The sequence below is a fragment of the Homarus americanus genome, unplaced genomic scaffold (genome assembly GCF_018991925.1).
Source record: "Homarus americanus isolate GMGI-L3 unplaced genomic scaffold, GMGI_Hamer_2.0 scaffold52687, whole genome shotgun sequence".
Classification (NCBI taxonomy): Eukaryota; Metazoa; Arthropoda; class Malacostraca; order Decapoda; family Nephropidae; genus Homarus; species Homarus americanus.
Window position 1 is genome coordinate 634867 of NW_024734362.1, and position 72089 is coordinate 706955.

Consider the following 72089-nt stretch of genomic DNA (forward strand, 5'->3'; position numbering starts at 1 on the left):
CTACCAAGCAGAAATTCGTCCCAGGATTCAACTACCCATCGCAGTTGCCTGAAAATATATAAGTAATTATTGCTTTATCAGGTGTGAGGTGTCAACAATTGTTATGACGATTCCCAGTTGTGCCAAATTAGCTGAAAAACCTGTCAAAGCTAGCTTATTCTTAGCTCTCTTAAGCAACATTTTTATATTGCTTTTAATAAACTGTGGGGACTATTAGGATAATTTTTAATGAATTCACAGGACTTTTGGATTAATTTGTTGAATGATACCGAGTTTGGGTTGATCTGGGTAAAATTTAGCGAGTTCTTAGAATGCTAGAGTTGGCAACATTGACAATTACGTCGTGATCATAATATTGTTGTGTCGGAATGGTGATTCTTCTGTAACCAATTTAGCATCAATTGCATTCAACAGGAGTGGCCGTGTCAGAATATATTGATTGAATTTCACTGGTGTAGAATAGGAAGACGGCTAGAGTTGTTAGAAAGGTGTGTGTTGATATACAGTATTTGTTGTGAGTTAATATGGAGTGTGGATGATGCTTGCCAGAGTTCAGTAGCCTCAACTTTTCTATTTTTTTTTAAATTTTGGTCGAATAAGGAGTTGTTCGATTCCTTTCATTTTTTCCAGGATATTTTCTTATTATCGTAAATATTTTAAAAGAGTCGACATATACTAGAAACTGCCTAACCTTTGCTAACTTCCTAGACAGGGCCCCTGCCATATTAAACAGAAAGCACTTACATTGATATCTGATATCAATGAAAATAACTGTTGAAGCGTCATAGTGTAATTTTACGTGTGAGTATGCGGACGACAACACCTGCTGACAAGGCAGTATTTTGGGAGGAGTATTTATGATAAAAAATTAATTTCTTCATGTACAAAGCACGTACATACATCATTTTAGTGTCCTATGGTTTTTCACCCTGTTTCACCCCCCATGCCTTACCCACTACAGGTGATTTATGATGGTAGATATGTATATAAAAAAACTACCCTACCTAATAGTGAAAATATAACATTTTCACAACTTCTAAACTACAGTACTGTACTTACAATCACGAAAACAAGTACTCGGTAAGCAAAAAGCAAAGGACTACCATAAACGTTTTCTGGTGGTAGTGGTTTCCTCATAAATTACCTTTTCTTCAGCTTAGAGAAAATGTCCAGCTCCGAGAGATTAACTTAAGTGATAGTGTAATATGAGGGGAACAATAAACCACCTTTATTCAACCAGTATTGCAGAGAACAGGACGTGGCTATATACAGGTCCCTCCTGAGGCTAATTCTTAAAGGCTATAATAGCTACAGGACTGTTTTTATTTTGGGTAATCTCCTGAGATTTTGTGTAATTTCAAAATAAATCTTTTTTTTTCATGCAATACCCATCTCATGTCATGTCATAATTATTATGTCTGGTCCTGACATGACATGTCATGACATGAATATGGCTCAAAAAAGGATGTTCCAAAACTGCAGAATGGTCCTGTCTAGCCTTTTTGAGTTAGCTGCAGTACAGTCCTGTATATAGCCTTTTTTAATTAGCTGCAGGACAGTCCTGTATATAGCCTTATTGAGTTAGTTGCAGGACGGACCTGTATATAGCCTTTGAGCTAGCTGCAGGACAGTCCTGTTTATAGCCTCATTGAGTTGGCTGCAGGACGGTCCTGTCTATAGCCTTTTGAGTTAGCTGCAGGACAGTCCTGTATATACAGTAGCCTTTTTGAGTGAGCTGCAGGACGGTCCTGTATATAGCCTTTTGAGTTAGCTGCAGGAGTCCTGTATATAGCCTTTTGGAGTTAGTTGCAGGATGGTCCTGTACATAGCCTTATTGAGTTAGTTGCCTTGAGACGGACGGTCCTGTATATAGCCTTTGAGTTAGTGCCGGACATCTCTCATATAGCCTTTTGAGTTAGCTGCAGGACAGTCCTGTATATACAGTAGCCTTTTTGAGTGAGCTGCAGGACGGTCCTGTATATAGCCTTTTGAGTTAGCTGCAGGAGTCCTGTATATAGCCTTTTGGAGTTAGTTGCAGGATGGTCCTGTACATAAGCTCGGCCATCTAGTTTTGTTCGTCTATTGAAGAAAAATAATGTTTCCTTTTGATTAGGATAAATGAAAACGCAAAAACAGAAATTTAAGATACAAAATAATGGGAGGATTGGTTGCTAAAGATAGCCACTGGAGGTCTGTGGTCACCAACCCTCAGACATGAGAAAGACCACTTACTGGGTAGTTGATTAATGGAACATTTTTTAATCTTGTATTTAACAGGTGTCAAATCACCATTGCCGTTGTTGACATTTGGCGAGACTGAAATTCATCAGTTTTAAGTTTTACTAAACCAAGGCTAAAGGGACCTTGAAGAAGTGGAAAATTTGTATATTTGGTAAATACATGTTACATGTACAGAAGGCTAGTTATAATGGCAGATATGAAAGAGATTTAAAACAAGAATGTCAAATAAAAATTGCACACAATAATCTTAGACTTATGTTAGGGAAGGACATTTGCTTAGGTTTGAGAAAAGGGCTGATAAATACTATGTAGCTGCTGTCTGGTCAGTGCTTTTGTATGGGTAAGAAGTGTGAACATTTTCAGCTGACACCAGAATGAGGCGGAGGTCTTTGAAGTGTGGTGCAATAGGAGAATGAGAAAGTTATCAATTGAAGTCTTTGAAATAATGTTAAAAAATACTGGAAATTTATAGACAGAGGAAATTGAGAAACTTTAATCTTACTGGATAATTAGTGATGAGAGGATAATGGTAACAGATAATAAAGGGTAAAATGTAGGATGACCAGGGGAAGTAACAAGACTGATGGATGGATAAGAGTAAGAGCTGTAGGAACCCCCAAAATGATAAATATTCAGGAAGGACTGATGAAGACAACCAGGAAATATTTAAAAAGGAGTTCAATGTTTGCCTAGTGGTGACATCCTTGATTAATTGTTTTGATTTTCAACAATGTTTACTTCCAGGTTTTGATGTTGAACAATGGGTTTACTGGCACGCAGTCGTCACAAGGAACTCAACACCCTGACTTGTCTGGTCATGGGGCTAACAGGATGGAAGACAACAGTTGAACTCCACAATGATACGTTTGTTTCAGGATTGATTACAGATGTTGATGTGTAAGTTTTATTTGTGTAGTATTTACATACACTACCAGAAAATTTCCCTTTTCAACAGATGGCCACAAAAAATTCCCAAATTCTAATGAGACAGAATTGAAGTCTGTTTGACCAAGTGATCAAACAAAAGAATAAGCATACTTGTATATTCAACAGCTCCTTAATTAAATCTTATTACTTTTTTCTTTAGTTACGGTATTCATTACTGTGCCATACATCCACCACCTTGAGTACAGTAAACCTTCAATAGCAAAATTATCAACCAGAGTACACGACTATTGTAAGATTGTAACAGTCATTTAAAGACATTGTGGCTCCAGAGAATGTCCAGTGTATTTGTTATGTTTATGTCGACTGCATTTATCTTTTACCATTATAGTATTTTGGGCTTTGTCTTTGCAGGAAAATGAATATGGAAATGACAGATGCCCGGTATACTGATGGTAATGGGAAAACAGTTATGATGAATAATTTTCACATAATGGGTCGAAAAATTCGATATGTACACATTCCAGACAAGGTAAGTACTGTACCCTGTATATGATGAAATATAAAGTATAGTATCGTTATACTGTACAGTATTACCATTATCCATGGTATCAGTTTATCATTAAAAGGCAAACTAATAATGACCAATTAAAGGTTTAATTATTAACCTAGGATGAAGAATCATCTGTACATATTCAGGACTGTATGATAGTCCAAAATTGATAATTTTTCGTGAATTATAGAGAGACATTTTACAAATATAGTGTACAGTATTTTTCTTAAAAGAGTCCAGTAAGGGTCTACTGTACAGTATTTTGAACCTCTCCCTGTGTAACATGGTGCCAGTAAATATTTGATGAGGATGATAGTGGCTTATTACAGTTATCACAAGTACTGTATGTGCACTGTATGGGATCCAAAAAGGTCCCTGGGTTACAAACGGGTTCCGTTCCTGAGGACGTTCGTAAATTTGAACACATGTTTTTTGCATACAATATTTGCAAAACAATATTTAAAATCCCACTATATCATAGCCTAAGTCATTATATACATCTAAAATCACTTAATTTAAGACAAAAGAAGAAATGGAATGACAAAATACAGTAAATGAAGGTAAAAAATAAGTCATCAGGTAAATAAAATACTATACTGTAAATTTCAAGTTTAACCCTGTTCATATTGGTGTTCGTTCATTATTAAGTATTGGAACTGTAATTTCCATGGAGTAACTATCTTAAAATTGATTCCTTGAACTAAATATAAATAAATGTTTATTTAAAACTAATAGCAACATGTTTAACAGATTGATATTATGAAGTTGATCCAACAAAAAGTCACAGTTTCAACTCCACACAAGAGGATGAGTACTAAAGGTCATATTGCCCTGAAGAGAACACAGCAAACCTTAAAAAGATACCAAAGGGAGCAAGAAGGTCTCTCTACAGCACAGCAGGAGAAGATGCAAACAAGCCATAACCAAGAAACTGAAATATCTTAAGGTAATGGTGTAGAATAATTTGATTTGCCTTGAGCATCTTCAGAACCTTGAGATAATTAAGGGATGCACATGGAACCCTTTGTGCTTTCATGCTAGTACGTACGTCTGTCTTACGATATTGCCAACCTGATTTTACAGAGCAGGAATTGGGCATTACAGATAGGTCTTCCAAGTGTCCTCTTATCTGGCAAGTCAGGATCACCACTATCTGAGGTAACAAATTACCCACATACCTGAATGATGATTCTTAAAAGTGACACCTGCATTGATGTGATAATGATACCAACTGAAAACTGTTAAAACATTCAAAAGTTAGGATCGCTGGTGTGCAAATGATATATTTTGGAGATTCTTTAACCGTAAAAGTTCAGGAATGTCACTCAAGGTTTAAGGGTTAAGTCACCATGTTTCTGTTTGGTAAAACTGTCAATAATAATTTTATGAAGTTTATATTTTGTATAATACTCAGAGCGCATTATACATTGTGTTTATAAAGTCCCTATTTCTTTTATCAGTGGTAATTTATTGTAATCTTTTAGGTAATGATGATGTAAGCAGAAGGACTTGTGATGTTGTCTGTACCAAAGGACTTGCTCTACCTCGATCAATGTTTTCCTAATTGGTGGGTTGGATGTGGTGAAAACAGGCCCTGGCCAGTGTCTCATAATTTAACACCTTTGTTTTTTTTGCATAGGTCATTTACTATTGTTTGGTACACATCTGCAAAAAATAATCCAAAGGTATTAAATTCTGAGATAAAACTGGCCAGGGCCTGTTTTCACCACATCCAACTCACCAATTAGGAAAACATTGAATACAAAGTGTTATGCCATTACATGTTCTTGTACAAACATCATCAATCATTACCTGCATTAAAAAGTAATTCATAGCTTGTACAAGAATTTAATTTGAGGGAATGTGAGGATTTACGATGTACAATATGGTAAGAGACTGATGGAGTGAATTAAGATAGCAATTAACTTAAAAAAATTATATTGGGATGTCTGACTTTATTGTGTATGTATCTGTAGATAAATGTCAGAAAATTATTAGTTCATATGGTATTTTTGATTGGGATATACATGTATTTTATTTATTTATTTTTTTTTAAGTCGACAGTCAAACAAGCTCTGGCCCCCTAATTGGCTCATTCATAATGTTCACTAAATATTGATATATTGCAAATAAATTAATTTATAACTGTTGAGGATACCCAGTCCTGGTTCCCTTTAATACCAAACTTAATGTATGTAATGATATACAGTACAGTAACTGCTTTAAAACATTAACTTTTCAAGATTTGTGGTAAAAAATTTGAAATAAAGAATATTTGCCGTCGAAGTCACAAACAAATTCACGCTTTCGGAGAAGGGAGCTTTTTAGACTAGTACCATCAGCAAAAATAAACCCCGACTATAGTTAATGAGAGAAATATGACTGGTTGTTGTAGCTACCGAGGTAATTGAGCTGGCAGTAATGTGATAAGTATCGCAGAGTTCAAAATAAACAGGTAATGCGTATGGTTCAAAAATTAATCAACTTAGAGAATAAACGTGCCTGATGATGCCTCTAGTACCAATACCCAAATTATAATGTAATATAATCTCTAAATCAAATGTTCATGAACTGGTAAAGCCTGTTAATCCCAAACTATTGTTTCACTGGGTTTTGGGTAATTGGTTCCAGTCAACCTCCCAAATTCAACAAAATGGTAGAAAAAAGTTCATTTCGCTTGAGGTAGAAGGCTCTAAGATGATGATGATGATGATGGGAATTAGAATGGGGGTGGAGGAGAAGGAAGAAGAGAAGGTATTGGGGTGGAAGCGAGAAGTCACCCCATGGGCAATCTATTTCTCTGCACCCATAAAATTTAGCTTCTTGTGTATTTCAAGATTATTTTTTTTTAAATCAACACTGCAATTTATTATATAATAGTCGGCCATATAAAATAATATATTTCAAAAATGACCAATAATTGGTTTGGAAACACAGAAAGATGAAGAGTCCTCCACTGACTAACGCCTGTCTGCCCAGAAACTAGTTTTTACTCAATTATACCACAATTGTTAAAAATGACTAAAAGACAAACTTAAAAATTATTGAATAGTATAAACTTCTTGATATTTACTAAAATATTAAGGAATTATTCTAAACTGATTAATGTACAAGTACTGATATAAAGCTGGTCTTCGCCCAGTACTAAACACAGGTCGTTTGTTCAGGCAATGAAATAACGTAATTTGTTCAGCAACCTATCAGCATCCTATGGAAAGAAGTTCATGAACCGAAGAACGAGAGGGATCATCAATACATTGTGTGTCGATCAATTTTTAATTGTTGGGCGGACTGAATACGGCACCATGTATATTCAATTTTGGTTAATACATGAAAAATATTATGATGTACAGCATTAACAGATTTTTCCGCCCTCGTTCGACGATCTGAGACTGCCCCAATCATAAATCCTGTCTACAGCCATACTGAATCATTGTTTTAAGGGGCAGTGTTAAGTGAGGTATGAGAGTAACATTGAGAGAGTTGAAGGATAAACAGATACCAAATAAAATATTGTGACATTATATTTCCTTCATGTAGTAAACAATTATCTCTCTGTTGACGGTAATGTTTGTCATAACAGAATCTTACTTTCTTAGAACTAGTTAGTACTATACTATATTAGTTGTACTGTACAGTTAAAAGTTCATGTGAAGCAGCATTGACCCCATAAGATAAAACAGTACACACGCATCAGATAACAGTCAGGGTACGTAAGTTCGGAGATTTATTCCCGTCAGTGTCACTGCTTCAAACGAACTTTTGTCCCTACTGTACAACAAATTGACACAGTTATCATACATATTCAAAAATATTTTTGTACATATTCACAGCAATGATTTGTATGTTTTTACACTCCTACATTGGTTATATCACTCACCACCAACAGTACCTGCCAGATTGAACAATTTTGAATTTACTCAGGAAACTTTTGACAATATCCAGATGACATTAAATGTGTATGTAGGTTCACTTTGTCAATGGATAAATAGAGGTATTAGTAGAAGTACTAGGTCACTTAGAGGACAGTGCACTATTCAAAAGTAATGGCATATTCACACACTACAAGAAGAGAGCAGTGTAGTCCCACATATAACAATGGACAATGCAACACTGAGTGAGGGAGCGCTTGGCTACTTACTGCTCCGCCCACTACTGTACTGTATACTACAAAGCTTCATGGGATCATCTTAATACTCCATTTGCTCCTGCAATGTCAAGTCACGTCGAGTGCTTCCGAGACAAAATCTACAATCATGGTTATAAACTGTAGATATTTGTGAATGTATATTCTAAAGAAACATGTTTTTACATTGAAAGTTAGAGTGGGAATGTATGGAGTGTGTGAAATTTTGACTCCGGGGGGGGGGGAATAAAGCAACACAATGAACAGTCACAGAATCAGTCGGGTAACACTAGCCAATTGCAAGCTTTGTAGGAGGGGTTAGTACCTCTCACACACATACACAAACCTTAGACCAGCTCTATACTGTAAGTACTACATAAAATAGATTGTACATGGAGAGGGAGAAAGATTCTACAGAGATTTTGGTGACAGATTTTGATCAGACAGAGAACCTGCCCATTGTCAGGACATTGACAACTGTTAGTGAAAGTTGTGTGTCTCATTTAACTTCAGCATGAAACTTGTCCCACTGTGTGTTTAACAAAGGCCCTTCCCCAGCCTAAATTTGAGAAGAAAGCCTTTCATATGTATGTCTTTAAAATACTGTAATGAGATATCTTTTCTACCATAGTACTGAAGAAATAACTTAACATGTCTCTTCTCTGCACCATCCTCACCTTCCCTCCTTTCTGTTCAAACTCCCACAACCTTCCACTCATTACCCTCAGCACCCTCTCCCTCACAGCCTGGTCTCCTACAATAACCCCCCCCCCACTCATCATAAAGTACTGAGTTAAGTTATTAAAAATTGAGGAAAGAACATAAAAAGATTGACAAATTGGCATTAAAGACTGATGTTATTACTGACAAGGAAAGAAAAGAACAAAAACACAAAGAGAATGAACAAAAAGTAAATAAAACATATTTACAAAGCTATTTACCAGTAATATATAAAGATGAAAATATGATAATTATTACAATATGAATGTGGGAAGTGAATATGTTATAGGTTTTTCTTAAAAAAAAAAAAAGCCCAAGATAGTAGTAATTTTGGTAACAGCAATTTTTTTTTAAATAACCCAAGGCTACTGTAAAAAGTATTATAATATTCTGCATATATATATAGTCTGACCCTGTCTTATCTAGCAACCTTGGGCCTGGATTCAAGTGTGAGTTTATAAGTTGGTCCACTGTGAACTTTCTTTTGTGTTTACTGATATTAATTAATTTTGGGGGTTGCAAAGTTGGAGAGAGCAGCTACTACATGCTTAATGGTAATATGCACATACCTGTAAGCTCATATCTAATAACAAAACATGTTATTGCTATCTTTTAAATCTAATATATATATGTATATATATCCTCGCAATAATTTGAGTATTTTTATATTCATTACTTGTAAATACTATACTATTAAAAGCTATCTTTTATGCAAAACCACAATCAGGGTTCCACAACACTCAAAAGTATAGTACTGTATAACTTTTAACAATCTGCACACTGCTTGGTCCCAAGAACAAAGACAAGTGACAGAGTGACTTGAGAGTTCTTAGTCTTGTGTTTAAAAGCAGGAAGTTTGTAGATGATTATTAAGGTATAATAAACACACTCAAGCAGCTTTGTCACTTGTCTTGTTCTCATCTGCTCTGCCTCATATGCAGTATGATACTGTATCCTAAGTACAGTATAGACAAATTAAGTTACCCAAACAATGGACACTTTTTCTTTACAGCAGTGGGCTGGCTGGAGTGATTAGACACTGATAGGGAAGATAATTCAGATTTTGACTTTGTACCCAATTCTGTCAGTAAAGGCGTAGCAAAGTTAGCTTGATGTTGGAGAACCATTGTTGGTATGACTGTGGGTAAACCAGCACCTGCTGCTGCCCCTTGATGTAATGAGTGTGAACCATTCTCTGGACCAATGTTCTTAGTGGTGTTGGCCATTAAGCTGGATTCTGAACCGCTAAAATCACTATCTGAGTAATCCGAGTCATTACTACTACGATTAGTATGACTACTATTGATGCAGAGTCCTGAGAGCTGTGGTAACATAGGAGATACGTTACCCATACCACCTACTGCACCTTCAGGACCCTGGGACATGGTCTCACTATAGCTGGGTGGATCTCCACTTTCAGCACCATTAACAATGGCTGGGCTGACATTTATTTGAGGCAAATGAAACTGTGGACCGTTAGGCTGGGGACCCATTCCATAAACCACATTACCTCCATGTCCCTGTTTCCATGCCATTGCTCCTCCATAGTGGAACATTCGTGGGTGATACGCAACTGACCCATTGGCAACTAACCTGGGAACATTTGCATGCATTAACGGGTGTGGGGAGTAATGTGGCGGAACAGGTGAATTTGGGCCAGGCGAGCGTGGAGAGACAGAGGAAGGGGGAGACTGGTAAACTGGAATCATGGAAGCAGCTGAGGGAGATGAAGAAGGATGGAAGAAATGAGGAAGAGAAGGCTGGGTGGAGGGTGATGGTGAATGAAGGGATCCAGCAGTGTCGTAGCACATCTGAAGCATGTGTGGTGACGAGGACACTGAGCTTGTTTCACCCTGGGAGATTCCTGTAAAAGAGGTTAATTAATGAGTACAGTCTAGCTTACCTTGTCAAGAAAATTATTTTTATGTAAACACATTCATATTCCCTGAGCTAACAGCTTACAATTTCAAGAGTAGAGTACTATATACTGTACACTTGTGCATGAGCTTTGACACAAACACTGGCATCGAGGAAATAAAAACAGCTTCCATTTTACTTTATAAAAGTTGAAAGTCATAATAGTTTACTGATATATTCATGAGGAGGAAGACAGTGAAGCAAAACCAAATATTAAATTAGAATACAGTAGAATTCCAGTTATGTAGCATCAGGCAACCGGTAGATTCAACTAACCAGCACCAAAATGAAATAACAATAATAAAAAATTCCTCCCAAATCAGCTAGAATCATAAGTCTGAATACCGCACGCAACAGGGATGAGCTGCCATATTCATTGCTGTGGTAAACAATAACAAAATACAATAGTATATATTTTATGTACAAAAAATAGCTCCTTCCACACTCAAACCATCCTCTGAGCATCATGACACAGTTCAGGCAGTCACCCAGCTGACTCTCATATGTGTGGCTGCTGTGGTGGCTGTGTGTGTATACTCTGACATCTCATCAGTAGGGGGGAGCATGGCCATGCAGTTATAGCCTAGTAACCCACCGCCTCAACACTCATTCATTTCTCACACATACACAGTGATGCTCTTCAGTTTTCTTATTTTATAATTTTAAATTATATTTTCCATATTTCTAAGATATGTTAGAGTATTGTAATAATTTTTCCAAAACCTTTATAAGTTTCATAAGAAGTAATATGAGGTTGAAGCACATGCAACTGATTCATACTTTGTTTCTTTCCACCATGTTTTGTATTTTTACTTATAAGTCACACCGTTTATATAGAGTGGAGAAAGTGTTAAAGAAGTCTGTATTTCTTAAACACAAATATGAGAGGTCAGCCTGTAGCACTGTGCAAAGTAGGATTTATTGGGGGATCCAAAGAGCGAGTTTCAATTAGCCAGAAAACTCTTAATCCGGCACCTTTTAAATTCCCATAGGTGCCGGATAACTGGGAATCTACTGTATTATGAGGGATTAAAGACAAAGAATAATCACTGGGGAACAATTCCAAAAATTCTGGAAATACAAAGAACAGACAAGCATAAGAGGAACTAATCCAAATAATAGAAATTGGGTTAAAAAGGTTAAGCGCAATTCTTTCGTTCCCGCAAGCTCTCCCAGTGTACTGTAGGCTGGTTGATACCAAGCATGAACACAAGACTTTTCATTTGCTCTCATATTGTACCTTACTGCTATAACAGACAGGAAGTTCCATGGCACAAATACGAAATTGTGAAAGAAAAATTGGGAAAAATTGACCTTTGACCTGAACTAAATCACTAAAATCATGTAAAACTAAAGTAACCATCATCTATAAGACTCCTCATTTAGGTTATAAATATTTTTCTACTAAGCATCACCCATTAATTATACACACTACAGGGTATAAATTTTTCATAAAATAACAAAAAGTCATTACATCCTTACTTCTAGCACGGGCTCTCTCTTCCAAGACGAGACCATAATTATCGAGTTCCTTGAAAACTTTAGTCATGTCTGGACGTTGTGTTGACAAATTCTTCACGCAATCCTGGGAGATATACCATGAATTTATCAATAAATATATTTAAAGGAAGTTACAGAAATGATTTTGTTTCACTTTTTTTTTCTTTTTTGGGGGGGTTAAGAGTGAAAGCAAGTTAAATCTAACCATGAAACTAAGTAACCTGTTGAAAAATAAACACAGGCAGTCCCCAAATTACGAATAGGTTACGTTTCTGGACCCTCTTTGTAAGTCAAAACAGTGTTAATTTCATAGTTTAGGTTAGATTAAAGCACAACCCTGCCAATACAAAACAATAATAGTATCCAATACATAACACATACTGTAAATACTGTAAATAAAGTGATGTTAAACAATACTGTATTGAATAATGAAAGTACAAGTGAGGGTGTTTGTGTACAAGTGAGGGTGTTTGTGTACAAGTGAGGGTGTTTGTGTACAAGTGAGGGTGTTTGTGTACAAGTGAGGGTGTATGTGTACAAGTGAGGATGTTTGTAACTCAGGGACTGCCTGTAAACATTGCAAAATACATTGAAAGACAATTACTTAGCACTTCCTGTTAAAACCTGAATGGTAGTTAAACTTGCACATATTGCTGACAGAATACCTTCATTCACTAAATAGACAGAAAGGTAAATAAGAGATATATTCAACTTACCTTTCCAAGCTGAAAAAGAAAATTGAAGACCTGGCTTTCGTAGCTGACTCCGATATTCTTGTCTCTGAGTAACTCCTCGTTGGTGGTCAGTTCCACCAGCTCCTTCTGCTCAAAGACAGTTGGTATATACAGTACTCATTATAATTTGCTCCCTTAATAACTGACACACTTAAGTTAAACACAACAGACTCCACCTGAACTGTGATTCAACCGTTAAGTCACCGGTCAAATATAAGCCTAACCCAACTTAATTTACCTAACTAGGACTTCATTGCTTCCAAAATAAAGACATTCTTATTAAAGTGTAATAAATATAGCACTGTATTCAATAGATCAGTGACAATTGTCCACTCACCGAAAACACAACCCATCATGAATAATCCACTTTGTCTGTGCCTGCCTTCCATGGTATGAAACTCAGGGAAATAAAAAAAAAAAATACTCTGTATCTTATGTTGAAATGAACTTATTACAGCAATAGGTATAGAGGTAATCAAACTCCAAGAAATTATATAAAGCCTTATATATGTTTCATGACACTGTACCGTACTGTATTCCTAAAAAGTGAACAAACTCAAAATGTTTGTTGGCACTGTATGCATAATTTGGCTAATCCAATTTCTAACACTAATAAGATACAGATTTGTAGTTACAATCATACCTACATTTCTACTAATATATAATCATGGTTGTTAAGAGTTACAATACTGAAGGACTACACAATGAAGCTAATGATTATTTCAGTCGTTGCCGCAATTCACAGATCTTTCCATTCATTCCAATATAAAAATAAATTTTATTGCCTGGTGAGATTTAAATGTAAAGGCCAAGGGATAATGATTTATTTATTTTCATTATTATTATTTTTATTTTTTTTTATTTTTTAAGGGATTAGCCCACCCGGGCACAGGTCACTGATCCACATCGGGGCCTGGGGTGTGAAAATGTAATGATAATAACAATAATAATTGGTTCATAGTAAATAAAATTTATAATAAAAATTACTAAATTAAAAATAAAATAATAACAACACTGATGATAATACTATAATAATAATAAAGAACCATAAAAAAATACAAAAATGAAAAAAGATCAATAGTGAGAAACGATATACAGTACCTGTATATGTATGTTGTGTTGTCAAAGTAAGAGAAAGAATTGAGACCCTGCAATTGTGTGTAAACGAAGCAAAAGTCAGATCATCAACCTGGGACTTGGTCACAATTTTCGTGATGCCATATGGCAACAGGGTCTACCATTAGACAATACATTATAGTTCCAATATCTTCCCAGGCGGTAGTACCTCCCTGTTTGATAGGGAATACAGTAAAAAGTTCTTGCATGCACCCCCCCCCCCATGTTTTGTTAAAGAGAGAAATAAATACTTTTAAAGTTCCTAAATGATAATGGTACATTTCTACAATCCACACAAGAAATCTCTGTTCCTCCTAATATCACAGCTGAAATCATCACACTGCTTTCATGGTGTTTCTTCCCACAGTCAGTAAGCACCACCACCTGCTCCAAGATATACAGTACAGAAGTGATGTTTTGTTCCTTGGCTGGTATCATCATCAGCCTCTTATATTTTGTTATACGCTGCTGATTTCCTCCTACTGATGAGAAGCTGCTGCTTTAACCAATCACTATCAGATCATCCTCTTGTGAGAAATTACTAAATTATAATTCAGACATTGAAAGAAAGAGTAACTTACCAAAAACTTTCCTTCTTTTCGCTTCTCATCATAAGCCCTCAGTCCTGTACACAACTCAAAAAGAACAATGCCATAGCTGTATGTATCCACTTTTACCGAGAGTTTTTTTGATCTTAAGTAATCATCAGGAAGGTAAGGCTTGGTTCCGTGTACTCTTGATACCTGTAACAAAAAATATACTGCATAAATATTGTATGTACAGTACCGGTATATATTCAGGTATTTGAATGCATAATAAGAGTGAGCAATATTGTCACCTGTCCAACAGTTACAGGGGAACTCCAGTCAATTATTATTATACAGACCATGGGAAATTAAAAGGAGAAATTTGACTTATTCCTATTTTATTAAGACAAACACAATATATGATCTGCCATATCTCTACACTCAGTGCTCAGCTATTACCATGGAAGGACTGCCTAACTCATACCATTACCAGGATTAGCACTAACTTATGAAATAACCCCTTGTTGTCTTACACCACCGCTAATCTCCTGGCCTCAGTCAGTTCTCACCCTATACACATGCAGCTTAAAACTTAACCAATCACTAGGTCTTTTCCAAATCTCATAGGTTTCTTTCTTGCATTGTGATTGGTCATATGATATTGTGGGTGGAGTTTTTGTGTAACAGCACTGGGACCCACATGACACAGCAGGGTGTTTACCTGGAGAGAGGACAGCTGGCTTAACCAATTGTGAAGGGAGTAATAATGTTTGAGAACGTGTGTGTTATGGGTGTAGGTGGATAAACTGCAGTACTGTATACAGGAAAGCCTCCGATAATGACGGTTCTACTAACGACGCTTCACATTTAAGACCCTGGTTAATTTAGGACCCAATACAATTTGCACCATTATTTTCTTCGTATTTACAACAAAAATATTATAAAAAATAAAGTAAAATTACATTTCATATAAATAATAACTAAATTCTGATATGTATTATAAAAAACACGCCTTGCGCACGGAGGCTGCCAGGCTTGTGAGTGATGACGCCAGCATCACTAGTATAAACAGTCGCAACTTGGCGGGCCTTTTGATTTCACGCATCTGAACAAGAAGAAAAAAATCTCGGGTTTCTTATGGCATTTTTTGTGTCCCTACTCAACATGAGCAAGTGATGGTAGTGCTGGTTCAAAAGCTAAAAAAAAAAATGTATAAGCTTAGCCAAGAAACTAGATGTGTTAAAACAATACCAAAAAGGTGAGAGGTCTGTGGATATTATATGGAGCAAGCAATGAACAAGCAATGAACATATTTTCTTTAGTCGATTCATTAACAGATGAAGCATCAAAATTAACAGGGACGTGAAAAATGCATATGACCTCTACATAAAGATGTATAATGAGAAAAGAAAGCGGCTGTGAAAGGTCCTTTCGAAACTATATTATTCGAAGGCCTAAACCATCAACTTCAGCATCATAAGCAGCTTCAGTAAAAACTTCAGGTTCAGTAACAGTTTCAGCAACAGCTATGACATCTTTATGGAAAGCTTCAGCTTCACCCAGAGTTGAACCTGATGAATTCATCATGAGTAAAAACTTGCACAATAATCATTGGCTGTCCTTATGTTTTAGACTATACCAACATTTGTGAGAAGAATTTTTGTTTTACCTTAGTAAGTATTATTTAAAACATATATGAACAGTAATAAGTGTTGCTTTCATGTTCTTATGTAGAGAAATGATGATGTTTTCACATGTACTGTACGCACTTACATACGATGGCGTTCCCAATCTATTTAGTTTTTTCTTTCCTGTTAATGGTTGGCTACTTCTATTGTTCCATTTATTAACATTAAATAACCTTACTTAAAACATACATATTAATTTTTTTACATTAATTTTACTACAGCTACAACCAGGGTCTTACTTTCTTCAGTTTCAGAATGATAGCCGACATTATGGGTGCAAACACTGACAACAATAGCATCCCATCTCCTCTTGTGTGCATTCATAAACATTATTTGAAGAATATAGTTTTAATTTTTCATAAATTGTATTGTTTTGGGGAAAAGAGGGTAAAAAGCCACAAAAAAATTATAAAAAGGTCACACTGGGGAGTGCATCTCATTATTATTGCTTTATTTTACTGGTGATTAATGATTCATAATATAATGATTCACCTCACACTGCAATATTGGAGGACATATTACCGTCGTTATTCGAGGCTTTACTGTACTTATTACACGACACTGTACAGGTGCTTCTCTCATGACTTTACAGTAATATCTCCATTAGCCGGAATCCCTTAAACCCAGAACTCTCTGATAGCTGGAATTGAATTTTTCTCGGAAAATTCCAAGAAAATTTACCCGATACTTGGAAAATTACAGAAAATCACAGGGATGGGGAAGTTTTTTCCGGGTTTGAGAGATGAAAATCAGGTGCATTTTCCGGAAATTGAGAACATTTTTCCGTTACCCAGAAAATTCTGGGGATGAGGGATATTTTTTCAAGGTTCGAGACATGATGTAATGGGTAATTTCTGGAACTTCCAAGAAAATTTTTCTGTTACCCGGAAAATTCCGAGGATGAGGAATTTTTTCTGGCTTTGAGAGTCATTTCATTTCCTGGAAATCTCTCATTCCCAGAAGTTGTTCTGCACCAATAGTTCCAGCTAACGGAAATATCACTATATTACTAAAATCATGTAAACTTACCTTCATGCTTGTTGATTGACTCTTGCCTTCTCTGGCCAGACCAAAGTCACCCAACTTGGGTTCATAGTTTTGATCCAACAATATATTGGCACTGTAAAGTGTTAAAGAAACAAAATACCATAATAATAATAATAATAATAATAATAATAATAATAATAATAATAATAAAAATAATAATAATAATAATAATAATAATAATAAAAATAATAATAATAATAATAATAAAAATAATAATAATCACAATAATAACAATAATAATAATAATAATAACAATAATACTAATAATAATAATACAGGGGCCCCCCAAGTTTGTGGATTTTTATTTCGCAGTCCTCTATTATTTGCGGATGACACCCTGGATGTACCCAAGAATGTCTGTGGATAGTTTTAAAATTACCGGCATTTTCGCGGCTGGGACAGGGAGCCATTTGTTCTAGAGACAGTAATTTCCTTTACCTGTACACCCACCTCTCTTTTATGTAAGAATTACATTCTTGAAAATCACCGCATAATTAAAAGACACGTATATTAAATAAATTTTCCTATAAGAATGCATGTAAATAGTACAGGTTAGGGGAAAAATCATATAACTGTCACAATAAATATTCTTTTACCTTCCTCATTTATAAAGAAAAACAATAGGATTTACATCTTAAATAACACTTACATTGACGACTGGTGACTTCTGCCTGCCCAAGGTGGAGTAGGGAAGGGTTGAGGAGGGAGGCTACAGAGGCGGAGGCAAGAGTACGGGTGAGTTGGTGGTTGAGGGAGGAGGAGGAGGGGGTTGAGGGGGGGGTGAGGTATTGACCAGCCGGCATTGAGATGACTGACCCAGACGTTGTTATCAGTCATACAGAGGGAGTTTAAGTTTTAACCTTAGAAAATGTCAATGAATTGACTTGGCAGAATATAACTTACACTGCTGTAATTCTTGTAAGATAGTGATTAATTTGAACATAAACATGCTATAGTTTGCACTAGACATAAAGGTTTTAGTAATTATTTAGTACATTTGAGTATAGTACAGGTTTGCCCTTAGGATAATTATTTCTTTTACTTTTCTCACAATATGTATTTAGGATGGTGTGTGCATGTAAATGAGTAAAAATAAATAAAGAAAGTTACGAATAAATACCCAAAATTACGAGTTGAAAAACGTGTACTGTACTTAATGTATTACACTATAGGACTAAAATTTTTCTCTCTTGTGCAAAATATATGATGGCTATATTTAAATTATTCGCTGTCATGCAAGGATTCCAGCAATGTAAGTTATACTCTGCTGAGACACAAAGTGGGTCAAGCTTTGGCCGCATCAGGTAATGTTCAGCGTCACTATGGGTATGTAACATTTTTAATAAATTTGTTTCTGGTTATTTGTGAGAGTATTTTACCATGATCATTTATTTGTATGTTGTATGTGTTTTGTGTGTGTGTGTCTACACACACACACATATACAATACAGGAAAAAGAAATAATTGTCCTAAGGGCAAACGCATAGAGGGAATATACATTCTTTATACACAAGTAAAAATGCCCCCCAACCCCTCCTCTCCCGGTCAGCAAATGTTATTCGCGAATTTGGCGATTCACGGCCATTTTGAGAACCTAACCTCCGCGAATTTTGGGGTCCCCCTGTACTGTGGTGATGATGATGATGATGATAATACAGTAATATCTCTGTTAGTTGGAATCCCTCTTAACCGGAACTCTCCGATACTCAGAATTGAAATTTGCTTAAAATTTTCCTGAAAATTCCAGGTTTGGGAATGATTTTTGGGTAAATTCTGAGAAAATTTTCACGGTACCCGGAGAATTCCGGGGAGGGGGGGATTTTTTTCTGGGTTTGAGATGAAAATCAAATGCAGTTTTCAGAAATTTTGAGAATAATTTCTCAGCACAATATCCATAAAATTCTGGGGATGGGGGATTTCTTTTCCGAGTTCGAGAGGGTCGTCTCATTCCCACTAGAGCTGTGTACCAATTGTTCTGACTAATGGAGATATCACTGATTACAGTAGAAGTAATAATAATAATAATAATAATAATAATAATAATAATAATAATATTATAATCAAAATAATAGTAATAGCAAATAAATAATTAATTAAACACAACACAAAAAAAAAATTAGGAAACTCCCTTTTAAGGCCAAGGGGAGGGGAGGAGGAGGGTAATAGTTGAGAGATATCTGAGCCAGCAGTGTGTGAGGCATTAACCAGGTGCTTCAGCTCCAGTCTCCAGGGGACATCCTCTAATCTCTGTTTTGAGGCCCATGATTGTGTCTCTTCATTACTGTGCTTAACTGCTCGTAATTCAGAATTTCCCTTATTTCATCAAGGGTAGAGCTTCTATTTGTCCAAATTATGAAGGGTTTACTGTAAGATCACCACCATTAACATTGTTCCTTCTTTGTTTTACATCATATCATGTATAGTAGGTCTAAGTAATACTAAAAGTAAAGAGGACTTACCTTTTAACATCCCCGTGGATAAGTGGCTTCTCCTTCACTGTATGCAAGAACTGCAAGGCTCGTGCTGTGCCAGTTGCTATTCTAAAACGCTTCAGCCAATTAAGTCGTACGGCAGCTCCTAATGGCTGCCCCTCACCAAAAGCTTCAATTTTCTGAAATTTTTTTTTTAGGTCTATACAAAATTTTGAGGATATTCAATACAGTTCATGGTTTATAAAACAATGTACAGGCATTTCTTCCCTTAGATATACTGCATTTGTACCTTAACCCTTTAGGTGCGTAATTAAATTTCGCGCCGGTTCCTGAAAAGTGTCAATTATCCTGCCAAAAATGAATTTCATATAATCACATTTTCTATATGTTTTTCCTAGAGAACTTTTAGTATATTTTCCAAATCTGGAACAAAAATTCACATATGTGTGCAAATTTTAGAGAAAAAATTACATTTATACCCAAAAATGCAGGAAATTGGTATAAATCAATGTCTGGTATATGGCAAATAAATTTAATCAATTTGGTTACTAAACAGCAAATTTAGATATGTATTACATATTCAGATAATATCAAACAAAATAGTACAAAAATAAGCTATATTGCATTCAGGAAATACTCCTATACCTCAATACATAATATGTCCGCATGTCGTCTCATTTGGGGAAGTTTTTTCAAGGCCGTGGGATATCCCCGCTTGTCGCATTTAATTAATATAATATTTTGGGCGGGTTTACCCGCATGCCGCATCCAAAGGGTTAATGAACAGGAATCACACCTGTAACTGCACTTAAAACTTTATACAGTGGTCCCTCGGTTAACGAACGATTCGATTAACTAATTAGCTCCCATAAGGATTTTCAGTTCGATTAACGAACAAAACTTCGATAGATGAAATCCTTACGACAAACACTTTTTGTGGTGCGCATCAGCTGATCACCTGATCGGCTAGTCCGCCAATACAGTAATCGGTTCTATGTTTACATTCATTTCCAGTGGCGTAAATATCAAGAAGGTAGTGCTCTTTAATATTTTGCATTTTTTATATTAAAATTATTAGTCATTTTAAAATTTAGTTAACATATTGATAATATATGCAGCACAGGGAACTAGTTTTTTGAGTGCCCATCAGCCGCTTGACTCACCGGCCAAAGCATCTCTGTTTAACTTTGTTTACAGTGGAGGAAACATCGTGTGTGTTGGTCTCTTGAATACAGAGTAGTTTTATGTTTTTACATAAAAATTATTGGTCATTCTGATATTTAGTTAACATATTGATAATATATAGTGCAGTGTAGTGTTGATTTAAATAAAATAATCTTTAATTACAGCTTGTGAACTTTAAAATTTTATTGGTGAAATTACTGCATCAAGCATGGGTCCTTCTCTTCTCCCTTCTCCTCCACCCCCACTTCTAATTCCCATCATCATCAACCAGGAATATTCTACATACACACCTCACAGTAAGTGTACTTTACTGCATTTTGTTTATACTTTATATGTCCTTTTCTGTGAGTTGGAACCAATTACCCAATATCCCATTGAAATAATAGATTCGGTTGATGAAATTTTCGGTTTACGAACGACTCTGTGGAACGAATTGTGTTCGTTAACCGAGGGACAACTGTACAGTACTTTGGAAGACTGTCGAATGACTTTTTAAAGCTCACATGTCGGTCATTGAGCAGAACCTTACTGTATCAGAAAGGTGTCAACCACAGTCTGTTTAGCTGGTAAGATATGTGTGATGTGAAAGATGAATATATAAAAAAATTAATTCTCAAGTGAGCAATAGAAGAGAAGACAGAGCGAGGTGAAGAAAGGCCGAGGTGAGGGAAGACTGGGGTGAGGGAAGGCTGGGGTGAGGGAGGTACTAGTTAAGAGGAGGGAAGAACTTCACCCAGGTTGTAACTGCAGTGAATGAACAGAAATCATGTGCGAAACAGCTGGAATAAACAATATGAATGTCTTAGAGATTTTCTGAAAGGGGAACACTGATGGTAGGACCACTGGACTATGATGGCACCAAACCATACTTTGCTGTCTGATTCTAGAACACAGCACTGCTCACTGCTGTGGTTTTCACCTAAGAGTTGTCAGTTATGCCACTGCTCCTTCTTAACCCAGAGGGTTGAGAATCTAGACCATTTGGTCAGCTCCAATTAATAAAGAAGAAAAACCAGGAGCACTACCTCATTTGTAGAAGGGTTTATGTGAAAAGAAAAAACCTGGAAGGTATTGACTGTATCTTTTTATCACCAGCATTACTACAAGACACACTGATGACTCTTGTGAGTGAAATAATGACAAGAAAGAAAATGAGGAAGTATGTGTTGTTTTTGTGAAGGAAACAAGTACAAGATCTATCTGAAATATAAGAGGCTGACTGTACAGTCAACAAGAGAAATTTATCCTGAGCCAATCTGCATGATATAAGGTGGGTGGGCTGGTAACAGTGGAAGAGTTGACAGATAAGCTTTAAATAGCCAGTTATTTAAGATTTATGATCTGATATTGCCTAAAAACACATTTCTTGTACCTGTACTGTACATATGTAAACTAATTAGCATCAATGTGTATTAGTGGCTTTCTTGCAGCTACAGATTTAGTGCTGAAAATGCTTTTTAATGAAAGTGTCATTAACCATTACAATACTGTATTCAATGGCATCAGCAGCACAAATAGTTATACATATCTGGCTCCCATTATAAATCATCCTGCAGCAATGTCATACATTTCTCAAAAACATCATAAAACCTGGTATGGTTGAGAAGTAGTGCTTAGCAAAGACTGGGGTGCAGGGAGTAGATTCTGCTGACATCCCATACTAAAAAGATGAAGACGACTTTTGTGGTGGAGGTGGATGTGACTTACCCTGCCTTGAAGTCTGTCCTCTACAGATCCATTAGGCATAAACTGATACACCAGACATGGGGACATTTCATGGTCTGTAGAATAGCCATAAACCTGCAAGAATACATAATTATATTGTTATTCCTTTCATAAAATAGAAAAGCAAGAGAATGTTATGTGTATATCATGTAACAGTATGGAGCTATTGTACTTTTTGAAGCCAACTTATTACTGTGTTTTATTTCTTCCACTGGTCTAGGATGTGTTCCACATTTTCTCAGAAGAAACTCGTCTGTCTCTACTGCATCATATATTAATAATTGGAAAAGCAAAATCTACAAAAATTTCACAGCATAAACTTTTACTTTATATAGATCATTAGACTCAGTGAGCTCAGTCCCTCCCACTCATTCCATAAACAGTGGTGAACAATACATTTAATAAGTTTATATTCCCACCAACAGACATATCCTGTAATATTGTATAAGTTTAACACACCATTATTTTGTCAACATTTCACCAAAGTCTTGAAAAGGGTAGTTGTAGCTACTTCTTCATGGAGTGGGTGTCATAGCTTTATTGCCAGATGGCCAAAAGGAAGGACAGACATTTAGCTACACCTTGGTAAAGATATCATAAAAAAGGACAGCTCTGGTGTTTACAAAATAAATTCCTGCCATTATGTAGTACTGTAAGCCCTATACAGATAATCTTAAAAAAAAACATGTGTGAAACTTTTAGTAAACATTATCAATTATAATTTAATGTCTTCCTTTTATGCATACTGTTAACTTCTTCACGAGTGGACAATATACTACAAGATATTTTGAGAGCGAAAAAATCAACCTTACCTGAAGAATATTGTCATGGCGGTATGACTGGAGCAGCTTTAATTCCTCCAGACTCTGAGTTATGTGCAGTCGAGCATTGTCAAATGAAGCATTGCCATGCTGAAATTAGAAGTATTTCCATGTGACAAACTGATATACAGCAGAGAAACCCACACACTCCAGAGTTTGTATGGTAATATTAGCTGTAAATATCTGACACACTTATTTTAAAAAGTGTATAGTAAAATACTAAACATAAAAATCATCAGAATTCTTGTGGTGTCCTGGCAACTGAATATCCAAATTTTGAAGTTCCACATTAGCTCACACAGTTGAAAAACAGACAGAGGAATGTCATGGGCGAGCAAACCAAAAGTACCCCTGCAATTTATTGGGAGGAAGTTATAATTATACTTACAGGTTCAATCTTTTTAACAGCAACTTCTGTGTTTTTCCAAGTACCTTTAAACACAGAACCAAAACCTCCCCGACCAAGGAGATGATCTGGACTCCAGAGAGCTGTGGCCTCCTCCAGTTCTTTATACGGGATCACTGGCACACTGGTACTGTGGTTTGATGAGTCTGAGGCATCTGTAGTTAAACAAACCAACAATAACCCTCAGATAAATATTATTTATACCCATTGTGCCCCAATACATACTGGCTCTGTAATTTTAAATTAAATCATTAAATATGGCCAGTTCATTACTGCAGCAAACTTTAAGCAGGTAGAGGGCTGGACTATAATGAAAAGTACTCATTATCAAAATCATTAGAAATCTTGTGGTATATTATTACTGTACATTATTTATATACTGTACCAACTATGGTTAAAACTACATTGCTATATGAGTTTACATCATGCTCACAATATCTATACAAATGCACATGGATGTCCTCCATTTCTAGGTTTCCCTCTAGTAGAGAGCCCAGGAGGAGATAACAGCTGAGGACTCGGATAATACGAAATTAAATTTACTAGAGATTCGGCGTTGTCTTTCAGCAGTAGTAAGCTCTGAGGGAGGTCTCTGTGGATTCTGGTGAGGATGAACTGTCACTGGTGGGTCTGTAAGTGAAGCTCTTCCTGAAGTGTTAGATGACCTTGCACCTTCCTTGGCTCTCGCTGCCTCTTTGGCCCTCTTTTCCTCCACCTATGACAGTGAACTGGTATTAGTAAAAACATATAAAATCAATAAAAGCCAACAAAGGTAATAGTGAATGGACAAATAATATAGAAATACTGATTAAAAATAGCAACCTATTTGGATAAATCAGCAAATTCATTTTCAAGTACAGTAGTTACAACGGTTATCATAACTGGATTCAATATTCTCCCCATTAGCCGGAACAGTTGGCGCAGACTGTTTCCGGGTTTGAGAAATTTCCGTGTATTGACACAAATTTTCTTATCCCCAAGATTTTTCTTGGCATTGGTGGAAGTTTCCACGTCTAAACAATGTATCTGGCAAAGACCATCGTTGCTACATAGGCTTAACTACAGTCGGACTGACTAATGTATACACTATACTGTACTCACCAGCAAATGGTGACATCTTGAGCTTGTAATGCAGGCAGGTCAAATGGTGATATGATGATACAGGATGGCCTGCCTTTGTCCTGTACCATGTACTGTAGCAGATGTTGCTTACTGCCACTCTCCTCTCCCTCCTTGAAGGAGGGATTGTACATACACTGTACACACACCCTCTACACACTAGCCTACAGTAGGCATACACTGTCCACTCCTGCTATATACAGTACTTTCACACTTTTTGAGTGTACAGTACAGTATATGTAACTGTAATCAGTGTTTATATCTTAACACTGCTTTAATGGTATACTTCAATGATTGTATCCTGGTATAATACTGTACTGCATAACACAGATCGTATGTGAAAAAGTAGTGAGCATGCAAACAAGCTTGTACAATGGCAGCAGGCAGTGAACTAAGAGTGTCAAGAAGCTAGAGTTTGAGGAAACAGCCTGCGAGATACATCAGCCAATCATAGGCGTCCCATGGAGTCACATGACAGTAGTAGCCAATCGTAGCTCACGGGCAATCTGAGCCTACCCACCCATGCCCTCAGCACGTTTTGGCACATGATGCACTTTCTCAGATATTAATTTTAATGCCAGGAGAGATTTTTATCGGAAGTTCTCAGAATGCTAATTTCTTTTTTCCGGGTAATGGAAAGTTCCAGGGATCGAAGATTGTGGCTAACGGGGAGATTACTGTGCTGTATACCTGTATTAGTTTCTATGTTCTTGCAGTGACTTTTTACAAAACTCTACTAACCAAATATTGGTGAAAGTATTGATAACTAAGAAAGGGATCATTATTAACAGTTCTTTGGCAAGAAACATCTCAAAAATAAATTTATTAAGAAAATGCACTGTTCTCACCCTGGCTAAATAGCTTTTGTCAGGATCATATGAAGGAACTTTGTGTTTAGTGACCAATTCCTCTGGATTATTGTCCTCACAAGACACTTGACCATACATCCTGCAATTAGAGAAAACAATGGTGTGATGTGTTGTAAATACTGTACAAGGTACTGCTCCACCACCAGCCCACTGAATTGTACAACAAAATGTGTGATACCTGTGCATAATTTGTGCTGCCTGCAACACAGAACCATGAAGTATAGTACTGAAAAATACCCAAAGACTGTTAATGCAATTACAAATTATGAGAAATATCTGGAGGGTTATCAGTCTCAATAAAGAGGAAAAATTTTCTTTCTCCAATTCCTATCATGTTAGAACATGATTTACTTCTAAAACAAGTTTAATGACACTGATGTTGACACCATGTACTCCATAGGGGCAGTGTTGGCCATGCTTCTAACACTTCCTGACATACACGCAAACACACCACCCTGCACTCCCTGGCACACACACCACCCCAACACCCTGCACTCCCTACACATACAAACACACCACCCTGCACTCCCTGATACACACAAACACACCACCCTGCACTCCCTGACACACACACACCATCTCTACACCCTGCACTCCCTGACACACACAATCTCTACACCCTGCACTCCCTGACACACACACCATCTCTACACCCTGCACTCCCTGACACACACACCATCTCTACACCCTACACTCCCTACACACACAAACACACCACCCTGCACTCCCTGACACACACACCACCCCTACACCCTGCTCTTCCTTGCCACTGTTCATGTGTTGAAGCAGGTTGTGGAATGAGAGATTGGGTTAGGTGTGGGTGGTGACAGGAGTGAGGTTGTGTGTAGTACAGTAGCAGTAGGGGTTCTCTAACTTACAGGACAGCTGAGGTAGGAGTGTGCTGTGATAGGTGGTGGTAGTGGTGTGCCCATAGGTCCCAAATGTATAATAATTTGTGCAAGACAGTCTTAGTAAAAAAGAGCAATTATTAAAAAAAATAATGGCATTTGTAGTAACAGCTCCCTCTTTTGGTACTCTCTAAAATGCATTGAACCATGAACAGTTATCTAACTGTACCAACTGTACACTGTATCTTACTCAAGCTGTAAATAAAGCAATGGAATGTCTCACCCATAAACTTCATTGTTGTTGAGCTTCTTCACCAGTTTACTAGTACAGTCAGATGCTAGTCCAGGCTGTTTCACAAGTCCAGGCTGTTTCACATCTGTCGATGGAGGTCTACTGCTTCCAGTTGCTTGTGTTGTTGGACACAGGAGCATCACAGGAACCTTTGGAGATGCTGGGTAGGAGTTAACATGGTTGGCACTTTGGTTGAAGTTGTGAGAGTTGTAGTTGTGTGAAGGAATGAGAGCACAGGCACCCTCAGTACTCACAGGTGCATCTTCCTGTCAACAATACAATTAATTAAAGGAAAATTAAAGCTAAAGCCATGTTTGCCTATGTCAAAATTTTTAAGTTGAAATGAGCCTATAATTGGGGAATTGGGTATAGAAAATGATTATTCTCAAGCACAGCCTATATATTAATTCCATAAAACTGTACAATAAATTAATTTCTATCTATCCATCCTTTCTTCAGTGGATATTCAGACACCTTATGTAATGTATGAACAGCTGAACACATGTAACATACAAGAGGCCTTTTCTTTATTCATGGCAAGGTAAAAACTAATGATTACCTCATCTCTTTTAGTTCACATTCCTATTATACTCAGGGGTTAATTGCAGGCCTGAACTGAAGTCCTAATACAGTACAGGGGACCCCCGGGTTACCAACGGGTTCTGTTCCCGAGGACATTCTTAAGTCGAAAATGTATGCAAGTCGGAACACACGCCATATGTATACCGTACTTACAAAACAATGTTTAAAATCCCACTATATCATAGCCGAAGTCCTTATATACATCTAAAATCACATAATTTAAGAGAAAAGAAGATATACAATGACAAAGTACAGTAAATGAAAGTAAAAAATAAGTCATCAGGTAAATAAAATACCTGTACTATAAATTTCAAGCTTAACCCTGTTCGTATCGGCAGGCGTTTAAGTCGGGGACCTCCTACTGTATACCAGTGAAAGTTAAACTTTTTAGCCTAATAACTCTGTCATTAATGAATTGAGCAACAACCTGGATGGAAAGAACTTAACAGGTGAGCACAATCACTACTAAAACTTCCAGCAATGCTTAGCAGGTTTACTCACCCTCTGTGACATGACCTGTTGTCTTCCTGCCTGAACGGGTACTGGTTGTCGGTTTGAGTTATTCTTGCTGGGAGTCACTGATGCTTCCACGACAGAGTCATTATGATTTATACTTGATACAGTATCTAGCAAGGACGTACTTTGGGTGGTAGCTGATGAATATTCCAGTACAGAACTATGAACAGTTTCAATGGTGGGTTGAACAGCTCTCACAGGCTCTTGTGACTCCCTCTCAACTACTATACCTGCAGCAGGTTTTTTGGCAAGCAACAATTTTGTGGTGTATCCATTTGCTGAGGTCAACAGATTGTGAAACCTTCTTGGTACTGTAAAGATTTCGGGAAATATTAAAACTTTCATTTGCGTACTTAGATTACTGAATACAATAAACTGAGAATGTAAAAATCAGTGAAGTTATATGTATACTATGTACAGACTATATAAATAAAACTCAGTTCCAAGTAATGTCTATACAATAAAACCTTAACTCAGGGGTTCCCAAGCTTTTTCTAGCACGACCCAATCCAGTGTTGTCAACTATCCAGTGCGACCCCAAATCATTTCACTGGCAGACCCAAAGGACCCCAGCGACCCCATGACCTCTTTGCGACCCTACCTAATGAGCCTTCTGACCCCATTTGGGGTCGCGACCCCAGGTTTGGGAACCCCCGCCTTAACTGTTAATTTACCTATCACTTATACCAGCAAATACAAGGATACTGAAGTTTACGTGAAGCTACATAGGAGTGATATTAAGACTTACCACAAGACATGATTGCTCTCATTGCCTGAAAATGGTCCATTTTATACAGAAAATAGAAGAGTTCAGAGACTGTGTGATTCCTTTGACCCCATGCTTGCAGAAGACGATTCGCTGGAGACTCTCCACAGCGTTCTGCACGTCGAAATTCTTCAATGTCACACCACTTAAAACCCATGTGCTCACCACCTGAAATTTACATACATCCATGAGGAATACTGAAAAACTCCAAACTTTCTGACATAATAATCACGAATATAAAACACATTATATAAATGCTAGCATACAAAACACCTTTCTGTTCAATAAATATACCAGGGAACATATTGTTTACTCTTTACAGAATTCATAATTTTTAGATTTAACCTTTATTGGTATACAGTACATTACAGAACAGTACAGTATTTTTCTTTAACCCAATCACTATGGGGATGCCAATTTTAATAATTTATTTAGCTAACATCTAGCAATTATATCCAGAAAAGAGGGGACCCAATGCTCAAGGAATGAAAACTCCTGCTGTATACATACAGTACACTGTATTTGGCATATCATTTATGAAACATAAAACACTATTTAGTATCAGTTACAGGATAGTGCTGTGTTGCTGGTACAGTTTTGTGCCACTGATCACCATACTGTACACTATTTATGATAATAAAGAAAGTCTGATCCATGATAGCCCATTCACTGTGCTCTATTTTCTTGCCTAAAAAATAAGCCAAATTTGGCAGGGGAATAAAACTTTGTATTTTTTGCCAAGGTCTTATATAAATAAAGATGCTCCATGTCACCCAATGATGATGCCATACTTGAGCTTCATTTGTTTATGTGAGTAGGAAAGTTTTGTAGTCATCAACACTTTCATCTTAAACTCGGTAAGAAAGAGAACCTGAAGAAAAATATTTTTGACGATAAATTTACTTACATTACGAATATCCCAAAAAGGTCGAGGATTTGCAATTTTCGTAATACAGTGACCCCTCCGTTAACGAACTCAATCCGTTCCAGAAGGTCGTTCGTTAACCGAAACCATTGTTTCAATGGGTTTTTGGGTAATTGGTTCCGGCTCACCGAAAATTTCCTAAATTCAACAAAAATGGTAGAAAAGTTCACTTACTTCGAGGTGTGTATGTAGAAGGCTCCTGGATGATGATGATGATGATGATGGGTTTTAGAATGGGGGTGGAGGAGAAGGAAGAAGAGAAGGCATTGGGGTGGAAGAGAAGTCACCCCATGGCACCATTTCACCCATAAAATTTTAGCTCTCTTGGTGTAATTCAAGATTATTTTCTTTAAATCAACACTGCACTGCATTATATATTGTCAATATGTAAAATATATTTAAAAATGACCAATAATTTACTTGGAAACACAGAAAAAAAGCATTTAGTTGAAGAGAGTCTCAAGCAAGATGTTACCTCCAGTGAAAACAGAGAGAGACTAACGCCTGTTTGCTGTGTTAAGAGGCTGGATGCCGTGCATTAAACTAGTCACTTTACCTTCAATTATGTTCAATAATTGTTAAAATGACTAAAAAATTTAATATTAAACTTTTAAAATTATTGAATAGTATAAACTTCTTGATATTTACTAAAATAGTAAGGAATTTAAGCCCTAAAACCGATTAATGTATTGGCGGACTGATACTAAAGCTGGTTGCCCGGTCAGTGCAAGCGAAAACATGTTGAGGTCGGTTCGTAAGAACTTCGTTAACCGAATTTTTTTTCGTTAACCGAATTGAAGATCCTTATGGAAGGCAGTTTGTTAATCGAAATTACGTTAACCGAGGTGTTCGTTAAACGAGGGGTCACTGTATACAAGTTTGGGGGAACTCATTGACACTTCCCAGTACATATACTTTCCATACACAAAAAGATTTCCAGTGTATGTTAGGTTTGGTTAGGTAGGTTAGATGAGATTACATTAAGTTGTGCTGGGAAGGTTAAAATGGTAAAATTTCACATCACATGGAAAGGTCTCTGGGTTAACATTTGTTTTTATCCCAAAAGGTATTTTCGATTTTTTACCATTATCACTAGGATTATTTTTTTGGTTAGGAATCGCTAGAGGGAAGGCAAAGCCCCCCCCCACCCCACCCCCTATAGGTGTGTGGCAATAGTAGGTTAGATTAGGTTAAGTTGCAATAAAAACGAATTTTAACAGGATCTCTGGGAAGTGTTCTTTTGCTCAGCCTTCACTCAGTTGTTGAAAAGTATTTGTTCAGTTCAACCCCAAATACGGCATCACTGGATGGATGGGCACTGTCTTTATGATCGGGGAAACATAAAATATTAAAAGTACAAATCCTCCATCTGATTTGGTTTAGTCTTGATGTAAGAAATATTTATTTTCTACTGAGATTTTGCATTAAACAACTGGTTAACTCGGCCCCTGTTCTAGAATGTTACTCCTTGTTGACATTCAAACTAGCAAGCAATAAATTTATGTTTATAATACCAAAGACGTCATCCTCACGGGAAGGAGCCAGTATTTCTCCTATAGTGATGTGGATAGATAAACAAACCCGACTGACCTAACCTGATTTAACTTCCTAGGATTAAAAGCTTTTTTTTTTTTTTTAGATATCAGTAATCGACTCATTTTATTGAGGTAAGAAATCTTTTATCGTTAATGAAGAAATGGTCAATTTGTAGTTTCGACCAACCACGGCTCTTGAGTTGAGCATTGTGTTTTCCCGATGATTTAGATAATTTTAAGACACCTTTCTTCTATGACGTTTCCCTCGAAAATGACCTAAAATTACTTATTCTAGCCTCCTAACGGGGGGTTCTGCCCCCCTGGATCTCCGGTATATTTAAGTCATTTGCGAGGGAAACGTCACAACGAAAAGTGTTTTAATAGTGTCTAAACCATCGGAAAACACATTGCTCAACTCGAGAGCCGCGGTTGGTTGAAACTACAAGTTGACCGAAGAAATTTCCTCAGGTCTTTTTATATTAGTGCAGCGTTCTAACCTAACCAAATTAGGGCTGCCCCCGGGTCTGACTAATCACCCAAATGTACCCAAATGTACCCAAATATAGCCGGAATGAAGTCAAATAATGGTCCTAGATGAATAAATCGGACTGCCAATCACTTCTCGACTAGTATTTGGTGTCACAAAGTCACAAAAAATTGGTAAACTTTATTTAATCTGAGTTAATAGATCGAGTGCATGTACCGACGGAGCGAGAATTACCCAAATGTACCCAAATATAGCCGGAATGAAGTCAAATAATGGTCCTAGATGAATAAATCGGACTGCCAATCACTTCTCGACTAGTATTTGGTGTCACAAAGTCACAAAAAATTGGTAAACTTTATTTAATCTGAGTTAATAGATCGAGTGCATGTACCTAACCTAACCTAACCTCGACTAGTATTTGGTGTCACGAAGTCACAAAAAATTGGTAAACTTAATTTAATCTGAGTTAATAGATCAAGTGCATGTACCTAATCTAATCTAATCTAATCTAACCTAACCTAATCTAATCTAATCTAACCTAACCTAACCTAACACAACTCAGATTAAATTAAGTTTACCAATTTATTTTTTACTTTATGACACCAAATAATAATCGAGAAGTGATTCACAGCCCGAATTACGCTTGTACGACCATCATTTGACTTCATTGCGGCTACATTGGGGTACATTTGGGTAACTCCTCGCTCCATCGGTACATGCACGCGATCTATTAACTCAGATTAAAGTAAGTTTTCCAATTTTTTGTGACTTTCTGACATCAAATACTAGTCGAGAAGTGATTAGCAGTCCGATTTATTCATGTAGGACCATTATCTGACTTCATTGCAACTATATTTGGCTACATTTGGGTAATTAGTCGGACTGCCTGGACCCCCCTCCCCCTGATTAGGTTAGGTTAGGTTGATTTTTGGTGATTTTCTATGGTTTTTACACGTATTTCTAATACCCAGAGAAATATGCACAACTATAAAATGACCTTTCCTCAAGTTGGTGGTAAAGACACACAACAGTCTAGTCGTACTTTATTTTATGACCTATTTTAGATTAGGTTAGGTTAAGTAGGTTGGTTAGGGTTAACTTGTTTTGTTTATAATTATTTATATTGTCAACAGATGGAAGACCAACTTAAACAGCAAAACACCATATAACCCTTAACAATAGGAGGGAAAACCAAAAATAGGAAAAGTTATATCTTTCTCTTCATGATAAAAAAAAGTTTTCTTCTATAGAATACTATCCTAAAGTGGCTCCTTCCTTAGAGTTAGACGTCTTAAGTATAACTAAAAAAAATACTAATTTTAGGATCAAAATACAATAACTGCAAATCATAAAAGTAATTAAAATTGTCAAAAATAGAGAGAAACAATTATCACAGCCTACGCCATTTCTCTAATCACAAGAGACGTCATTACATACCCAGCCTCTCCCAGTCATTATTTGAATCGAGTATAGTACATAACTTCTTCCTCGCCGTATAAGGTAGATCATACACGTATTTAACTTCCCCGGGGTCGTGATGAGGACGAGACATAGTGGAGTATATATGACACCTGTTGCTGCCTCCCGTTCCCTTTACGTCTGTTGAACGCGGCCACTGTTGCCAATACCTTCTCACCAGGCACACCTTCACCCACAGGCTCCTTCACCCACAGGCTCCTTCACCTACAGGCTCCTTCACCCACAGGCTCCTTCACCCACAGGCTCCTTCACCTACAGGCTCCTTCACCCACAGGCTCCTTCACCTACAGGCTCCTTCACCTACAGGCTCCTTCACCCACAGGCTCCTTCACCTACAGGCTCCTTCACCCACAGGCTCCTTCACCCACAGGCTCCTGAGTCAGACCTTAAAACAGAAACTTTCACGAATAAATAAATCTAATCTAAAACTATCATAAGATAATTATATAACGTTAAGGTGGTGTAAAACTGGTGTAAAGTTGTAGTTATCGCTATCGATCTTAACGGAGAACCAAAGCGAAACTATTCCCTTAAGTAGGCAAATCGTTATCTTTTACTACAAAATAACCAATGTATTGCTTTGAGAAATTAGCCCTAGATATCTAAAGTTTAATGTCAATAACCTACTAACTATATATAAATTGGTTTTTTTTTAATAATCGGCTGTTTTCGCACAATGTGATGAAAGACGAAATAGGCGTAATGATTTTTTTTTTACACTCCAGCCGCTTGACGAGCCACTGTCGGGGAGGATTTTTTAACAACGATAATTTTTCTTAGCAAATTTACTCCTGATTAAACTTTGTTTTTTACCAGTAGAGTTAATTAAAAAAAATATTAAAATACAATTGGTGATATAAAATAAGTTAATGATATGTTCTCTACACGACGCATTGAACAAAATTATCCCTGTATGTGTCGCCATTTCTGACATATCTCAAATTGACCACTTTTTTTTTAACTCAAAGTTCTCAAAGTAAAAAGAATTTTACGTTTCCATAATGTAACAAAAGAACGGGATATGAACGTGTATAATGATTTTACTTATTATCTATCATTCTATTAAGTTGCGAAGGAGGCAAAGTGATGCCAGTACAGATTTTTTACCAACTTCATAAGGACTTTACAAGGACTCACAAGGACTAATAAGGACTCACACAAGGACTCATAACTTTGACTTTTATCCTCTTCACCACTGATAGGCTCGTTAGCTGCTTGGGCGACGGGTCACGTCTCTCACGTCTCTGTTACGCATTGTTGGCAAGTACTGGGCATGCACTGGTTCCTGAATATATCGGAACCTGCTCCAGTACCGTCACAACGCTCTCTGGCAGATTGTTCCAAAAGTTCACAATTCTCAATCCGAAAAAAATTGCCCTCACAGTTTTTTGGACTTGTGGCTTCTTCAACCTTCAGCTGTGACCCCTTATGGGGCGGACATTCGACCGAGTAGTACTCCCTGAGATGTATATATGCTTCGATTAGGTCACCCCTCGCCCGTCTGTAGTATATCCCTCGGTAGTTGCAGGCGCTCCAATCTCTGGGTAACTGAGGTTCCGTAGAGAAGGCACCAGTCTGGTGGCCCTCCTTTGGATATTTTCAAACAATTGACAATCTCTAGCATACCTCGGGGACCAGACGGGGTGACAATACTCCAGGCAGGGAAGCACCTCACTCATGAAGATCGTGACGAGTGACGGACCATCTAGATATCTGAACGACCTTATTGTAAAACCTACAGGTTTCGTTGCTTGATTTACCCTTTTCTCACAATGGCCCGAGAATTTAAGTCTCAATTAATGCAGTCTCTTCGTACTGTTGGGACATGTGATGCGCCTCCTTACTATTGGTGTGACCCAGGTGCATCCTTTTGCACTTCGTGACGTTGAATTTTCGCAGCATTTCCTCGACCATTCTTGAAGCTCATAGAGATCTTTCTGCAGCTCTTCACAGTCTGTTCGGTTCTTAATTTCTCTAAATAACTTGGCATTGTCCGAAAACATTTGTATGGAGGAATGTACAGCTTCTGGCATGTCATTAATGAAACAGAAACAACAGCGGGCCCAATACACTGCCCTGTCGCACCCCGCTAGTCACAGGTACACATGACGATTTCGTACCATTTATCAGCCTTTCATGGGGTACGCTGTCGAAAGCCTTGGCAAAATCTAGGTTTATATTGTCGATATTACCACCCTGCTCGAGAATTTGGGCCTAAACATCCAGTACCTTGAGTAATTGTGTTAAGCAGAAGCGTCCTGGCATAAAACCGTGCTGGCAGTCTTTTACATGTTGTTTCGTAGTAAATGTTCCATCATGGCATCTCTTATAATGCCCTCAAGTACTTTATACACTATGCTGGTCAGGCTCACCGGTCTATAGGTATTCGCAGAGTGACGATCGCCCTTCTTGAAAATAGGACTCACATAAGCCATTTTCCAATCGCTTGGGACCTTTTGCTCATCCAGGCATTTACAGAACAGGATCTTCAGGGCTTAGCAAGCTCATTGCACAACTCTCTTAGCAATCTGGGATGCACCATGTCAGGGCCGGGACTCTTGTGAACCTTTAGCTTTGACTTTTTATATCTCATAACCTCTTCAGAGAAAACAATGTGGGTCAGCGCTGTGTCGAACCGTCTGTCCTCAAACGCAGGAAGATTGTTCGCACCCTTTTTTGTGAACACCGAGGAAAAGAAACTTTTCAATGCCTCTGCTTTGTCCTGGTCAAATTCTGCGTAACTACCATCTTGAAGCCTCAGGTCCAATACTCCTACTCGTGTTTTTAATTTCGAGTTTGCATATCGGTAAAACGCCTTTGGGTTTGATTTGACCTCGCTTGCAACCAGCCTTTGGAATTCCTTTTCAGCCCTTCTACACTCTGACTTTGCTTGGTTCCTGGATCTTGCATACATCCTCCTGTCCTGCTCATTGTTTGACCTAACTCACGCCTTGAATTTCTGGGTTTTCTTCTAAACTTTGCCGACCGCCTCATGGTTCATGTGTAGGGGTCTCCATGTATTCCTAGAGGCACTGGGTTTGGTCTTGGATATATATTTATCGATCATATGGTTGACTTTACTGGCTATGATATTCAGCGTAGTGCCTGCGTTCTCATACCTTTGTGAGTCAGGCCAGCGGATACCCCTCATCTCCTCCCCCAACGTAATTTCCATTGTAATATTTGAATCTTGGCCTGGTTTTGTCGTGAACTAAGTCGCAGTTAAATGTGAAGGCCAACATTACATGGTGGCTGGTGCCAACTGGGGTAAGGTGCTCCAGTTTGGCTACCATACCCTCCTCGTTTGTTATGATGAGGTCTAGTGGCTTGGGTGTTTGCTGCCCTCTGTAATGTGTAGGGTCCTTAACATGTTGGAACAGAAAATTATCTCTCAGAGTTTCTACAAAAAGAGTAGCAGGGTTATTTATGTAATTTGGCGTGGATTCATTTCTCCAGTCGATGTCGCCATAGTTAAAGTCCCTCATGATAAAGAGGTGCTAGCGTTGAGCATCGCTGCACTGTCTATTAAGGCTCTTAAGTTCCTTTGGTTTAATAAGCTACAGTCTGGGGATCTGTAGATACACCCGACAGTGAGTAAGTCTCTCCCCTTTAATTTAATTTTACGCCACTTGGACTCTTCAAAAACATCCTCTCCCTGTACCCTCACCTAGATGGTTCTAAGGTCTTGCCTAGCATAGATAACCACATCCCTCTTGCAAGTTACTTGAGAAAGGTTCATAGATAAATCATATCCGTCAATACTGAACTCACATTCTTCTGGGTCGATTCTTCTGTTCTTGTACAACAGTGCTACAACATCCGCATAAGGACTCACAAGGACTCACAAGGTCGCATAAGGACGCACAAGGACCCACAAGGACTCATAATGACTCACAAGGACTCACAAGGACTCATAAGGACTCACAAGGCTTAACAAGGGCTGACAAGGACTCACAAGGTCGCATAAGGACAAACAAGGACTCACAAGGACTCACAAGGACGCATAAGGACTCACAAGGTCTCACAAGGACTGACAAGGACTCACAAGGACTCACATGGACTCATATAACTCACAAGGACTCATAAGGACTCAAGAATATTCAACATTAAATATTTGTGTCTTAATTATGCTAGGCAGAGAACCAAATAATAAACATATATGTTCCATTTCTTATACCATCAATGACACATCTGATTATCTCTAAGACATAATTTAATCGAGATAGGTTTTAATCGAGATAGGTTTTAATCGAGAAAGGTTTTAATCGAGATAAGTTTTAATCGAGAAAGGTTTTAATCGGGAAAGGTTTTAATCGGGAAAGGTTTTAATCGAGAAAGGTTTTAATCGATGTAGGTTTTAATCGAGAAAGGTTTTAATCGAGAAAGGTTTTAATCGATGTAGGTTTTAATCGAGAAAGGTTTTAATCGAGGTAGGTTTTAATCGAGATAGGTTTTAATCGAGATAGGTTTTAATCGAGATAGGTTTTAATCGAGAAAGGTTTTAATCGAGAAAGGTTTTAATCGATGTAGGTTTTAATCGAGAAAGGTTTTAATCGAGAAAGGTTTTAATCGATGTAGGTTTTAATCGATGTAGGTTTTAATCGAGAAAGGTTTTAATCGAGATAGGTTTTAATCGAGATATGTTTTAATCGAAATAGGTTTTAATCGAGAAAGGTTTTAATCGAGATAGGTTTTAATCGAGGTAGGTTTTAATCGAGAAAGGTTTTAATCGAGAAAGGTTTTAATCATGATTTAATCGAAAAAGGTTTTAATCGAGATAGGTTTTAATCGAGAAAGGATTTAATCGAGAAAGGTTTTAATCGAGATAGGTTTTAATCGAGAAAGGTTTTAATCGAGATAGGTTTTAATCGAGGAAGGTTTTAATCGAGATAAGTTTTAATCGAGAAAGGTTTTAATCGGGAAAGGATTTAATCGAAAAAGGTTTTAATCGAGATAGGTTTTAATCGAGAAAGGATTTAATCGAGAAAGGTTTTAATCGAGATAGGTTTTAATCGAGAAAGGTTTTAATCGAGATAGGTTTTAATCGAGGAAGGTTTTAATCGAGATAAGTTTTAATCGAGAAAGGTTTTAATCGGGAAAGGATTTAATCGAAAAAGGTTTTAATCGAGATAAGTTTTAATCGAGAAAGGTTTTAATCGGGAAAGGATTTAATCGAGATAGGTTTTAATCTTAGGTTGGCGATGTTTACCACCAAGTTTCACAGTTTTATCTCATAATTTTTCAACTGTTGTCAGAATAGTTTAATTAATAATCGTGTTACCTACTTAAGATCATGGTTGTTGAAGAGCAATAATAATATAACAGCACAAAGTTCTCTTACCATTCTTAGTTGTTTTTTAACTGTACAAGATGAATAAGTAAAGTATCAGTGTGTAAGGTTATAGCGTTGTGATACAGTGAGATGATGATTTAGTGGGAGTGAATATGTTACAGGTCTTAATGTGTACAGTGAAAATATTCTGTATAGGTAAGGATAGAAGTTAATTAAATGATTATCTTACGAGGAGATAAAAGTTATATTGAAGCGAGTATGAGAGAGAGAGAGAGAGAGAGAGAGATTATAACGGTCCCCTGCTCCACCTTCACCTGTAACCTTACATTTGACCTTTGAGGCTTTGACCCAGGGACGTAAATAGTACAGGTGTCGTGCGGTAGTTCAGGCGGTATTGGCTATCCTTGGTCAAATTGCCTTACTGTTTATTAGAAACTGTATACTGTACGTTCTTTGTACCAAGGACGATAAACAGTCCCTGATCCTTGCTCTGTACATCGTATACTTGCGTTGTCGACACACACACACACACACACACACACACACACTGAACTGTATGTCTGTTTAGTCTATGTACATACCAAACCAATTTTAAACTTGTTTGATGATTTTACCGAATAAATATTATTATTATAAAAATACTTTCCTTGCAATCCGTTTCCACCCTATAATGTGGAGTGTTATAATTTATAAGAGTGTAAACTGGTACATGATCAGGTGTATTCAAAAGCCCATACATGAACCAGTATTTGCCAAAAGTGTGTAACAGAGAGCCCATACATGAACCAGTATTTGCCAAAAGTGTGTAACAGAGAGCCCATACATGAACCAGTATTTGCCAAAAGTGTGTAACAGAGAGCCCATACATGAACCAGTATTTGCCAAAAGTGTGTAACAGAGAGCCTTACAAGGCCATTCAGTATTTGCCAAAAGTGTGTAACAGAGAGCCTATACATGAACCAGTATTTGACAAAGTGTGTAACAGAGAGCCCATACATGAAACTATATTTGCCAAAAAGTGTGTAATAACAGAGAGCCCATATATGAACCAGTATTTGCCAAAGTGTGTAACAGAGATTCACATGACCGCCAGACGGCCAAAAGTGTGTAACAGAGAGCCCATACATGAACCAGTATTTGAACAAAAAGTGTAACAGGAGCCCATACATGAACCAGCATTTGCCAAAAGTGTGTAACAGAGAAAGCCTTATACATGAACCAGTATTTGCCAAAAAGTGTAAAATAGAGAGCCCATATACATGAACCAGTATTTGCCAAAAGTGTGTAACAGAGAGCCCATACATGAACCAGTATTTGCCAAAAGTGTGTAACAGAGAGCCCATACATGAACCAGTATTTGCCAAAAGTGTGTAACAGAGAGCCCATACATGAACCAGTATTTGCCAAAAGTGTGTAACAGAGAGCCCATACATGAACCAGTATTTGCCAAAGTGTGTAGAGAGAATGCAGACCGCCTGCCCAATCGGCTAGTAAGCTGTCAAGTGCCGAATAGGATACTGTAAGTCCTGCTCGATATCAAAATATGAGTGAAAACGATAGGTGCCACTACATTGGCAACACTGCTGAGTGCCGCGGAGGAATACTGGGTGTACCCAAACTGGTCTTTAGTCCACATTTAATTAAACTCTCGCCATGATATTGATTTATATGATGCCTGAAAATCAGGAATATTACAATGTTAAATGTACAAGCTAGAGCTTGATAATTACGCCATTTCTCGCCACCGTTTAGAATTTGTTTAGTATTTTTTATTTGTTTTCTTTTTTACTGGGATTAGCCCACCCAGGCACAGGTCACCGACCCATATTGAGACCTGGGGGGGGGGGGAATATATACAGAATGGAAAAAAATAAACAAATGAACAGTGAGAAACAATGTGTACATGTTGTGTTGTCAAAGAAAGAGAACCAATTGAAACCCTGCAATTGTGTGTAAATGAGGCAGAAAGTCAGATCAGCAACCTGGGATTTGGTCACAATTTTTGTGATACAATATGGCAGCAGGGTCTACCATTAGAATGATTTTCAGCTCACGATATTCGGTTATGGATAAAATGCACCAAAAGTGTCAGAAGAAAATCGTCTTGTTTTAATATGAAAGAATTACTAAACACAAAAAATACCCTGTATCCAATTTTGTCCCCTTCTATAAATTGACCTGCAATGGTTACATTCCGTTTAAGCCATCACAATGTTGAGGAGAACTCTACAAGTGCTACAGATTTTTTTTTTGGGGGGGGGGGTTACGTAAGAACGTGGCGGGTAAGGAAAAGAGGTCAATTTGTAAAGAGCTTTAAGCTACCAAGCAACGTCTTCCCAGACATAAGACGTGTAAAGAAGTAGTATTATATAGAACATAAAGCCTGCTGGACTGGGTATGGTGTAATGTCCACCATCTCTCCCTTCCCTGGAAACACTTCTGCTAGCGGGGCTGTTCATCATCTCTGTGGGTGTGAGGTGGTACACACTGTCCGTTACTTAATCATCATTAAACAAATTACTTATAGCAATAATCCTGCAAGGTTTTGCTTTGATTTTTCACAGTATTATCAAGTATTAACATGTAGCTCCGAGTCGTAATGACCATGTTATCAATCAGCTGATGCCCAAACAGTGACCAGAAAACTTCAGGGCAGTCATGCCTATGGAACCCACTTTCATAGAAGAGGAAGGGTAAATAAAAAAAACCTTTTAGTTTATAAGTACCACAAAGGAGCTGGCGGATGTCCGGCTGGGATGACTTCTTAGGAGTGAGAGCTGTGAAATGTTGGAATAACCTGCCATAGAATGCTGTGACGGCAGCAAGGTTTATCAAAATAATGGTAATCTTGGCATCAGTGGAAATAGAAGACCTTCCCAGGGCCATTACTGCAGCAGCTAAATCACAAGCATTCATAACGGCAGATTTTAATCACGAGACAATAGACTGTGAGAGTTAACCTTACCAGTTAAAGGAGAAGATTTCCTTGACCTCTGACAAGTTTCATTCTTTCACATGTAAGAGAACAACAGAAGGTACAGTGGTGGACAAGGTTAACGTGAGGCGCAAATTATGTCTGCCAGCGACCATCAACAGTGTTTGGGATACGGGATAAAGTTTAAGAGACTTATTAATGCTGACGAGGACACCCAAGTCACGGTATAAATTGAGAGAGGCCATGGTGGCTGTGTGTGTGTGTGTGTGTAATAATGATAATAATAATAATAATAATTAACGGTTTATTGAAAAAGTTCTGCAGGCCGAAGGCTGAAAATATACATTGGACATAAATGACTTATTACATACATTGACATTGGTGGTTTAACAAAGGCCTTCATTAGAGAAAGTTAAAGGAACATACAGTGAACATACAGATTAATGTTTACAGTGGAAGTCACGTAGATCTTGTGCGTTGAGGTGTTGAACAGCAAACACGTAGTGTAGTAACTCCCTCACAGATGGTGTTATGAAGCGCATCACGAGGTGTAGTAACTCCCTCACAGATGGTGTTATGAGGGGCATCACGTGGAGTGTAATAATAATAATAATAGTAATAGTAATAATAATAATAATAATAATAATAATAATAATAATAATAATAATAATAATAATAATAATAAAAGGTTTATTAATAGAGTTGCAGCCGGTGGCTGAAAATATACAGACTTACATTTGATTTAGACATAATGATATAATATGCGTTGAATACATTTACAGGGCTGTACAGTACATAAATCAGGAGTTGTTTATTATTTTAACAATAGATGGGACGGTGCTGTTCTTATATCTATCGGTGCGGGCTCTTATGGGCTGAATTTTGTTGTAGTGGCGGACTGCTCGAGTTGGGTGGGGGGCTGCAGGTGGTAGGAGGTGGCGATGGCGAGGGTGGTGCAGTTGTCCACGGCCAAACCTTTCCAGTGCTTGGCGGTGGAGGTCACTGAGGGATGGCATTTCCAGGGTGGAGGGTGGAGAGAGCTTTGGTGTAGCCGGAGTATTCTGCGCGAGCATGATTCTGCAGGCCCTTTTCTGTACCTTCTCTAGCTGACGTTGTTGGGTGGAGTTGAGAGAAGACGGCCAGGCTGGTGACGCATACGTTAGTTTGGGGAGAATGAAGGCGTTGTAGATGGTCCTCAGCTCTGGCGTGGGTGTTGTAAGTGACCTAAGTCTTCGTAGCATGTAGAGACGGTACGAGGCTGCCTTAACTGTGTTATTTACATGGGCCTTCCAGTCAAGTTTGTTGTCTATAGTTACACCCAGGAATTTGGCAGACTGCACCAGCTGGAGAGGATGGGCACCCACTGTGACTGCTGGGGCTTGCACTGGAGTGGTGGCGGTATTGATGTGCATGACGACGGTTTTGGTGTGGTTGATGGTGACCTTGTTCTCCGTAGTCCATGCCTGTTGCCTGTCCAGGGTGCCTTGGAGCGATGAGTAGTCTGGTGCGGTGTTGTCCACTGAAACCCCCACAGTGCAGTCATCCACGTACTTCCACCTGTGAGGAGTGTCCGATAGAGCGTCGTTGATCAGGATGAGGAAGCACAGTGGTCCCACCTTGGTCCCCTGGGGAACACCGCAGGTGAAGTGTTGGAATGTAGAGACCAAGCCCTGATACCTCACTGCTTGGCGACGTCCACTCAAGAAATCAGTGAGCCATGAGACCAGGTTGGTGGGCAGCCCTAGTGCAATAGCCTTGTTGATAACAGTGCAGTGATCAACAAGGTCAAAGGCCTTCCTGAAGTCCACAAGGGCAACGGCCAGTGATGTTGTGGGGTACGTGATGTTTGGGTTCACACTCAGGATGGGTTGGAGAAAAGGAAACTCACAATGTGCTCTCTGTATACATGTTGTATTGGATGTACAATGCAGCTTGGTGCTGGGAAGGCAGCATGGTTACAAGCGTGATGTAGAGAGAGCTGGTTGGTGAGGGTGCTCAGAGGAGGACAGCTTGTAGGTCGCCATGCTCGCCGGCGGGAGCGAGGCTCACCAGGCAGGCGGAGGAGGAGGAGGTGTTGCTGGCTGGTTGGTGGAGGTAAAAAGAGGCAGGTCACCACGAGGTCAGGTCTTAAATAGCGGGGGGTAGGCGTGGCTTAGTAGTTGACCCCCGCTCCGTGATGTATGGCGGTGTTGGTTGACCTAGACCACGAGGCACACACTGTGGAATTCGTGGGGTCGGCTACACAGCGACAAACAGCGTTTGTAGGGGAGAAATCCACTACAATGTCTTACGTTTCTGCAAGTGTGTGTGTGTGTGTGTGTGTGTGTGTGTGTGTGACCTCTTAACGAAACTTGCTACTAATATTAACAGACATATGAATATTATTTTTAATGTAATTAATAAAAAAATACAGGAGCGTGTGGTTAGACGGTTTGTGAAGGAAATGTAGAGACAACATGGTCTGGTAGAGAGACACAACAATGCCCGGGCAGGGACTTTTTTAACATATATACTAGTGGGCCAAATGGTCTACTTACCCATGTATTTGGCCCACTAGTCACATTTTATTTGTCCACTAGTCAATTTTAAGCTGTGGAGTAAAAATATTGATTCTAGCAAGGTCTCCCATACACTTGAGAAGAAAATGGGAGTGATCAGCTGAGTGAGTGACTGTGGCGGTTAGAGGATTGTTTATGTGCGTCTTAAGAGTGTTATTAATTAAACTCATGACCCGCGGACCAAATGTGGGCCCTTGGGATGGTCAGGTGTGGCCCCCGGGATGACGGTAAATTTTATCAGCCCGTGAAATTATGAAAGAAATATATATGAAGGAAAAAATGCAGATATGAATGAGTCAGTAAATTCCGAAATTATCTTTACATCATTGTGGCAATAATTTAATTTATATTGTGAATGCTAGTAATAACACTATTGTAAAGGGGAAATGCTTATAAATAATGTATATATACGCCTTCTACTATCCAATAATTTGACATACTTAAGATCAGACAAACCCAAGTGAGGTATTCCTGGTAAGCCAGGTAAGGCAATATGTGAAGCTGTTAACTTCAATCCTGCAAATATGTGATAGAGCACTTGTGTTGGCCCTGAAGAGGGAAACTAAAATAAGAATTGGCCCTCGAAAGGTTTTGAGTTTGACACCACTTTAGAGGAACGAACTGGAGGTAACGCATTAGCCTTTTCAATGTTTAGTGTTGATTTTCACCCTACTGTTACTGTTTATATATATAGATAGTGAATACCTGTGGATACCGAAGATATGGTAGTGATTAGTATTTAATTTGTGTGGAAAATTTCCACGATTGTAAATTTAAAGCCGCATTTGTATTTCCTTCAAATTAAAAACGTAAACTAATCTCCAGAAAAATTGTCAGATAAGAAAAGAGTCTTAGAATGGTGAGATGTAAGTAAAGAAGACCTCAATTTAGTGAAAATCCAAAGGTGGCTGAAGCTGCATATGAACTGGTTTTTGGTTAGTTTAGTGCTAAAAAAAAATAAGAATAGCTAAGTAAAAAATATTAAATAAATATAAGTAATAAAAATGTTGTCCCACAGCATTTTCACAGTTTTTTTCCATGTATAAGTGTATTCAGAAAGTTTGGACCAGAAATTAAGAGTAACAACAACGCGAAAGTGTCCTAGACCTTCGCTATTAACTTTTTCATTTAATTTTAATTTTGCAATATACTTTCCTTATTGTTTTTTTTTTACATTTCAGAACCAAAATGCCGAGAAGGGAGAGAAAATGCAAACGCCAAAGTAACGAGTAGGCTGAAAATGCTAAGAAAAACTACCTGATTATGAAATGGACCATGCCTGCTACTGCCTCTACCAGTACTACTATGCCTGCTACTGCCTCTACCAGTACTACTATGCCTGCTACTGCCTCTACCAGTACTACTATGCCTGCTACTGCCTCTACCAGTACTACTATGTACTACTATGCCTGCTACTGCTACCAGTACTACTATGCTGTCTCTACCAGTACTACTATGCCTGCTACTGCCTCTACCAGCTCTACCAGTACTACTACTGTACTACTATGCTGCCTAGGTACTACTATGCCTGCTACTGCCTCTACCAGTACTACTATGCCTGCTACTGCCTCTACCAGTACTACTATGCTATGCCTCTACCAGTACTACTATGCCTGCTACTGCCTCTACCAGTACTACTATGAAAAATCTTCTTACCAGTAATACCTGTGAAGAATTTGTCGCCAGTGGTACATATATTGCTGCACAATTATTTCCAGAAGAAACTAGTGACTTAGCAGAACAGACCTGTGAAGCATGGAGTGAAATTTCTAGCATCTTGGAAACACCCCTTCCTCCAGGGAATGATTCTGGTGCTAGTCTGTCAAACACACTAAAGAGACCTTTACCAGCTAGTGCAGCAGCAAGAACTGTGCAAAAGACCCTTGGAGTAATACTAACTCTGTCTCCACACAGTATGCAAACACAGTGGGTAGTTTCACATCACAACACTATATATGATGACAGACGATCAAACATGAAAGATCTACAATGAATGCACGCTTAATTGTGGCACTCAACAGTTGTGGCATAGCAGAATATAATCCACAATTTGCAGTGGCAGAATTTCTGAAGAAGAAAGAACGCAGATGTAGAGCCAACAGAAACCTATCAAACAAGAAAATCTGCTGTCAAATTCTTCACTGGTGGTTCATTTTAAAATATTTATTTTCTATTATGAAATATTACATAACTACCACATGCTTCTATCATCTACATTCCACAAAATGTTCTGTACCTATTAGCCCTATTGGCCCTATTGGCCCTATTTTCACATTTTTGGTCAATGCTGAGTTACAGTTTACCAGTCTGTTTGAAATGTCGCTTTTTTCAATAAATATTGTATGGTACTACTTTTATTTAATATAAATTACCAATTATTGTATCTACTGGACTGTGTTTCCTTAAATTCCTTTGATTTGTATATAATTATCTGCTCTCTAAGTGTTACCGCCACAGTAAGATAAACATGAGAGAGAGGGTGAGAAGGGGGGTCAGTGCTGACAACGTGTTTGTTGGTCGTCTAATATAAAACAGATGCCCTCGTCTAGGGCTGCGATTGGATGGCGATTGCTCAATAGTCTACCAATTCTTGCAGAAGAAACAACACGCTGGTCGAACCCAAGACCCTAAAACGTAAATATAAACTCTAAATAACTTTAATAAGTATATTTATGTACTGTAATTTGATCATATTATACAACTTGTCTCCTGATGTATCAACAGATGTAACATGTGAGTTATACTTAAGATGTTAACAGGCTATGTACTGTATATTGATTGTATTATTCATACTATGTGTCCTGAGATGACAGCATTTGTTATATGTGAATTGTTCTTTAACAGGTTTTGACCGAATTATATGGTACGGGTCAACGTTGAGGGTTTATTTCTCCAGCAACAAACCAATAACTCTCCTATGGGCGTTAACACTAAGTATCTTTTAACATAAATGCCAGGTACAGTATTTGGAGTCTGCCATTTTTAGATATATGTGTCCTTTTTCTTAAAGTGGCCCACTAGTAAAAATTCCTTTAAAAATGTCCCTGGAACATGGCCTGGTAGAGACACAACATGGCCTGGTAAAGAGACAATATGGTCTGGTAGAGAGACACAATATGGCCTGGTAGAGATATAACATGGCCTGGAAGAGAGACACTGGCCAGGTAGGTTAAGGGCCATTCACTTGTACTGTTTATAAAAGCCTTTTCTCAGACGTTCATATTTAAATTACAACTTCCAGAGAATGTTATGTGTAGCTATGTTGAAACAGATGGAGATGAATGATTGTCACTGGCGATGAACGTCTTACATTCTAAACCATTTAATATCATTAGTAAAAACTGAAATAATTTGGAGGAAAGCAAAGTTGGTATATTCATCGTCAGTTGTGTAATAATATTTGTCGTCATTATATATTATTTATCTTATTAAACCACTTAACAAAGAGGAACTAGTTTTTATTATACAATTTTTTTAGTGGATGTTGTTAGTTACTCTCTTGATCATGGTAGAAATATGTGTAAGGCGAGTCCTTTTTTTTGAGCTGGGGGAGGGGGGGGTTAACTTGTGACTTGTATATGAGCGCAGTAGAGGACTTGTCAGAGAGAGAGAGAAGCAGCTCGTCATGCAAGGAACGACAGGAAATACTTTGTGTGTGTGTGTGTGTGTGTGTGTGTGTGTGTGTGTGTGCGGGCAGCCTTGCTCACTGATGGGAACAAATATTAACCTTTCCACACCTGGTTACCGTGACACCTTTGCACACGTTCCTCTTCCCTCCCTCCCTCCCTTCTTTCCTTCCTTCCTTCCTTCCTTCCTTCCTTCCTTCCTTCTCAACCCCCAAGATTTTTAATGCACCTTACAAAATTATACGAAAATCAAAGGTAGTTTGGACATATAGTGTGTGTGTGTGTGTGTGTGTGTGTGTGTGTGTGTGTGTGTGTGTGTGGAAGGTACGTGTTTTTACAGTTTTATTATGATTTGTAAACAGGAGATCACAATAGCCACTGTACCACTGAACACTCCAATACTTAGGGATATGGAAGTTGCTTTTAATGTAAACTTGTGACCTTAACCTTTGACCTGCCTCTCTACGGTCAGATTTTAACCTAAAACAACTGAATAAGACCCCCTAAGGCTAAGATTTTGTAGAGGCAGCTGTCCTGTAGTGGAAACATTAGGACGATACATCGATCATTGTACCGTAGCTGAAGTGATTTGGCAGGTGGCAGGGGGCGGTTAGGGTAGCGTTATAGTGTTTAATATTCAGCTCTAATAAATTTGAGGTCAAAGTTTCATGTAATTAAAGAGAAACGATATATTGTGTTCTGTCACCTTGTTGGTTACACTGCCACTCTCTTATAAAATGTTTCTTGACTTTGAAACACTGATTTGGTAACACTGGCAGATGAAACACTTAAGTAAACCAAACAGCAACATTTCCTTTATCCTAGAATCTCAAGAGCCTTAAATGGAGTCTAGAAGGAGTCATGAACCAGAAGACTCACTATCACATCACCTGTTAGGGGAACCAGGATGTTAAAGACTCATAAAGACCCATACATTAATGTTTCTTTGAGTTTCATCCACACAGTTTATCAAGGCGACGGAATTTTGCAAAGACTAATTAGAGAGATAGAGAGAGAGAGAGATCCTCCCTTCTCCTCACTTAACTGACCTTCGGCTACTTCCTATCTTACCTGTCTTCCTTCCCTCAACCCTTCTCTCTCCCTCATCACACACACACACACACACACACGCGCGCGCGCGCGCACGCAAAGACGTATGCAAGAGTGTGAATGTCTGCGTGTGTAATAATCTTGAGTTAGTACAGTACAGGTGACCTTTCCTACAGGTGCATTTATAACTCGCTGTTCTGTGTGATGGTCGTCGTCGTGTGGCTCTACAGAATCAAGCTCAAGAACAATACCAGGAACAAGAACAAGAACAATAATAGGAACAAGAACAGGAACAAGGAGAGAACAACACCCGGGTCTTAAGAGGTATCGTCTTAACACTAATATTATACACAGTTGTTATCAAAGAGGAACTGAACTTATACATTAATTATAACGACTGAACAAAACATATGAACTTTTTATTATTATTCGGACAAAAACAGAGAATCTTCACTCGACTGCAGATACGTCTTTTTCCCCCTCCAGCAGTAAGTGAGGTCACCCTGAAGATGAAATTATTTGTAACGTAGAAAAAACCTGCTGAGTTACCCAGTGATGCCATCGTTGTATTATGTGAAGGTTCAGTACAGGGTGTCTCACAAAAAAAAAAAAAAAAACTATATATCCACGTTGCGTTTGGGATTTTTGTGGAGATCATGTAGTTTGTTCTCACTTATTGAGGTGTGTTAAGACAGATTCTGAACGGCCAAATTGAGTGATTGGTGGAGTTGTTTTAGTTTTTTGTCAAGAATTCGTTTCTGTGAATAAAACCTCCTCCAGTCTACACTCGAATCCCTTCCCAAAATGCCATTGTTTTTGTTGTTGTTGTTGTTGTTCCGTAGAGACGCCAGTGAGGAACAAGTATGGATAGATCTATGTTTGTTTGCTTATTGCCTCTCCCGCGCTGGTCTGTCTCCTCCCGGGTAACCTTATAAACACAATAACTTGAACAGCAAAAAAAAAAAATGATTGAAACTTAGATAACTTAGTCAGCAGATGTAAACAAAACGATGTCTAGCTACAGTTCGGTAATGAGAATCTTCCTTCCATATCGAGAAGCGCCCCGCTACAGTCCTTGAGTCATACATCTAACTAGGACAAAGACCAGCCTAACCTTGTAGAGGCTTAACCCAACCTGGTGATCTGCCCAGGAACCTGTAAGTGGGTACCGGTGTGTGTGTGTGTGTGTGTGTGTGTGTGTGTGTGACCTTCAGGCAGCTAATAGACTACTGGAAGGTACTAATTAGTAGTTAGGAGATGCCAGGATAGATCTAGCATGCCAATGATGGGTATATTTTGCTCAAGGAATACAAACTGCGCCTTGGAAACGGGTGGCTGGCTGGAGGGCGACCTTATACCGGATGACTGGCTGGAGGGCGACCTTGTACCGGATAACTGGCTGGAGGGCGACCTTGTACCGGATGACTGGCTGGAGGGCGACCTTGTACCGGATAACTGGCTGGAGGGCGACCTTGTATGGAACCGGACATGGCTCTGGGAAGGCTGTTCAGACGTTAATGAACACAAGACCAGCAACAATTAATGTGCCGAACGTGCGCAACAAGGGAGAAGAAGTTATTGAATTAATGAAGAGAAAACTGGACACACTTGACCTTTATGAGCTGGATACCTTGTCACCTGGTTTGTCGCGATGACCGAGAAACCTGACCAAACATATCTAACTTAACCTAACTTAACTTAACCTAACTTAACCTCACCAAACCAAGGTTAGTTAGGTTAGGTTAGGTTAGGTTAGGTTAGGTTGGGTATAAATTTATTAATTTCTATGTATTATTGTTATTATTATCTACATGATCGTTTATGACCATTCAGAAGAGTCCTCCCCAAAAAGGCATAAAAGCTATCCTTACTAAATAACTCTCTCTGTGTATGTCTGACAAACGTAGGCAACTTTTTCTCTCCGTTCTGTCTCTTGCATTTTTTACCCCATGACTTCATTTTCATAATCAATAATAAACACTTGTTCATCTTCTTTAACCCGTCTGTGTGTGTGTGTGTGTGTGTGTGTGTGTGTGTGTGTGTGTGTGTCGAACAGGGGCTTATAAACAGCCCAACAGCAAACAACGTGAATCCCAGTGACGAATGGGACTCTTAATACTGTCATGATAAACACCTGCAGAGACCCTCGGCCAGATCAAAAGAACACACCAGTACTGGTTTGGTGAAAATGACCCGGCAATCAAAGTAATCATCGATGAATAAATGTGCTGCTTTAACTGACTGGCAGAAAAACCCTCAGTCTCGGACCAAAGCTGATACCCTCCGCAAGAAAAGTGGCGGCCCAGCGAGAACTTCGCAATCTAAAGAACGACTGACTTAAAAATAAAGCATGTGAAGCACAAAAACTTGCAGATCAGCACAAGATGAGCGAATTTTTCATTTCCACTAAGACATTTTACTGGCCAGTCACTCGTGGCGCAGCCCCCCTCCGCTCATCTGACGGTAACCACATAATTAAAGACGACGAAGGCCTCCTTCAGCGCTGGAAAGAGCACTACCATTCATTGCTCAACCGAAACACCGATGTGGATGTCCTGACTACCCAGCAGGTCCCTCAGCATCCAAAGCTGACCCACCTCAGCTATCCTCCATCCCTGGATGAGGTAGCTACTGCCATCAAACAGATGAAAAATAACAAAGTCTCAGGGCCTGATGTTATCCCACCCGAGGTGTATAAAGCAGAAGGACCTCTGCTTACCAGTCGTCTCCACTCTCTCCTGGAGAATTTATGGGAAAAGCAGGAAATCCCCCAAGCTCCTTAAGACGCCTCCATTGTCAATATTTATAGGAACAAGGGAGACCGGTCAGACTGTGGCAACTACAGTGGGATCTCGCTGCTCTCCGTAGCTGGCAAGATTATCGCCAGAGTCCTCCTAAATAGACTTCTTCCTAAGGCGGAAAACTTCCTCCCAGAATCTCAATGTGGTTTTAGACCATCACGTGGCACCACTGATATGATATTTGCTGCCCGCCAGACACAGAAAAAGTGCAGAAAACAGCGTTGTAACCTGTACATGGCTTTCATCGACCTAACCAAGGCCTTCGACTCGGTCAACAGGGAAGCCCTCTTGTGGCCCCTCAGCCGTTTTGGCTGCCCACCAAAATTCATCACCATTGTGAGGCAACTCCACGATGGCATGAACGGCAGTGTCCTGCACAACGGCACCCAGTCAGAGTTCTTCTCCATCCAAACAGGGGTTAAGCAAGGGTGTGTACTGGCACCAACTGTGTTTTCCATCTTCTTGGCTGCCTTCCTTACTCATGCCAGTGCCAATTTAGCCAGCGGGGTGAACATCGAGTACCGGGTGAATGGGGGTCTTTTCAACATAAGACGACTCCAGGCAAGAACAAATGTGTCGGCAGCTTCCATTGCTGAACTTAAGTATGCAGAAGACCTCACCCTTCTTGCTCACATTGAACACGACCTACAGCTACAGGAGATCCTGAACACCTACGCAGAAGCGTATGCACACTTTAGCCTTGAGGTGTATGTACGTAAGACTCAGATTCTCTTTCAAGCGGCCATTGGTTCAGACCCACTTCCACCATCCATCCAGCTTAACGGTACTACCCTCTCTAATGTTGCACACTTTTGGTATCTCGGCTCCCACCTGTCCACCACCGCAGACATTAATGAAGAGATTCAGCATCTGATCAGATGTGCATCTCATGCCTTTGGCAGACTCCGAAATCGTGTCTTCAGCTGTAGGGGTTTGAAATTATCTACACAGTCGCACATATATCGAGCAGTGGTCCTCCCCACCCTGCTATATGGCAGTGAGACATGGGTCACATACAGGAGGCACCTTAAGGCACTTGAAAACTTTCACCAACGTAGTCTACGTTCCATCCTCTGAGTTCGTTGGGAAGACAAGAGAACAAATACCAGTATTCTTGCTGACACCAACTGTAGGAGCATCGAGGCTACCATTATCCATGAACAACTACGTTGGACTGGCCATGTTACCCGCATGGACGACAGTAGACTGCCAAAGCAGCTACTTTATAGTCGCCTAACAAATAGTAAACGTAATGCCGGCGGGCAATTGAAAAGGTGTAAGGATAGTCTTAAGACAAACCTGAAAAAGTGCCAAATCGACCCCCTCACCTGGGAGACGATTTACTCCACATCGTAACGCCTGGAGAAGCACCGCACGAGGTGTCAATGCTTTCGAGTTAGCCCGATTGCAAACCGAGGCAGACAAGCGCCAACGCCGGAAAAACGCTGCCACCGCCCCTCCCGGAGTTGATGGAGCTCTCCACATGTGCAACGAATGTGAACGACGCTGCCGGTCCCGTATCGGCCTCTTTAGTCACCTCAAAACTCACCAACCTTGGGTGATATCCCTAATAACTCATATTATTATATCATAGCTGGATGATCGTCATACTCGATTCCGTGTGACAGCAAAGTAGTAGTATTAGTCTGTGTGTGTGTGTGTGACAGACATGTAGAGAGGACTGGATGTGTCTCGGATGTCAACAGGTATTCTAAACTCCTAATGAGGACGTGTATGTAAATCAAGTCATTATGTAATTTACTGTAAGAATATATTACATCATAGTGTTGTATTTAGTGTTATTATGATACAATTACTGTTATTCTTAGCACCAGCAGCCTGTAACACCTCGCTTGTTATGGCATCGGCACTGTTAGAGACGCAATTGGTCTTTGTTCACAAATAGTGTTCGTTCGTCAGTCACTTTATGGTTCACTTCTCATACACACGGCGGGATTGGTATGACTCGCCCCAACATACAATATTGCCAATGGAACGAGAAACCCTTCGCTTTTGGCCTTATTGTTTGATTTTGTGTTATCTATGTAAAGGAATTTGGTGCATTAAATCCCATCCTTGTACGATCTTTTGTGTTAGAATTGTGGTGAAAAATGTGATCATATTTTAACTTACGACATCTTGACTTAAAACTTTGATCTTGACATTCCCCCCCCACCCCGCCACCCCCCAAAAGTTCAGTGTTTATTGTACATCCAACACAGTTCATCCTTGAGTTTAGGTACAGGTATGACTAGGATATAGTTCACACACACACATATTTTTCTCTTGTATTTATACCTTCCATCTTGTCTGTCTCTCTAACTTCCTTCAGATACAATATTTGGGTGAGAGTTTCCCGGTGATAATGATTTTGACCACAATATTAAGTTAGGTTAGGTTAGGTTAGGTTAGGTTAGGTAGGTTAGGGTTAGGTTAGGTTAGGTTAGGTTAGGTTATGTTAGGTTAGGTTAGGTTCGGTTATGTAGGTTAGGTTAGTTAGGGGTTAATGTTAGGTTAGGTTAGGTTAGGTTAGGTGACCTCAAGATTAGTGTGGACTAAGACTGGATTGCCACTTCCTGGTTGTTCATACCTACAGTATACCCATACATCCCTCCGTACACACACACACGCACACACACACACCTGGTTCCGTAAACTGATATCCTCATAAAGGTATTTCTATGTAGGTGTGAAAGAGTTCATTTCCCCGTATGGTAGAATATTAACCATGTCGTCTAGTTCACTCCCTGTATGGGAGTAATGGTTGTTAAGTAAGATAGTTCACTCCCTGTATGGTAGGTTAGGTTAGGCTTGGTTAGGTTAGGTTAGGTTAGGTTAGGCAGGAAGGCGTCTTTGTGAAGGTCAAGAAAGTTTAATATTTAGTTAAAGCTGAGTGCTGAGTCGTGATGGTGGTCAGAGGTTAGGTTAGGTTAGGTGAGTTGTACCAATCCTTGAGTGTGTGTGTGTGTGTGTGTGTGTGTGTGTACAAGGTATTGCTTGAAGGTTATTATGGGAGGACGAGAGAAGGTAAAAGGAGGATTCGAACCCATAAACCTCACGAATCATGACAACACTTAGGATTCGAACCCCTTAAACTCTCGAACCCTGGCAACTTAATCTAACGTAACCTCACTTAATCTAGCACAAACAACCTAACCTAACCTAACTGAAACTAAGTTAATATTTCTAGAGAACAAAGGAGACGAGTGAAGTTAGGTTAGGTTAGGTTAGGTTTTGGGTGGTTAATCTGTACAAGTAGATAGAGATTATTCAGGAGATCCATTTTCTATGATTAAGTATATGAGATAATGTTTTCTATGGGTAATATTAATGCTGTGCAAACCTTTCTATTCCCCAGCTTCATGTAAACAGAGAGAGAGAGAGAGAGAGAGAGAGAGAGAGAGAGAGAGAGAGAGAGAGTAATTTCATCATATCACGTCCACTTCTCGACACCCTCTAAGCGGGCAACACCGCCACACTGAGCGTCCTTGGCAAGGTAACTTTTCTTCCGATATTTTTTCCAAGCGATTCTTTCTCCTCAGTTAATGTCTCCTCAGTATACATGTATCTTTATAAACATACCTGCTATATATAGTAAATATTAGTCAATAAGAGAGAACCAGGAACAATAAATAAAGACGGAAGTTGGTTTTTAGACAGTGAGAGTAAAGTGTGCGAGAGTGAGGTGCGCGCGCAAGATAATATAGGTTGGTAGGTCACTACTCCATATGTGCAACAGAGAGAACATGTGGCAACGCTGAAAATAGTCGATTAAAAGTAACAATGTTTTTATGAAAGTTAATATATTGCAGCATTTAATATATTGTTCACAAAACAAAACAATTAACGGCGAGATCGGCAACAGTTTGTGAGAGATTGTGACTCTCATCTTCCCTTACCGTGCAGATAAACATACAAACAACTACTACCACTACTACTACTACTGCACCTTCTACTACTACTACTACCACTACTACTACTACTACTACAACTACTACTACTACAACTACTACTTTTTTCTTAAATCTAAAACGTGGCCTCTAACCTCCGCGTATAGCCACTCCTTCGCCATCATTTTTAACTTCTACTACTACTACTACTACTACTACTACTACTACTACTACTAGCATCAGTAATACAGGTGGGGCAGACTATACTCACCTGACAGCGTGTCATATAGTGTAATCCTGCACTCTGGTATTACTGAGCAATGACACCTGAGCCTTGTACTTGCCCCATTCATGTTAAATTTACTTCTTTTTGTAATTTTTATGAAGGAATTTTTTGATCATATCAAGTAAGATAAAATTATATAGCCGTCAATTTTGCCATATATTCGTCTTCTTATATACAGTATAGCTTGTATGTAACTTAATATAAAGTAATATATGTGAGGATATATATTCATCCGAGTCAACATATAAATTCAAGAATACTGTTTGCTGTCAATGACTTTGCTCACCAGGAAGTCGCCACCCTTAAAAATGCAGGAAAAAGGAGGGACCCGGAACACCACCTTGGCAAACCCTTGTCACTATACCAATAATGGAAAGCAAATAAGAACCCAGCGCACTTCCCTGTTGGACGCTGGAACTCTCACCCTCCCACCTATGTCTGACGCTACGTGGGGTCAAATCTGAAACCTGAATACCAACCACTCGCCCTTGACTCCTCGGGGCTACTTTGATACTAGATCGAAAAAAATAAAACAATTTAGTCTTGAACTGAAACTATTAATCATTGTTTTGATCATAAGTGGATAATAAAAATACGGTATTACTGACTTTTCACGACATTGAATGCATGGGTTTGTTGACATAAGCTGATGCCTCGCTGCCAGTTGGTGTCGGCTGAGTGCTGACACGTACAGTGCGGCATTCAAGGAGGAAGCATCGTACGGAAATGTTGGGCGAGTTTCCAGAGTGGGGTTTATTACTCTTTTTTTTTTTTTTACTTATGGTGACAGGTGACCAGTGTTTAAAGCCCGCGTCTAATGAGGGGAGAGAAGTGACGTAGCTCGGTCAGGGTAATGCAGGAGATGAGAAGTTCGTGGTTCCCTTCGTCGTCTCGTTTGCTCCATCAAAGAGGATACAACCACATGCAATCTTGGACCCGATCACTACATTATTCCTGAACCTGTACACGAGACCAGCCACGGACCTGATCACAGCAGCACTTTGGACCTGAACACAGCATTTATACACAGCATCACCTCTGGACCTGAACACAGCATTTATACAGAGCATCACCTCTGGACCTGAACACAGCATCACATTTGGACCTGAACACAGCATCAGGTACTACAGGTGCTAATGACAGGTAAACTCCTTAACCTACATACTTCATTACGCTAATTATTCACAGGAATCTTAATAATTTGTTTCTGTTCAGACAGTCATTGGAGCCACAACTAATGACCCCTACATCTACTGTCTGTCTGTTTGTCGTCTGTCTGTCTGTATTTCTGTACGTATGTTTATTTGTGTATGTGTATATTTACGAGTACAAAATGACAGGATAACTAGTCACCTCACAATCAAGAAAGAAACTCACAATTTAAGGGAAACTCATATTATAAGGGAAACTAACCTTGATGCTCACAGTGGAAGAGGAAAGTTGGTCACAAGATGTTTCCTGTCTAAGCTTGTCTCTTCCTCTCCCCCCTATCTATCTGTCTCTTCCCCCCTTACTCGTTTCCTCCTGCTGGTTCTCTCCCTTCCCCCTCTCCTTCTCAGTATCTCTCAGTACGAAAGAGAGGGAGAGAAAGGAGGGAGGGGGGGGGGGACGGGAAGGAGAGTCACCACTACCATCACTATGATCCTCACAAGGTAAACAAGGTCACCACCACAACGCCTTCTGGATACACAATGGCCACTTGCCAGTCAGTCAACCTCACCCACCCCTCCCTCCCTAGCCTCCTCAACACACCTCCTACCCTCCCCGACGTACCTGAGAGACATAGCCACTAAACACATCAACAACCCGTCATAACATCAGAGATAAGGTGGGAGGGGGTTGTAAGTGACCACATTATATAGTTATGGGAGTTGTAATTCACCAGTCGCTACGTCTTACAACAGCAAGTTATAATATTTCTTCCTAAAGTGACGAGTTTTAGTACTTTCTTGATAACGGATTTTATTGGGTAGAAGTTTAGAGATGAATTTGTTGATCTTCTTTAAGGAATTACGACCTTCCTTACTGAGTTACGGTCTTCTTTACTGAGTTACGACCACCCTAACTGAGTTACGACCTTCCTTGTGAGTTACGACCTTCTCTTCTGAGTTACATCCATCCTTACTGAGTTACAAGTGAGGACAGTGTTGCCATCGCCACGAAAATCTGTAAGGTCGTGTGTAAACAATTATTAAGACACCCTGCATGTGCTCAAAGACTGAAAGACGAAATATGAAAACATTAACAAATAACATAGAGCTACAGGGAATAAATCAATAAAGATTATATAGATTTAATCCACACTGGAGGAGATGTCAGAGAGAGAGAGAGAAGAAAAGTTTAGCAAAGCCGATTACCGTCAACATAATGGCTGGGTGTGGCTATACGGTAACTGGTTCTGTACACAGATGACCTTCATTAAGGCTAAACTAACTCATAATATTTACAAATAACATAAATCATCAGGGTTTTTTTTAGTAGATATTGAATTCTTTTGAGATCAGTTTATTTAATCTTCTTAATTAATGTAAATTTCCTCAGCAAAAATCTGTCTTAAAACGAGGAAAACATTCATTAGTTCATCGTCACGTGTGCGAGGTAGAAGCGGACAGAGCGGACGTCCTTCCACTCTCGCAGCCAGAGGCAGACTGCGGCAGCGGCTATGAAAGGAACTAACCTTCAGGGGGCCACCGAGGCACCCAGCAACGTTCCGAAAAGCTTCAGATACTTTCATTAGTGGCCGGAGAGTTGTTGGTGTCTCTTTATGTTTTGGTGAATATCCCCGCGTTTTAAACATTATTTTGGGTCAGTAACAGATGGTCCTTGTACAACGACACATCAAACTTGTTGTAAAAGGTTTGTTCTAATTATTATTATAAGAAGGTACTCACTGTTACAGCACCTGCCTGATACTCTTCTAGTCCGTAAGAAATCCGATTGGCTGTTAGATTGTGACTCCACGGTCGTGATGAAATCCTGCATAGTGATAGGTCAACAAGTTGACGTCATGAACGTATGGGAGGGGCCTGAGACTCCTATTGGCTATGGGGCCGTGACGCAGCCATGACGTTGCATCAAAACAGAGGTACGTTGCGATCATGGGAGGTAAAGTAACCGATGAATATTCACTGGTTTCTCATTGACAGCGACACGATCGGCGTTGAGGATATATCAGGAAATATCAGATAACAGGATAAGAGGCGGATGGCTCCCTGGCTCAGTGACACATTACGCGCCGTCACAATGACCAATCAGATCGATACCACATCCATCCCCACTACAGTGTCTCTGTCTCTCTCTCTCTGGCCAGTCTCGCCCTCCTGGACATTATCTTTAACAACAGTGAATACAACATCTTCCACCATCGCTCAAGGCGTGATTACCCTCAAACATAAAATATAATTATTGTCATTAACTTTACGAATGTTGAGGAAGTTAATAAACGAGTTAGTGAGTGAATCAGTTAATTAACTTGAGGAGAGTAATTAAGACATCTTCGTGTAGGATAAATCTGTTCATCTTGAGAGAGTGACAGCGTGGTGTAGTGGGAGACAGTTCACACCAGTCAGGATATATACCAGCGTGTGAGGCCCTTCGCAGATAAGATGAAGTGCCTCAGTAACCTCGCCGTTTTCGCCATCTTCTGCGGCTCCCTGACACCCACGTCACTAACAGGTCAGTCTTATCATATTGTCGGGAGTCTTGGCGTCAGGAATCATAAATATCGTCAAGATCACTGGAGGAGAAAGACTCGTATTAACTCACTGTGAGAGATTTCGACACGAGTTTAACCACCCAAGAGTCTATCGTGGTTTAAGTGAGTCAGTCAACCACGTCCTCACATCTCCACCGAAGGGAAAAATCTTGAAGTTATGAATCTTTGAGGCTGTGAGACCAAACCTTAGAACATCGCAAGAGATAATCTGGCTACAGTAGTAGGGCCTCTGCTTGCTGTGCCTTATTGCATATCGACTTATGTAAACAGATTTAGGTCAAGGTAACGATCCCATGGCTGTACAATAACATCAAATACATAATATATTCTACAGAACTATATATTTGTAGTGAATATTCTGGTGATGCTAATACACAGAGAAAGTACTGTAAACCTGTATCTCTAACCTCTACTGTAATCACACGTGTCTGAAAATACTGTACTAACATCAAATAATTACTTGGTTCTTGAATCAGAATTTGTGAATCAATTTTCCATACGTGAACTGAATGTGTGCATCTGACAGTATCGTGATTTGTTCCTGTGTTTAGTTGCCTCAATACCCGCCTGTTCTGACTTCACTGGTGGGTTGTTTTCCTTACGTGAGGGATATTTATTTTTTTTCAACGTTTGACTTAACCCCTTGAGTACTATGACTTAATCTATTGAGTACGATGACTTAACCCCTTGAATGTGATAACACCGTACTCAAGGGGTTAAGTCATCGTACTCAAGGGGTTAAGTCATCGTACTCAAGGGGTTAAGTCATCGTATTCAAGGGGTAAATTCATCGTACTCAAGGGGTTAAGTCATCTCTCTAGTCTTCATAATTCTCTGTCTCTCTCATTTTGTCTCTTTCTCTCTCCCTTTTAGTCTTTTCTTTCCATCTCTCATTCTCTTCTCTCTCTCTCACTTCCTTTCGTTTCTATTTTTTCTCTATGCTCTCCTTCTCTATCACTCCCTCTTTCTTCTTCTTCTTTTCTATATTATCTCTCTCTCTCTCTCTCTCTCTCTCTCTCTCTCTCTCTCAAATAACTGACTTTGAGACACACAGTGAAAGTCATGCAGGGAGAGAGAGATTATCCGTGGCCACTGAGAGATTCTGGTGGCCACTGAGAAAGTTTTGTGGCCACTGAGAGATTCTGGTGGCCACTGAGAGAGTTTTGTGGCCACTGAGAGAGTTTGTTGGGTATGCAGTATCTTCGTTCAACTATGCCAGGTGAGACAGCGACACCACTCCTCCTCCTGAAGTACTGTAGAGAGGCGTGGACAAATGTTGTTTGGTATAGTTTGGTTGTTAACTTCTTCTGGAGGGAGGAAGGGTAATCCATCCTTCCCTTCCCTTTATTCTTCCCTTCATTCTTCCCTTCATTCTTTCCTTCCTTCCTTCTTCCTTTAATTTCTTCCTTTCTTTTCATCCCTCCTTCCATCCCTCCTTCCCTCACTACAGCTCTTCATGTGACCCTCAGAGTTGTTAATCATCAAATCTCTCACTCATTATCCACCCTCAAGGAACTCCTCGATAGATAAACTAGGGACTGACACTCGAAAGTTGCCAGCGATGAGGTGATACATAGACTAACAGACAGACAGATAGATGAATGTAGAGTTAACAGACCCGGAGAGAGGGGGGGGGGGGTTAACATGTATTGATAGTTTAGCTGATGGGTTGATAACTACTTGAATGGTTTGGTTTGGTTAGGTTAGGTTGAGTTTGTTTAGGTTAGGATAGGTTAGATTAGGGTGGGTTAGGTTAGGTTAAGTGCAGGTATACAAACAATGTACACTAGGCAGTACAGGTATACAGACAATGGTAAACAGTACGTCGACCTACAAAGGATATCTCAAGTCATGAATCAGAAATACAACGACCTTTAAAAAACTGTATAATCTTTCACATAAGGCGACAAAAACTTTCTCAACTGGCACAACTTATGGCAACTCATCCTGATACTTGAATATTGCGGTACCTTGGATGGCGTCATTATTGCCAAGATGCTCGTCAAATGGTTGCCAAGGTGACGTCAACATTGCCAAGTGGAGGGGAGGGCGGTAGTGTTGGTGACGGAGGAGGAGAAGGAGGAGGTGAGGAGAGAAGGGGAGGTGAGAGAAAAGGAGAAGAGGGAGGATGAGAGGGGGGCGTGGAGGAGAAGGAAGAGGGGAAAATTTGAGGAGGAGGAGACGAAGAAGAGGAGGAAGGGGAAAGGATGAGAGGAGGAGGAGGAGGCGAAGAAGAGGGTAGGAAGGGAAGGAGAAGATAAAAGGGGGTTGGATGAGGAGGAGGAGGGAAAGATGGTCAGAGTAAGAAACACCAAGTAACAAACATCAACAATAAAGGAGCGAAAGTTTCTTGTTAATGGCGCCAACAACGACGTTCTAGTTAGGTGAAATTCAAGTGGATGGCGGAGCAGTGTGCACAGGTAATGACGGTGGGCGCCAGGTACTGCGTAAGGCAAGAGAGGCGAGGGAGGGAAACCTATTAAACTAGGTGTCTATAACTCTCCCCCTCTCGCTCTCTCCCTCCCTCCCTCCTCGCTCTCCCTCCCTCCCTCCCTCTCGCTCTCTCCCTCAATCTCTCTCCCTCCCCGTTGCCCTTCCTATTTTCCCTCATTCCCTCCTTCCCTCTCGCTCTCTCCCTCCCTCTCGCTCTCTCCCTCCCTCTCTCTCTCTCCGTTCCCTCCCTCCCTCCCCGCCTCTGAACGGAGATAGAGAACGCCTGACATACATTCCACATGGCGCCCCGCAGGAGGAAGGAACGGCACTGTTTTGTTGCCACCATGATAACTGCGACTACAATCACCACCTACTATTACCCACCAACCACCACTATCACACACACCATCACCACTCACCACCACACACCATCACCACTCATCACCACTCACCACCACACACCATCACCACCCATATATCAGGAAAAAAGAGACAAAACCCAACCTTGTCGACATGATATCCAACAACAACAAAAATCACAACAAAAACAATAACAAAAGATTCTCATTAAGCGTCCGTAGCTGAGTTCATCACGGGGTAACAGGACGTGTGGGAGGTGAAGATTATTATTAACTCATTCATGATGCCCAGGTGAGTTAATTAATCCACGTATAATTATTACAACTTGAAAAAAAATTATATATATATATATATATATATATATATATATATATATATATATATATATATATATATATATATATATATATATATATATATAACAACCTCAATTAAAGTCAGTTCGCAACAGGTAGAGTCTCGGCTTTGATAGAGTGTAAATGGAAAATATTTTGAAGGTATGTGGAATGATCTATGTCACTGCCAGAAATATGACACACACACACACACACACACACACACACACACACACACACACACACACACACCTCAGGGGATTCGTAGGTTCAAGTGATTCGTGGGTTCAGGGGATTCGTGGGTTAACTGTACAGAAGGGAAGGAGACCATTGACTGTAACAGATGATGATGGTGATTAGACCAGGTGAAACTGTTACTGAGAACGACTGTAACTGTCTCGTTGCTTCTTAGTGCGTCTCTCTCTCTCTCTCTCTCTCTCTCTCTCTCTCTCTCTCTCTCTCTCTCTCTCTCTCTCTCTTTCTCTGTCTGTCAGTTTATTGTTACTTAAATGTTGTAATGTTTGAGGTTGTGATGTTGTAAGTCATACACAACACAGCAATGAAAGGAAGTAATGCAGTGAGAGAGAGAGAGAGAGAGAGAGGGCGACGAGTTAATTATAAATAAGGTGAATTATGATTACCAGGTGTAGAAGCACTAGAGCAGGTTTGACCACACACACACACTCACAAGGCCGTCACACCAGTCAGGTAGGATTGAGTGTGTGAATGAGAGCACCTGAAACAACATTATAAATAAAACTCTATCATTAACACATCAAAACCGAGAATCCGAGTTACGACACATACGCTTATCTGTACATAATGTTACGCTTATCTGTACTTATTTTACGCATTACAAACCAGCTAATAACGCGTACAATATACGCCAAGATCAACATAAGGGTTACAATGTTGGCACGCGACCCCGACATATAACATAATAGAGTTGACAAGTTATGTTAAAAATGAAAGTCGGTAGATCTCTCTCTCTCTCTCTCTCTCTCTCTCTCTCTCTCTCTCTCTCTCTCTCCACACACAGAAACAGAGAGAGAGAGAAAGGGAGGGAGAGAGATGTTTGTTAATGGAAAAGGAAATGAAAAGAAGAGGGAAGGGGTGGGAGAGGAAGACAATTTGAGAGTAAGAGAGGGAAAGGGGCAGGAGAGGAGAGGGAAGGGGCAGGATAGGAGAGGGAAGGGGCAGGAGAGGAGAGGGAAAGGGCAGGAGAGGAGAGGCAGTAGTGAGAGGGAAGGGGCAGAGAGGAGAGGGAAGGGGCAGGAGAGGAGAGGGAAAGGGCAGGAGAGGAGAGGGAAGGGGCAGGAGAGGAGGGAAGGGGCAGGAGAGGAGAGGGAAGGGGCAAGGAGAGGGAAAGGGCAGGAGAGGAGAGGGAAAGGGCAGGAGAGGAGAGGGAAGGGGCAAGAGAGAAGAAGGGAGGGCAGGGGAGGGGCAAGGAGGGCAAGTGTCTGGTGTTGAAGAGAATGAACGTCCTTGGAGTACCTTCAGTGTTATCATAAGAACATAAGAAAATAAGGAGTCTGCAATAGGCCGGTTGGCCTGTGCATGGCAGCTCCTGTCGAGAGTTACTACCACTCTCTATCATCCATGAATCTATCTAGCCTTCTTTTGAAACTTTCCAGAGTTCCCGCACTTACTACAAAGTTGCTAAGCTTGTTCCACTCGTCCACCACCCTATTTGTGAACTGCCTTCCTTATCTCCCCTCTCCTAAACCTAAACTTATCCAACTTGAATCCGTTGTCTGAGTCCCATCCCTGCTCGGATATTACAGGAAGAATTTTATCTATACCCTCATTGATTCCCTTTCACCCACTTTTGAATACTTCTATCATATCTCCCCGCACTCTTCGTCTTTCTAGGGAATGCAAGTTAAGTTTCTTTAACCTATCCTGATATGGAAGGTTTCCAAGTCCCGGAATCATTTTTGTCATTCTTTGCTGCACCGACTCTAGTGAATTTATATCCATTCTATAATAGGGGCACCAGAACTGAACCGCATAATCGAGGTGCGGCCTGACTAGCGCAAGATATAGCTGCAATAAGACCTCTGCCCCTTATTAATATTACTAACAATAATTTGTATATAAACCCAATACTCTCATTTGCCTTATTTCTCGAACATTAACGCACTGTTTTCTAGGCCGTAGGTCCGGGCTTACAAGCACCCCTAGGTCTCTTTCACAAGTCGACTTCTCTAGGTTGATGTTGTTAAGGCTGTATACATTATAAGCATTTGTTCTTCCAATATTAAGTACGCTGCACTTGCTGGTGTTGAATTTCATTTGCCATTTTTCAGACCACCCCTGCAGTTTATTTAGATCCTCCTGTAATGCATTTGCATCCTGCCCTGAATTAATTTGCTGCCCTATTTTGGTGTCATCCGCAAACTTGCTTATGTCACTGCTGATCCCAGTATCTAGATCGTTAATGTAGATTATGAACAAGAGTGGGCCTAGTACTGACCCCTGGGGAACCCCACTGGTTACACGGCCCCACTCAGATTTAATACCATCTACGCTGACCCTCTGCGTTCTATCGGTGAGCCATGATTTTATCCAATTTAAAACTTTCCCCTCGATACCATGAGCCTTAATTTTCCCTTGGTAGCTTCCTGATGCGGTATCACTTCGCACAAATGCTTTGCTAAAGTCTAAGTAAATAACATCGTAATTTTCGTCATTATCTACTACCTCGAAGACTTTCCTAAAAAACGTTAGCAGATTTGTTAGACAAGATTTTCCCTTTGTAAACCCACGTTGCGAGTCGTAGATTAATTTGCTTTTCTCTAGATGCGATCGGATGCTATCTGTTATAATTGATTCAAGAAATTTCCCCATTACCGACGTCAAACTGATCGGCCGGTAATTTGACGCTGTGTATGTGTATGGGGGCGTGTATGTGTATGGGGGCGTGTATGTGTATGGGGGCGTGTATGTATGGGGGCGTATGGGGGCGTGTTTGTTTACGTATGAGGGTGTGTTTGTTTGTGTATGAGGGTGTGTTTGTTTACGTATGAGGGTGTGTTTGTTTACGTATGAGGGTGTGTTTGTTTGTGTATGAGGGTGTGTTTGTTTACGTATGAGGGTGTGTTTGTTTACGTATGAGGGTGTGTTTGTTTGTGTATGAGGGTGTGTTTGTTTGTGTATGAGGGTGTGTTTGTTTTCGTATGACTCAGCCTCTCACCTGTTGGCCGTCCACGTTACTCCTCTACTGTTTTTTGTCTCGTGTGTGAAAACAATAAACCAGACAGGTGAATTTAATGTGTGGCTCAGGAACGGGTTTATTGAGGGGGGTGGTTAGGGGCACCATTATCAAGTGGCACCATTATCTAGTAGCTCAGTGGCACTATTATCAAGTGGCACCATTATCTAGTAGCTCAGTGGCACTATTATCAAGTGGCACCATTATCAAGTGGCACCATTACTAAGGTATTTGTTCACACCTTTGCACCTGATTCAAGAATTCACTCAAGGAGGCAGATACTGTGTTAATATTCAGTACACAAGTAATGCAATCTAGCCTTCACCTGGGCCTTGATATTGTGTGTGCGTGTGTGTGTGTGTGTGTGTGTGTGTGTGTGTGTGTGTGTGTGTGTGTGCGCGAGACTATAGGGAGACTTCAACTAGTGTATAAAGAGTGATCCAAAATATTAATGATTATTATACACACACACACACACATACACACACACACACACACACACACACACACACACACACACACACACACACACACACACACACACACACACACACACAGGGCGATGAGAGAGGTTCGTGACAGCACTTTGCACTTGTGTGGTGTGAGTGAATGTTAGTCACACCCGCGAAAGACACCACACTGGCGCCGCTGTTTCAAAGGTTAGATTATGTTTGGTTAGATTAGGTTAGGTTAGATTAGGTTAAGTTAGGTTAGGTTAAATATATGAGAACGTATCTAACCTTGTTGACTTGTGATGCAGAATTATTACTCGTTCAAAATGGCGTTAAACATCAACAAAGTAAATCAGGTCTCTTGATAGTTATAAATTGTTACTTATCATACTTAAGACCAGATTTTAGATACTTATTAAAGTATTAAGTTGGTTATAAAGTTCTCACAAGATTTATTTACGGTTTAGTTAGTCAGTTGAGCGTCTATCGTTTCTCACTGACGTTCGAGGAAGATTTTTAACATTACGCCTCATTACACATCCTGCCAGGCTTACCACACTAACGCTGCATTGACCTAACTCTTAACCACTTACGTTTGATTATTTGTTTATTTTTTTCTTCCTGTGATAAGTTAAACACTGTTGATTATTTACTTAATTGTTTGTTTGTTTAGATTTGTAAATTAATTTTCTATTTATTTTATTTTTTTTTTAATTGTATATAATAATTTCGATTGTTAATGAGACAGAGCAATTCACTAACTATCCCGCGTGGTTGTTAGAGGCGTAACTACGTCGGCCATTGCCTTCTTGCTAATCACTCTCTGGTAAGCTGACTGGTGGTTACCCAAGACGTGTGGCAAGACCTGGTGTGTGTGTGTGTGTGTGAGAGAGAGAGAGAGAGCGAGAGAGAGAGAGAGAGAGAGAGAGAGAGGTGGTGGGGTGAGAGGGAGGAAGATGGAAGAGAAAAGGATAAAGGGGGAGGAGGTATGGTGTGGTGAGAGGGAGGGAGAGGGAAGAGAGAGGGAGGGAGAGTGAAGAGAGAGGGAGGGAGAGTGAAGAGACAGGGAGGCACCACACGTCATTACTCACCTGCCACCTTAATTACATCATCACACACCTGAGCTAAAAGTAGTAGTGCTGGTCTTATTATTGTGAACTAACTCTCGTCCCTCTCACTCTCTCTCTCTCTCTCTCTCTCTCTCTCTCTCTCTCTCTCTCTCTCTCTCTACTTCCCTCACACACACACTCTCACACTCTCTCTCTTTGTCTTTATAAATTAAAAAATATATATATATCCTTCTTTCTATAACAGGACATTGCTTTCTAGGGCTGTGTACACAACCTCTGTCTGTCTGTCTGTCTGTGTCTGTCTGTCTGTGTCTGTCTGTCTGTCTGTCTCTTTCAAGTGAGGAAAGGTTGAACTTTAACTCTATGACACACTTCTCATCATCAGACAGGTGTGTTGTTCACGTTAATTAAGAATAAACAAAAACTTAATGTAAGGTGCAAGAAGTTGACAGCCAGGTGAGGTGATGATTCCCCAGGTATCTATCTATCTATCTATCTATCTATCTATCTATCTATCTACGCAGAGAGGGAAAAGAGGAAATGAATAAATTATCTAAATATAAATCAAATCAATCAAAAGAAATCAACATTGTCTATTTATTCAGTTTAAGATACAATGTTGAAATAAAACGTCAACAATACCACGTGGTCTATGTTTACGCCCACCAGCTGATGATGACACCTGGACACCATTGGCGGGATGAAGTGACAATCTCGAACGTAAACAAACCCAGCACAACATACTCCCCCAGTCCTTTTAAGTGACAGTCAGCTGATTCACATGTAAACAAAGACTACCGTACAATGTTCAAAGAATATCGTACCACGCTCAAAGACTATCGTACCACGCTTAAAGACTATCGTACCACGCTCAAAAACTATCGTACCACGCTTAAAGACTATCGTACAACGCTCAAACACTATCGTACAACGCTCAAATACTACCGTACAATGCTCAAAGACCTTCGTATCACACTTCAAAACTATCGTACTAGTTTCAATTGTCATACCACGTACAAACACCAACGCTCACTCTCCTTATCTGTTAAGCCTGGAGAGGAAAAACATCACTAATGTTTATAATCTGGAGATAATAACACGCGTCTTTCCTTCATATCTCTCTATACTTCTAACATTAAACACCAACACATCATTAACTGGTGTCTGGGTGTCTGGATGCGCTTGAAATCTTTGTTTACTAAGAACAAATTGTAAACAAACTCGCTTTCCGGAACGTGGATATATTTTAATGTCTTATCAGTAACACGACCCGGTTATATATATTAGTAGATGTTATTATGAGATGTGTGTGTGTGTGTGTGTGTGTTGAAATAGTATCATTACACCACAAACATTCAAGATATTAAACCAAATATAGATAGTTGATAATGGAACATATATTTTTTCTTCTCTTTTACAATCGAGTGAATTTAGGTCAAGAGTCAACAAATCATTAAACGATCGTATTTTTTCCCCCTCGTGTGTTTCTTCAAGAGACGCGAAGGAATGTCTGAATGTCTGTCAGTATTTAGGGGGGGGGGTAGGGAGGAATTCCAGGGTGATGAGTCGCTCGTAATAGCACCAATCCCACCTAATTCTGGCGTTACGTTATGATTGTGGCTCTGTCAATCGTTGTCTTGTCGTGTACTGTGTCATTGAGTGATTGACAGCGGTGGATTGGATAAATAATCACATTCTTGTTTGTTATAGATTAAAATGAAATCTCTCTGATTGGAATAGTTTCAGAATCGTATATAAAATTCAGTCGTACCAGAAACCATCACAGGAGCTCGTAAGATTCAGTCGTATCAGTAACCACCATAAAAACTCATAAGATTCAGTCGTACCAGAAACCATCACAGGAGCTCGTAAGATTCAGTCGTATCAGTAACCACCATAAAAACTCATAAGATTCAGTCGTACCAGAAACCATCACAGGAGCTCGTAAGATTCAGTCGTATCAGTAACCACCATAAAAACTCATAAGATTCAGTCGTACCAGAAGCCTCACAAAACCCTATAACACAACAACTTCATCTAACCTTCAGTACGGACTAAGAAGTAGGTCGATCACCATGAATCATCGGAGGAACACTTGAAAGGTATATGTAGCAATCATGTGGTACCCCCCCCCCTCTCTCTCACTTTACGATGCAACTGAGAGAGAAAGAAAAATAGAGAAAGAAAGAGAGAGAAGTTTAGTGAGATTAGGTTAGGTTTAGAAACACGTCATGCAGTGGTAGGTATTTAAGTAGGCAGGTAAATAGTTGGACAGGTAATCCGGTATTCTGATATTCATTTGACCAGGTATTGAGAGAACCAAATTGGGGAGGTTAGATTAGGTTAAGTTAGATTAGGTTAAGTTAGGTTAGGGTAAAAGTTAAGTTAACCTAAATTGACCCAATCCAACATAACGCACCCTAACCTAACCTAACCTCAGCCTACCCAGCTTGCCCCACCAGCTATTATTCAGAGGTCAACCAGTCTTGCATTCCCGGGTAGTAACTGTGCCAAGCGAGTATCAGGAATATATGTCAGCTGAAGGCCAAGAGTGAGTGCCTAGTTATGATGGTACAAACTGTATGATAAAACAAAAAAATAGCATTAGAAAGTTGTCAGAGATTATGTGGGTGTCAGAAGTGTGTCATGTGAGGGTCAAGAGATTAAATGGAAGTCAGATTTGTGCCAGGAAAGTGTTGATGTCATAGATCAAATGGGTGTGGGATATGTGTCAAGTGTCAAATGGATGTTGGATATGTAAAAAAATAGTGTTAGGATTTAGGTTAGGTTAGGGTTAGGTTAGGTTAGGGTTAGGTTAGGTTAGGTGTCAAATAAGTGCCACAAACCAGAACTAAGTTAACAGAAACTGGCATCAATTAAAGTGAATTGTGGGATGAGAACACACATACACACACAAACACACACACACACACACACACACACACACACACACACACACACACACACACACACATATATCCAAGTCATCTTCGCTGATTGAATTGGAGAAGAAAAATGAGTGTTGAGGCAACTTAAGTATTGCGCTGACCAACTGGCTCAGGTGAGGAGAGGGGAAAGAGGGAGGGAGGGGGAGGAGAGGGGAGAAGTGGGTGGGAAGAGAAGGAGGAGGGATGGAAGGTGGAAGGAAGGAAGAGGAGGAGGGAAGAGGGGAGGGGAGGAGAGGGGATCGTGCTTAGGGGTGGTGAGGGTGTGTGTGTGTGTGTGTGTGTGTGTGTGTGTGTGTGTGCCTGCTGTACCACTATGACTTGCCGTGTCCTCATGTGTGTGTGTGTGTGTGTGTGGTCACCGCGGATGACTTCACAGGAACAATTGTAATGCAAGCGATCTGTTCACTGGGGAGAGGAGGCAAAGGTGTACGTGTGTAAACCTTAACCGCTTGTGTACGTGTGTGTGTGTGTGTGTGTGTGTGTGTGTGTGTGTGTGTGTGTGTGTGTGTGTGTGTGTGTGTGTGTGTGTGTGTCTTCTTACTAACTTTCCACCTGACACAGATCTAAAGAAATACAACATTACCTGCGGCTCTTCCTTAATTGACTTTCTGAAGGTATGTATACATTTACCTGCCATCCAAAATACATTATAATACATCACCATTATCTATTACCTCATTTATCATCATTTACTATCCTTCTTCCTCCCTTTATTTACTTGTATGTCTTGGCATTATTTATTTATTTATTTTTGTTTACCTGTCTACCGTTAATTAGATAAACATTTTGTTATTGTTGATTTTAATATAATATATGCACACACACACACACACACACACACACACACACACACACACACACACACACACACACACACACACACACACACACACACACACACACACACACACACACACACAGTACTACTTCACAGCACCTGCGCATTATGTCACCTGTGAGGCATAACCCACCACGTAACGCAGACGAGGCTGAGAGCATTGCATCACAGCGTTACTTCACCAGAGCCCCTGTGTTCAACCATCAATAACTAACCTAGCTTACTGTAGCGTAGCCCGGCGTAGTCTGACTTTAGTGTGGCCCTGTGTAGCCTGACTGTAGTGTACTGTGGCCCTGTGTAGCCTGATTGTAGTATGTCCCTGTGTAGCCTGATTGTATTATGCCCCTGTGTAGCCTGACTGTAGTGTGGCCCTGTGTAGCCTGAACTGTATGCCCCTGTGTAGCCTGACTGTAGTGTGGCCCTGTGTGGCCTGACTGTAGTATAGCCCCCCTGTGTAGCCTGTCTGTGGTGTGGCCCTGTGTAGCCTGACTGTAGTATGCCCCTGTGTAGCCTGACTGTGGTATGCCCTGTGTGGCCTGACTGTGGTGGCCCTGTGTAGCCTGGACTGTAGTGTGGCCCTGTGTAGCCTGACTGTAGTGTGGCCCTATGTAGCCTGACTGTAGTATGGCCCTGTGTAGCCTGGACTGTGGTATGCCCTGTGTAGCCTGACTGTAGTATGCCCCCTGTGTAGCCTGACTGTAGTATGCCCCTGTGTAGCCTGACTGCAGTGTGCCCTGTGTAGCCTGGACTGTAGTGTGGCCTGTGTGGCCCTGACTGTGGTGTGGCCTGTGGCCTGACTGTGGTGTTGGCCCTGGCCTGTGGTGTGGCCCCTATGTAGCCTGACTGTAGTGTGCCCTGTGTAGCCTGACTGTAGTATGCCCTGTGTAGCCACAGACTGTGAAGGGTATGCCCTGTGTAGCCTGACTGTGGTATGCCTGGCCCTGTTTGTTGTAGCCTGACTGTAGTATGCCCCTGTGTGGCCTGACTGTAGTGTGGCCCTGTGGCCTGACTGTGTGGTGTGGCCCTGTGTGGTCCTGACTGTGGTGTCGGTAAGGTCTGTAAAGCCCATGGTGTGGTTCGGTAAGGTCCCTGTGTGTGAGCTGAGATGTTCGGCAAGTCCTTGAGATGTTCGGTGTGGTGTGGCCCTGAGATGTTCGGTGTGGCCCTGAGGTCCTGTGGTGTGGCATTGTGTGACCTAATGAACAATATATAGTCATTTTATATAGGATGATTTTTTAATTTGT

General features: G+C 39.8%; 3 protein-coding genes across 5 annotated transcripts in view; 2 read left to right on the forward strand and 1 right to left on the reverse strand.

Annotated features, from left to right (window-relative positions):
* The first annotated feature begins 329 nt into the window (after positions 1–329).
* LOC121870237 (U7 snRNA-associated Sm-like protein LSm10) lies at positions 330–6134 on the forward strand. The gene is made up of 4 exons (XM_042372020.1): positions 330–488; positions 2986–3138; positions 3541–3658; positions 4430–6134. Exons 2-4 carry the CDS (start codon positions 3002–3004, stop codon positions 4622–4624), a joined length of 450 nt encoding a protein of 149 aa, XP_042227954.1. The 5' UTR covers positions 330–488; positions 2986–3001; the 3' UTR covers positions 4625–6134.
* A 1051-nt stretch (positions 6135–7185) lies between these two features.
* On the reverse strand, positions 7186–33198 carry LOC121870238 (serine/threonine-protein kinase Tao-like). The gene is made up of 15 exons (XM_042372022.1): positions 33000–33198; positions 28598–28783; positions 27835–28160; positions 26743–27017; positions 25591–25690; positions 24167–24338; positions 23606–23778; positions 23209–23307; positions 22379–22471; positions 19514–19665; positions 17037–17127; positions 14374–14535; positions 12659–12763; positions 11925–12027; positions 7186–10389 (listed from the first exon to the last, which is right to left on the reverse strand). Exons 1-15 carry the CDS (start codon positions 33112–33114, stop codon positions 9506–9508), a joined length of 3036 nt encoding a protein of 1011 aa, XP_042227956.1. The 5' UTR covers positions 33115–33198; the 3' UTR covers positions 7186–9505.
* Positions 33199–58763: 25565 nt separating this feature from the next.
* The window catches only part of LOC121870240 (basic phospholipase A2 pseudexin A chain-like), a 41789-nt gene continuing 28463 nt past the window's right edge, over positions 58764–72089 (forward strand). For all 3 annotated transcript variants that reach the window (XR_006089680.1, XM_042372025.1, XM_042372024.1), the window contains exon 1: positions 58764–59155. Coding sequence is in view for 2 of the 3 variants with exons in the window: in XM_042372025.1 (XP_042227959.1) it covers positions 59086–59155 (70 nt within the window). In the remaining variant the exon portion in view is untranslated. The remainder of the gene's footprint in view (positions 59156–72089) is intronic.

Coding starts and splice junctions, on each gene's coding strand:
- LOC121870237 (XM_042372020.1), top strand. CDS start 3,002: ATGGGTTTACTGGCACGCAGTCGTCACAAGGAACTCAACACCCTGACT. Junction 3,139..3,540: donor TTGATTACAGATGTTGATGT/GTAAGTTTTATT, acceptor TTGTCTTTGCAG/GAAAATGAATATGGAAATGA. Junction 3,659..4,429: donor ATGTACACATTCCAGACAAG/GTAAGTACTGTA, acceptor CATGTTTAACAG/ATTGATATTATGAAGTTGAT.
- LOC121870238 (XM_042372022.1), bottom strand. CDS start 33,114: ATGTCTCGTCCTCATCACGACCCCGGGGAAGTTAAATACGTGTATGAT. Junction 25,691..26,742: donor AACAACAATGAAGTTTATGG/GTGAGACATTCC, acceptor CTCTAATTGCAG/GATGTATGGTCAAGTGTCTT. Junction 19,666..22,378: donor AGGACAGACTTCAAGGCAGG/GTAAGTCACATC, acceptor AAAAAATTTCAG/AAAATTGAAGCTTTTGGTGA.